This window comes from Protopterus annectens, chromosome 15.part0, assembly GCF_019279795.1.
Source record: "Protopterus annectens isolate FY-2018-M chromosome 15.part0, PAN1.0, whole genome shotgun sequence".
In the NCBI taxonomy this organism is placed as follows: Eukaryota; Metazoa; Chordata; order Ceratodontiformes; family Protopteridae; genus Protopterus; species Protopterus annectens.
The window spans coordinates 704,833,683-704,905,771 of record NC_056749.1 but is presented as its reverse complement, the minus strand read 5'-3'; positions in this window follow the sequence as shown (position 1 = coordinate 704,905,771).

Below are 72,089 nucleotides of genomic sequence, written 5' to 3'. Positions count from 1 at the left end.
TGTCAGTGAAGGGTCTCTAAATCCCTGATCCTGCAGTCTGTCTTAGTCCCTTAGGTGACATTCATTAAAGTTCCCACCTCTGACCTGGAGAGATCTATCACCAGAATTGTTTTGGGCAAAACTTTGGGACTACAAGAACCAAAAATGCTTTTCACATTTTGAAGTGTGGAAAAATAGATCCCAACATCAGACAAGATTTTGTGGTACTGTTCACTCCTGGTTAGTGTCTTTGACCTTGGCTCCAAATAGAGTTGACCCATCAAAAGAGGTTTTAAAGTAGGACACCTTGAAGTTTTCTACGAATTCACAGGATCACACTCAGACAAGACAGCGAATTGTAAGGCCAGTGCCTGCTGCTCTTAACTGTATCATCTGCTATATTAGACAAGATCTGCATGGACACAGTGATAGACTTTATGGTCACCAGTTGGGATTACAAAGCCTTATGCGACTTCCCTATCAAGGGACATGTCATGGAGTTTAAACAGTTCCTTTGTCATATACCTCTGCAGTTGGGTCAAGTGAGACATGTAATTCAGTGTCGATAAAGCAAAGGTCACTGAAGCACAGACACACTTCCCAAACCTGTCCACTGGTATCCATTGCAGGTCCCTTACTCCAATGCATTTTGCCCTTAAGGAACATCAAAATCTTACCTGGTTTCTGTGGGATTACTTTTACCACATTTGATTCCTTACAAGCCTGTTGGGACACCAAGTCCACAAAACAGTCCACTGGGCTAGCACCCAGATTGTAGACGGACCTGCAACAAAAGCCTCTAGGAACACAGACTCCTCTGGGGAAGGGACATTGGTGGACCAACCTCACCACTGTCTTGAGTAATTTTAGGAGCTCTCCAAAGATGCTGTCTTCCAGGGGTGACCTGGGGACTCTTCCCCTTTTCCAAGATCAATATCTTCTGTTAGGGATTCTTGATGGGAATCTAAATGCCTCCTTTGCATTTGTGCTTCCTATACTGCTCCATGGGGGGAGATGCTAGAAGAGAATCAGTAGCAGCAGTGGAAACCATGTCATGGGCTGGCTCTAGGCTGGTTGGTGCAGGCTGTCCCAGAGAAAAATGAAAAAGCACTGAAGATTCAGAAACAATGGGGGTCTGGGCTATATCTGTGGCAGAGTTGGTCATACCCTCTGTCAAGTGGGAGAGAATTCTCTCAAACCAAGGCAGGATGTGAAGATGACTTTTCATACCAATAAGAAGTCCCCCCCCCCGAGAATCTCTCCAGAAGGATCCGAGATGGATGTTGATGCCACACTGTCCACAGCAGATGCCCAAAGGGGAAGAGAAGGCTGCAAAACCTTCAAAATCAACCCCTCAGCTCTGGGACTCATCCAACTCCAAAGTGGTTGGAGTGGAGTGAGTCAAGGAAATTGTCAGCACTGATGACACATAGGTAATTGGCTACAAGAGGGGAACCATGTGGGCATCACTCACATTCATGTTCCTCAGATTTGACAAAATGGAGAAAGAGAGATGACTATCAGAGTAAAGCAGCTGGGTGTCAACACTCCTGTGGAGGGGTGGAAATAGCCCCCTCCCCAATCTGGATCTGGGTCTTCCTTATCATCTTATCTAAACTGGTCTTGGAAAAACTCCAACCTAAATGAAGAATCTGTCATGGACAGTCTAGACAACAGGTGCCCTAATTTCGCTGGAAGAAGGGTTGGTGACTGGATCCTTGGGGGAGATGGTTCTGATGACACTGGATCTGACATAACAGAGATGGCTGGAGAGCAGATCAGAACATCATCTGATCCCAGAGTTCACAGAGAAGTTTATGAATCCAAGGAGACTTTGGAGCAGGTCTAGCAAACAGAAGGGTCCAGAGACCTCTTTTGACTCTCTGTCTGGATCTGTCCATTGAGGTATCATTGCCTCTATCCCTCTCCCTGGGCCTGTCATTCTTTGATTGGTCTAAAGCCTTCTTTGAAGAAGGGGACCCCAAAGCAGAGCAGACAGTCTTTCTCATTTGGGCAGGGAGTGGCCCTTAACAACCAGCTTTGAGCAACAATCCAAAAGATCCCAGGCTGCAAGGAGACCGGCATCACCAAAGTTTTTATTGAATCTTGAAACTCTTAATCTAGCTACATCTAATGTCGGGAATGGCCATCTAGATAACAGCAATGTACCAGTCTTGAATGAATGGCTGCAACAAAACATTGATTTTACTATGGATGTTGCTATTGAATATCATCACCATGGGTTAACAATGACTGACTGAGTGATTATGAGTATAAATTGACAAAAATAAGGAAACTGCAATTAGAAAATGCTTATTTATTAGAATCAATTAAGACAAATACGGTACCAAAAAGTTTAAGGATGTGGAGATACCCTATAGATTTATATAAGAGCTCAGTGCTCCAAACAGATTTACTGACCATGTTTATAGGCATGGCTGTGAATACATGAAGCTGATGGTTAAATACAATACTAAACTAATAGCTGAGTTGACTGTCGAAATGAATGCGTTAGACAACCTTATCACCAATGACTTATTATATGACCAGTTTAAGCCTGATTACGGTCACATTTTTGTTAAAATTGATGAACTAATACAATGAGAAATAAAAAAGCCAAAAAAATTGGAGAGAGACAGGGTCGATTACACCAACAGCAAAGCTTACCCCAACCAACCTGAATCACAGGCATGGGGTACTAATTTTAAGAAGAACAATTTAAATGAAGGTCAACACAATATTGACACTAACGGACAGGGAACTATAAAAGATTCATATATTAATAACACTTTGGATTTCCCCCTTTGCATCATTCAGAATGAATAAAAGTAAATGAACCAAGGGGATCAATGGAGAGGACACAACCCAGCCCCACTTCACCAGCAAAAAAACAGTGTGGCACAGGGTCAAGGAGAATGGACCCATATTAACCTGTGCTCCAGAAACTGGGTTGGACTGTAATATGGAATATATTCAATTCAATGACAATGAGACTGAGCATTCACTTTCTATTGTGCCTAATAAAGAGGGTGATTTTAAGGTATATAACTTTAGTACATATTGTATTAAATCACAAGATGTGCATTTTTCTTTTCTAAGGGCCTGCCATTTGTACCATCAAAAAGAGCTAATATTGCTAATTTTATGATGGACATTATTTTATTTATTAGAAAACTGAACTTTAACATTATTTTTGATGAATTACCTACAACTATTTTGAGTTTAAGGATTTCCAGTACATATAACCCTCCAATACATCCAGTGCTCTACATGTTTGAGAAAATATGTGAATTAGACTTGAGAAATACCCTGAATCACAATAGGCATAATCAGGGTTATAATTACAACATTACAAAGGAAGAATGGAACTTGTTGGAATTAAGAGCAAATAATTTAAAAATAATGAAGCCTGATTGGAGGGAGGGGTGTGGGCTGGTCATTATGGATAAGACAGATTACTTAGATAAAATGTTTTCAATTTTAGGTGAAGACACGTACAGGCAGGCTTCAAAAAATGAACTGAATGTGGCATACAAAAGGGTGTGGGATCAACCGAATGACATGTTTCTTCAACAGCAGATTAATATAAATTAATTTAACTATCTTAACATAGTGTCTGCTATGGTCCTGACTATTTTTGTTTTGCCCAAAATCCACAAAAGTTTATATAATTCCCCTATACGTCCAATAGTGAATGCTCGAAGCTCTCTTACATATGCATGTGCAAAATTCTTGGATGAAAATTGAAAGAAACATGTACAGCAGAAGGAATTTATCTCTAATGACTCCTGGGATTTTTTGAAAAAATTGATAGCTTGAAATACAATGATGACTACATATTTCTAACAATAGATGTGAAAGATTTGTATACAGTTATTCCTCTTGGAATTGGAATCCAGTGGTTCACTGAGTACTTGCTAAGGAAAAGTATCACACAATTTTAACACCTATGAGGAGTTATTAGAAATTGTTCTGAAAAATAACTATATTATCTTTAACGGCCAGCATTTTATTCAGCATAAGGGTGTGGCAATGGGGTCAGTGTGTGGGTCACTGTTTGCGAATATTGTTATGATCCAATGGGAGAATAACTTTTTGTGCAATTACACCTACCAGGAACCTTGTAGGTTATACACTAGGTACCTGGATGACATTTTTATTGCCTGGAGGGATGGTAAAGAAAAGGTACCAACATTTCTTAAGTATATTAATGCAGGCACTGATTTCCTGTGTTTTATGCATGAAATGAGAGATGATGGTATTGCATATCTGGATGCATGGTTGGCTAAGGATAGAAGGAAAAAAATGCCACACATCAAGAATTTATAGGAAGCCAACATACTCAAACAGCTTTCTGTACTACACTGGTTTCTACCCTATAACACAAAAAAGAGCTGTCGTGTCATCGAAGGGCAATTTGTGAGACCAGCCCACATGACAATACTGGATGAACATTTCTTGAATGAGTGTCTATTGCTAAAAGGAAAGTTTAGCAAAATGAGTTATTAGCCTGAAACTTCAGTTAATAACCTCATGTTAGAAGTTATAAATAAAAGGGACAACAACCATGTTATTCCTATTTTGAATAATAGATGAGAAGGGGGGGGGGGGTTATAGCAGAATGCAACATAATAACTGAGGGAGCATTGATCCCGAAAAGTATGGACTACAAGAATTAATTTATAACAACTTATACCTTAGATAGTAATTTAATTAGTTGGATATTGCAGAAGAATTGGAATATAATAAGCAAAGACAAAATTGTTAAAGAAAAGGTGGGGGTTAGATGTGTTATTGTGTAGAGAAAGGGAATAAGCTTAAAGAATATATCTGAGTGAAGCAAGCACAATGTTAAGAATGGTGGAATTAGCAAGTGTGGCTGGTGTAATTACTGTAAATTTATTTATATAGGGGAAAATGTTGTTATTAATGACCAATGTTTTAATATACAGGGAAGATATAATTGTGATACTACAGGTATAATTTATGTAGCTTTATGTCAAAACTGTCCTGGATACTATACTAGGAAAACACAGCATAAACTAAAAGACAGAATCTATGAGCCTGTCTATGAGACAATGAAAAGTAAAGCTACTAATGCCCTGTTTAAACACATACACTCATACGCAGGACATGTTTAGATTCACCATTTTGGAAAAATTAACCCGCAATGGAGAGGGGGACCCTGGACATTATTATTAGAAAAAAGGGGAACTATACTGGCAGCTCTTTTTGAATGCTGGAAGCTAGCCAGGTCTTAAAGAATTGTTTTTAACTTCCAGTCTGTTGACATTAAAAGCACTTTTGAGATAACATTGTTGAAGAAAATGGTTTAGAAAGTAAAAATAAGTAGCATCTGAGTTAATTTTATGTTTAACAAGGTGATTGTGCAATAGGGATTTTAACTAGAACAAATATTTAAACTTTTAAAAGTTTTTGGTACAATATGTCACTGTGTTTTTAAATTTGTAATTATTTGAACTGTTCTCTGTGGGAGCTTGACAATCGAGATTTTAACAGTTTATATAACAATGTTACTTACTGATGATTCTTGTCTCATTAAGTCTTATTTTATAAGACGAAAGTGCTTACTTTATAAAGTTTGAATATAAATGTAGTTTATTGTTTTTAACTAATGAGTCACACATTTCTTTGTTGCTTTACCAGTTTGGATTTGTGTTCAGAAACAATTCAAAAGAACTTGTGGCCCAAAAGCACAAATCTCAGAAGTTTCCTTTAGATGGGCAGAGTCCAAGCAGTAAACACAGTTTTCATATGGATACTGAAGAGGGTCTTATGACAACAGGCCACACACTTTTTAAACCCTGAAGGCCTGCACAGACTCTAAAACAATAAAAATGATAATGCACAGAAATACCAAATGGCCTAAATGATTTTCAGACAGAACAGGCCACACATACACACACACACACACACACACACACACACACACACACACACACACAGACTCACGATACTACTACCATTAACATAAGTGCTAACTTCTAAACTCTTTAAACTTGTACAAATGCTTTTTTTATTTTTTTGAGAGGAAAGAGGAAGAGAGGAAAAGGCAACATTTTTTTCAAGAAGAACATTATCACAGAAATATTCAGAAAGCACTTATCTAAATAAGTGAGCCTTAGGGAACGTGTCTGTCATCTAGGATGACAGATCAGATCTGGGACAGTAGGTTGGCTTTGCATTATGGTGAAGGAAGGTGCTTGAACCTTGAAGACTATGTCTAAACTGGCTGATTGTAACCAGATATATCTGGGGCACCAGGGAGTTCACAAACTACCACTACTAATACAGAAAATGTATCCAACACAATTTTTTGTTTTGAAATATTTTCCTGGCAGTCAGGCAGTAAAAAGAATTATACAAAATAAGTGGAGCATCTTCAACTTTGACCAAGGGATACTTGAAATTTTGGGGAGTTTTCCACAATTTGTGCATAAAGGAGGAAGGAATTTTAAGAATAATCTGGAAAAATTCAAAGAAAACTTTTGTGCCTAAAATATACTCTGCGACAGTTTTAATACGAAGAGTTGTAGTCAATGCATCCACATTCAGGTAGGTAATACTGTTGGGATAACATCATCACCTTAGCCCCAAGAAGTAATTGCTACTCTAGGTGAATGGTATATATTAGTACATGTATCAAATATGATGCATTTTACATAGGCAAAACTGAGATGGTTCTATACAAAACGATATGAGCATTATTACGATATTAGAAAATGTAATGACAATAATGCTCTGTAGAAACACACTTGTATCCCCTGGTCACAGTGAATTTAAATTTGCTGTTGGAATAGGTGTATCCACATCCTCAGGGTGGGCCCCTGGGGGACTTTGGTAGTATGAAGAGAATTACAGTGGCAACCTAGATTATTGGCAGATAAGACCCCAGGACATAATGACTGTGTCTGTATAGTGAGCATTTTAAAACTTAGGCCAGCTAAACGTTAATGACAAAGCATAATTTGGGCTGCAACACCCCTATATAGTTATTAATTCCATTGAAGGCAGTGAATGACGAGGCGCTAGAACATAATAAATCTATTCTTTTGGAGTGGACTGGACTGACGTATTTAATCTTATTGTTCTGCTTTGCTGCTCTTTGAGTGTGTTGTTCAGAGACCCCTATATAGTTTCTCACACAATTGTTTTATAAATGGGTACGTATTTTTACAATTTTTTAAGACAACATACACATATCTTTTAAGGAAAAGATTTTGTACAGCCTATCTAGCCTAAGTACAAAATGTCTTTTTATATGGTTAGAGTTGCTATTTTTATATATCTATCCATCTATTTATACCTATATATAGGCTATATTAATGGTATTTTTTTAAATGTTAGGTTTAATTCCTCTGGTCTTGCATTATCTTATGTTATTTTGTTGCAAATAGGTACTGTCTTCTTAAAAATTGGGAACCTGAGGGAAAGACTCTAATGACTGTTATGGATTGTTTAATTAAGTTATTCACTTATTAATTAATTAGTTTGGTGTCACGTGATGTAATAGTACATATATATATATATATATATATATATATATATATAAAAGTGTTTTTAAAGATTGTGTGATTCTGATGCCGTCCTATATATTTTGAGGACAAAAGCACTTAATCTAGTTCTAATAAATGGTTGTTTCAACTTGAAATTTTGATTGTTGTGGAGTTCCTGGTCTACCATCCCATATTTGCAGGGACACTTTTAGTTACAGATTCACTTGTTGAGGTGATTGGAAAAGATAACATCGGAATTTACCATTTAACATTAGTAAAAAAAAAATGGACAAGAGGTACTTAGATACATGACTTTGGCAATTTATGGCCTTGAAAGCTAAGGTAGAAGTATGAACCTTTTTGCCAAACCTATCAAACCTCTGCTGTCTTTATCATTAGGAGTGAGGTTAGCAGAAGAAAAATATCTTCCTCTGCATCTAAAAAAATAATGGCAGGACCAACAGAAGAGTTCTTATAAAGATACTTGCGGATATCTGGAACTCTATTAAACCTATAAGGTTTCTTGGGAACCAGAGGTTGTGAATCTAGTGATAAGTATATGGCAGAAAACATATCCTCCAAAGACCCCAAGCCTAGAAGGATAAGCCCAGGTTTAGGCAAGTCCATGCTTAAGAGTTCATGGTACCTCTTTTAAGACTCAGAAACCTTTTTGCCTTCATTTTTGATACTATCACTGAAGGAAATTTACTCTTTTGGGGAAAATGAAGAAAGGGTATCCTAAGACTTTGACAAGCTGCGGGAGGAATTAAATTGCTGAAGTATAATCTAATCATTCACAATCAGATTTTGATAAGATTTCTTCTTTAGATAAAGGAACTATCTTCTCCTTTAGAAGGAGTGGAACAGGAAAAAGAGTGAAAAAAAAGTCTGAAAAGAGTGGAAGATTTTAAGTAATCCATGGACAAAATTAAACCAGTGCTTCCAAATCCCCTTTTGAGAAGAAGGAGTAGGAAGAAGAAATGTTTGTTCTTATAAGCATGCTTTTGGGACTGTCCAGACATACAGTCTTCAGGGTTGAAGCAATAGATTGGACCAGCATTAATGACCAGTTATCTTCCTTAGCAGTACCTGATGCATGCGTGGTTCTCCCTTTCTGGCAGACTCCACCATAGGAATGGTCTGTTCAGACATGCAAGGGTCCTGGGCCTGAGCGGCCTCTGAATGGAACATACAGAGGAAGTGGACTGACAGTTTGAGGGCTGCATAAGTGCCACAGCAGAATCATCAGACACAGACCATATAAGAGAGGTGGACTTATGGGATCCATCATTCATCTACATATCAACATTTTTCATAGCCTGATGGGGAAGATCCACCATTGGGGAAATCAATTAAGTTCTGCAGACATCCGTTTTCAAGAAACACATGGAGGGAATTTAGTCTGTGCTTACTCCTAAGTGTTTCTGGAGTAAAACAATGGCAAATAGGACCCAAGCTGACATGTCCTAAACCTAGAGAAAAATTACAATGGGAATCTTTGTATGGGATTTGGTACCCACAACTACACTTACCCTTCCTGACTGAAATAAGCTTTTTTATAAATATCTGGACTGAAAGGAGGGGTCCAACAGGGTACTTCATAAGTCTATGTAGCTGAAGCTGACCACTGGTACTATGAGAAGTAAAGCTGATGAAAGCCTACATGAGAGTACTAATTTCAAGAAAGTTCCAAGTTCTGGCACATCTACACATCCCTCTTACACTACCTTGTCCTCTCATGCAAAGGGCAGAAGTATAGCATGTGAATAAGCAGCCTGAAGCTTTGTAGGCTGGCAGGACATAAAGTATCCTTGGCAGAATAGGTCTCATACTGTAATGGCTACTGCAACAGTGATCTAATGAAGAACATTAAAAGTTCTCTCAAGACTGGCTGGACATATCAGTACCTTGGCAGTATATGCCCCATATTGAAATGGCTTCTGCAACAGTGATCTAATGAAGAATATCCAAAGTTCTCTGAAGCACCAACTGCCCAGTATTGACTGAAGGCACTGAAAAAGGCACCAAGATGACTAAGGCTCAGGACTGCTTTGACACAGAGGTCAATACAGACAACTCAAAAGCCCTTGGCACCAAAACTTGGACATCCACAGACAGTGCCTTCAACACTGAGGTGCCAAATTTTGAAAATTATCAACCTTGTGAACAACCCTGAGGAAGTATGGGTCAATCTCTGAGCAGAAGATACATCAGTCCAGACAATCTCATACCTAGTGACCATCATCATCATCATCATCACTATCATCATTCCCCTTTTTTTCAGTTTCTGAATTGGGTTGGGGTGTCATGCTGTTGTCATCTCCCTTGATTCAATGCCACACTCCTGCCTTCTTTGACACTCATGCCTGACTGCTGCAGATCTTCCATCACACAATCCATCCACTTCTTTGCTGGATGCTCTTGTTTCCTCTTGCCTTCATTCTGTTTGACCCAAGTCATCTTCATCAGATTGTCTTCTGCTTTTCTGCACATGTGCCTGAATGACAGTAATCTCTTGTTTTTGATCTTTTCTGCAATTGGAGTTAATTGGCTTCTGCGCTTATGTCCTCATTTCTTCATCTGTCCCACAGTGTGTATCCTACCACTTGTCTCAGGCACTGCATTTACCATTACCTCTAGTGTCCTCATCTGCTCTCCCTTTACTGCAAAGGTTTCTGTACTATGCAGTAGTACTGGTTGCACCATTGTTTTTACAATTTACTTTTCTGCTTCTTTGGCATTCTTCTGTCAAACACTACATCTGACACTGTATGTTAGCTGGCAGCAGCTCCTGTGATTCTAGATTTGATCTCTTCATTCAGACTTCCACTCTCCTCAGCCACCCCTCCCAGATACTTGAAGCTGATAACCTGTTCCAGTATCTTCTCTTCTGTCTCAATTCTCATCTTCTTCTGATTTCCCCAATTTGCTGCCATTATAACTGTCTTATCTGAACTCAGTTTCATCCTATGTGCCTTCAGTTTTGCATTCCGTTCCCATATCCTTTGCTGAAGTTCTAGCTTAGAGTCTGCCTGTAATGCTACATTGTTTGCATACAGCAACTCTGATCTGTCCCCTCCAGCCTGTTTTCTAATATAACATATCACTAGTATGAACAGCTATGGGCTTCGAGCTGAACCCTGATGCACATCCACTCCCACTTGGAACCACTCTGAAACACTAAACACTGATTGTACTTGAGTCATTGGGTCCTTGTTCATAGTCTACACTAATTCTACCAATATGTCTGGGAACCACAGCAGGACTGCCCAAATCAGCTTTCTTTTTTTTTTTCAACAAACATGTTTATTAAATCTTCACACATGACATAGGCAATCTTACATTTATACAAATGAAAAACAAACATGACACCACTTTAGTTGAAAACAGTATACATCACAGACACCACTGAAACAACTGTAGTTGCAAACATTATACATTACTTATTATCTATCCAGTTACTGTCAGTTAAGCATTATATGACTCATTCAAATCCTGCCACTTAAACCTCATTCCTGCTCTGCATATATTGTTCCTGCAATTCCCATTTCTTCCTATGTAGTTTGCTCCCTCCCTTTTCTAAAGATCCCAATTCCAGTTGCTTTATCTCTGTTACTATATTCACTACTTCTAGTAAAGTTAGTCTAGACTATGATTTCCATTTTTCTAGTAATTGTTTTTTTGGCACCCACTATAACCAGACTCAGCAAGGCTCTATTATGTCAAGGCAACTCCAAGTCTGTATCATAACTCAAAAAAAAATCTTCTCCCAACTCAATCCATTCTGCTCACTCAGCATCTTCATCAGAGCGGTCTGCAGGGAATCCCTAAAGTCTGTCAGCTCATTATACTCCAAAAATATGTTCCCACCCACCTCTTTCTTGCCCATCATACCTCCAACCACTTGCTATCCACCTGAGGAAAAATTCTTTGGAGTCTACTCGGTGTATAAAAATACCTATGCAAACACTTCCAGGCAAAGATCCTAAATCTTCTAGACTTTGTTGCATGTTTCAGAGAAATACATATATCCTCCCACTGTCTCTTTGTGAATTGCTTATCCAATTTCTCTTCCCATCCTTTCTAAGCTCCTCTGATTGATTCTTATAATTTTCATGCAGTACTTTATATGCTTTACCAATTATTCTCTTTTTAATGGCAGTTTCTGTTCTAGATTCTATTAAAAACTCTAGCAGTGCTGGTCTTTCATTCAGGAGCACCCTATTTCTTTCCCTTTGCCTATACTCTTATATCAGTCCTTGATAGGAAAGGCAATCTCTAACCTGCAGTCCAAATAAATTCTTGGCCTCTTCCCATTCTATTACATTTCCCTTTTTAGTTATTTGCTCCCAATACCTTGGTTCCTTTGCCAGTCTTCTCCAATAAATTCCAGCCCCCTCTTGCCTATTATCTGTATCACTGACCACAGTAATCCCTATCTGCACACTCTCTTTTCTCCATTCTTGTGCTGGTTTGGTTCTTAGAATACTCTCTGCTATTTTATGAATATAATACTCTATGATTTTTGTTGATCTCCTTAAGAGTCTGCATCCAAATTCCCAATCTTTCCTTATTTCTTGAGCTTCCTCCTTGTATAAGCATCATTCTTTTCCACTTTGAATTATAGTTTTCTGCTTGTGCTATATTTTATTCTTCTTTCATTTTTTTCCCGGTTAGGGGTTGCCACAGCAGATCACCTGTCCTCTCATGATTGGCAGTAGAGTTTTACAGTGTCAACTTGCCAGCTCAGCACCCAACCTTCCATGGAAGGCACACACACACTCATGCCTAGGGCCAATTTAGAGCGTCCAATCCACCTACAGCATGTCTTTTAGGGATGTGGGAGGAAACTGGAGCACCCAGAGGAAACCCACGCGAGCAAAGGGAGGACATGCAGACTCCACACAGAAGGCACCCCAGCCGAGGATTGAACTGGAGAACCTCTTGCTTTGAGGCGACAATGCTAACTGCTGCACCACCGTGGCCACCCCTGCTTGTGCTATATACAAGAGTCTTAACTGTGTTGCTCTAAAAGACACCCTCAAATTGGGTACTCCTAGTCTGCCTTGTTCTATTGGAAGAATCAGTTTATCCCACTTGACCCTTGCTGTCTTCCCTTCCCAGATAAAAGCCTTCAAATTTTTTTTAACTGCTATCCACAGCTTCTCCTCTGGTTGATAAAAATATGCCTGACCTGTGTATAAGACTAAAGGGACTAAAAACATTCTAATGGCTTGTATCTTAGTATCCATATCCATTCAACAAAGCTTCCAGTTTCTCAATTTTTGTATTATCTTCTGTTTAGTCTCTTCCCACATATCCTTAGCTGCCACAACACAGTAATTTCTAATCCATGCTCCTAAACACTTCATTTTATCATGTGCCCATACATATGGCTATTGTTGGACCAATTTGGGTGTGGGTACATAATTTACCGCAATTGCCTTTGTTTTAGCTTCATTAATCTTGTATCCTCTGAAGATTCAACACTGTCTTACAATGTTCCACAACACTGTAATGTCCCTTTCTGTTTTTGTCATATGTAAAATAATATCATCTGCAAACAGAGTCAGCTTTTCCTGACTACTATACCAATTATATCTTTGAATTTCTGAATCCTTTATTTTCTTTGCCAGTGGTTCTAAATATAATGCAAACAACAAAGGGGAAAGTGGACATCCCTGCCTGGTTCCTCTACTCAAGCAGAAATTAGGACCCAACCCACCTTAATTTGTGCTTCAGATTCCTGATATATTCTTCTATTCAACCTTATAACTGTATCAGGGAAAGCAAATGCTTCCATTGCCCTGCTCATGAAGTCCCAGTCTACTCTGTCAAATGCTTTCTCTGCATCAAGACCCACCAATAAAAGTGGTATTTTCTTACATTCTGCTTCCCTCTGGATCATCAATGTTCTGTTAATATTGTCAAATGTTTGCCTCCCCTCCACAAAACCACACTGGTCCATATCTATCAATTTTGGTATCACTTTTGCCATTATTTTAGCCATTATAGACATAAACATTTTATAATCATGGTTTAGTATTGAAATGGGTGTGTATAAACCTGGATCCGATAGATCTTTCCCCACTTTAGGTATTACTGTTATGACTGCCTTCTTCCAGGATGCTGGCACTTCTCATCTTAAAATACTGTTAAACAAAACCTTTGAGATCTTTATCAGTTTTTTCCCTCCAAACTACCACAGGAATACCATATATTCCTGAGGACCTTCCTGTAGATTGGTTATACATAGCCATTTGTATCTCATCCCTTCCTATCCTGTTAGTAACTGAGCCTCATCTACCTCTAACCTGGGAATATTTAATTCTTCCATAAACATTTTGATTTGTGCCTTTTCTTGATTTCCATATTTCTTTGCTTTATACAAACTTTCATAAAATTTCCAAAAAATTTCTAATACTTCTACAGGGTCTCTTGTTATCTTCCTTGTTATAGGCTCCCTAAGCTTGGTGACAGTCCTTTCCACTTTCTGTTGCCTGAGTTGTTGTGCTAAAAGTTTTTGTGCTCTAGAATTATCAAAAAACAGTTGCTTAACAGCAGTCTTTCTAAACTCGTGCATATTGTCGAAGTAATCCCTTATTTTCTGGTTAGCATTCTGCAGTTGCTCCTTTTCTTGTTCTGAGAGATTCCCCCAATTTTGCAATACTTTAACATCTGTCAATCCCTCAAAATAATTCTTGTTATTGTTTAATCATATCTCCCTTTCTTTTATTCCCACCCTAGTTTTAAACTCCACTTTAATTTTATCCCACTCCCTAGCTATGTTTTCAGAATAAAATTCTATATTGTCTAGTAGCTCCTGAATTAATTCCAAAACCCATTGCTTGAACTCCTCTCTTTTCAACTGATAGGTGTGAAAGTGCCAGTGTCTCAACTTTATTCCCAAATCAGCTTTCTTGGAACCTTGTCATATGCTATCTCCAAGTCTAGGAATAACCAGTTGGACTCTTTCCTCATCTCTAGCGTCTTCTCAACTATTTGTCTCACTGAAAACATTGGGTCAGTTGTGCTGCTTCCTGATCTGAATCCGAATTGCAATCTTCCATCTTAGTTTCTGCTACTTTATCGATTTATCAATCATCCCCTCCAACACTTTCATGGAATGTGACAGGAGTGTGATACCTCTGCACTGCCCCACAGTTGGGGATGTCCCCTTTGTTCTTGTACACTGGCATGAGTATTCTTATTCTCTGGTTATCTGGGATATGCCTTTCTCTCCACAATGCTATGAGTATTCTCAGAAGCCATGTTTGCTCATCCTACCTAGCATCTTCATCATATATCCTGTGACCTCATCTGAGCCTGCTGCTTTCTTTGAATTCATTTTCCTTAGTGCTGTTCTTATTACTTCTATGGTGGGCTCCTGTTCTTTTCTCATTGTAGGCTGTGTCAGGGGCAGTACAGCTTCTGTGGTGTTGTCTTCATTCAGAAGCTGCTGGACATACTCCTTCCATCTGCCTTTGATGTCCTGTGGACTGGTGAGTAGGTTGTTGCTGGAATCCCTTATAAAGGGTGTCTGACTATCTTCTTTATCTTTCTGTCTTTGCCATGCAATATGATATAGTTTCTTTGTGCTACTTACCGAGTCACTTTCCAGAAGCTGGTAGAGTGCCTCTGACACCCTGTTCTTTGCTACTGTAACTCCTTTCTTGGCCTCTTTGTTATCCAACCAGTATTCTTTCCCAGCCTGGTTCATTTTTTCTACCTTCTACTTTTTCTTCTTTTACTTCTTCCTTTTGATGACTTCCTGGACTTCTGCATTCCACTGTCAGCTTTTCTTATATACCTTATTTTCATACCTGGCTTGGCCACATATCTGTTCTGTAGTCCTCACACATGCTGTTTTGAGGTGATATTCTTCTTCAGTTCCACTTATTTCCTTCTCTTCATAGGGTGCTAAAGCCCTGAGTAATTCCTTGAAGTGCTGTACTTTCTCTCCAGTCAACTTCCAGATCTTCAGCCTGGTCTCTGCTCGCTTAGAGCCTTCTATGACCACTGCTTGCAACTGATTGCGACAAGCAGTGGTTTATGCTGATGATCGACTGTTTCACTGGAGATGACTTTGCAATCACGGAGTCTACCCCACTGCCCAGGATGTTTTCCGGAGTTGCATGTTGGTCACTCTTGTATGTGATCTTGTAACTCTCTTTCTGAACCATGTGTTTGCTACTATCAAGCTATTTGCCAGAGAGAAGTCTAGAATGGCCTCTCCTTCTTTATTCCTGTTGCCCCAAACATGTAGATTCAGGCAGTCCTTATAACCTGTTCTACTTGTTTCAATATGTGCATTCAAGTCACCAGTTATCAACACCAATTCATGTTGTCCTGCTTTATCTAGTAGGTCCTGTAACTGCTGTCTCTTCTCTTCACTATCATAACCCTGCTGTGGAGCATAGGCAGAAATTGGGAATACAGTTCTATCACTAGGCTGGAGTCTGATTGCCATGAGTCTGTCACTAATTCTGACAGCCGTCACTGCCTTCTGAAGTGTCAATCTCTCTCTCTCTACACTTCCCACACCATTTCTCTAGCCTGTCCTTCTCTTGAGTAGCAAACTCTGGATCCCAAGCCAAGTGGTTCTGCTGCACTGCCCTTCCATCTTGTCTCTTGAATACATAGGATGTTCAGCCTCCTCCGTACCATCTTGTCATCCACTTCCAAGCAACATCCTCTCAGTGAATCTACACTGAGAGTAGTAATTCTTAGTTCATGTTAGGGAGTTTGATTGGTTTTACATCCAGCTTTCACTCAACAGAGATATCCCCAGGTAACCCAGGCTAGGTAAATGGACACTGGCTGGGCAGTAGGTTATTGACCGAAGGCTGCTGGGCTTTATGGTGGGCACACACTGGCCAGTAGGAGCACATACACTCCACCCACCATTAGCATGGGTCCCTGGTATAGATCAAAGTAGGTGGGGTCCTCAACCCACTTATCACTGGCAAACAACCATGTCCATTTGGCGACATTAGTCAACATGACTGAATCACCTAGAGTATATTTTACACCATCAAGTGGCTAGTCCTGCCATGGCAGGCAGTCTGTAATCTGTGTTCTTCTATCTTTTTTTTTTCCAATAAACATCTTTATTTAATTATCACATATGACATAGACAATCTTACACTTATATAAATGAAAAACAAACATTAATACCACGTTAGTTGCAAGCATTATAAATCACAGACATCATTGAAACAACTGTAGTTGCAAACATTATACATCACTTATAATCTATCCAGTCACTATCAGTTAAGCATTATATGGCCCACTCAAATCCTGCCTCTTAAACTTTGTTCCTTCTCTGCCTATACTGTTCCCACAATTCCCATTTTTTCTATGCAGTTTGCTCCATCCCTTTTCTAAACATCCCCAATTCCAGTTGTTTTATCTCTGTTACCATATTCACTACTGTACTCTTCTATCTTGAGGACACTGCGCACCAAAGTGGTTGGTCTATACAACTCTTCCCTGTCTAGGGTACAATGTAGAGTCTATGCCGCTGCCCAACGCTCCATTCATTATTGAGCTTGAGATGGAAACACTCAGCATGTTTTTTGGAGGACAAAAAATAGACAAAAAAAACCCCATAGAGACACAGGGAGAACATGCAAAGTCCACACAGGCATTGGCCAGAAGTCAGGATCGTAGCTTGCATCTTGTGCATGGGAAGCCAAGACCTTAACCATTATGCCAACTTGTGTCATTAAAGATTCATTGAAATTGGCACTGAAGTCATTAGTGCCAAGTGGGTTGAAACTGCTGCAAAAGTCATGGCCAGTGCAAGTGAAAATACATGAATTCCACAGTTCATTTCAATAATCCTGGTCCTAAACAAAGCCAGGGTAGGAACTGCAGAGGTATATGACAAGGGCTCATTCTCTGAGCACCCTGGAAACAGTTGGGGCCAAGACAATACCCAACTCCAGTTGGGGCTTTAAAAAGTCATCATCTTTTCTGCACTCTAAAAGTGCTACAGGTCTATGCACTTACCTGGAAAACCTTATGGAAAGGAATAAAACTGGCTGAATGTGTAGAATACCAGAAGAATCATGACCTAAAGAATATACCATTTCTTCTCCATGGAGGGGAGTCTAAAGAAGCTGAGGTTTCAGGTCCAGGGAGGCCTGAAGGAAGGACAGTTGGAGGTACTGAAAGGGCTCACGTGAGTCCAGTATCTAAAGGCTGTAGGACTCCCAAATCTGGGATACTTTGCTGTGGAGATACTGACTGGAGATTGCTCTCTTACTTCCTTGATACTTATGTTTCACTTTTTTCTATTCTAGATGGGGGTTACCTTTTCTGTGTGTGTTTCTATGGTACTGGTGGTCGGGGTCCCCTTCAGAAAAACTTTCTTTCTTTTCTTAAGGAGGGCCCTGTGATATAGCACACACTACCTGTAAATGTTTAACCCCAAAAAGGCGACATAAGTTATATGAATCCTGCGTGTGTGCATCTATGGGTAGGGGAGATCTTATGACCTCATTCTATTATATCTGGTAAAGCCAGAGGGTTGCTCCATATTCATCTCAGAATTAATCAATACTGGAGACAATACAAATCAACAAGGCAGTAACACATCTGTCACACAGACACAAAGACCCATTACCACTAAAACGAGGCAGTAGAAGTTGCTAAATGCAATGTATGATGTACTAATATATTAACTAAATACAGTAAAAAGTTAGAAAACAAACCAGCAGAGGTTCAAAATGATGGTCTACTGCTGAAGGATGGAACATCAAGAAGTAATGGATAGCAGTAACAAGTGAAACACTGATGAAGAACGTTCAGCTAACTCTAATGAAACTGTGAGTGAACTAGCTGCTAAATAAAAACAGCAATGCTGTTAAGTATAAAATGGAAGGAAAGGGGTCCCAATGACAGTAAAGTGGGAAGAGGCCTGAAAGGGTGGGGAAGTGAAGAAAAATGCAATCACAGTTACTTATAGAAGAAACTGTGGGAACACTAAAAATGTGATACTATATGAAGAAAATTAGTGATGGTCATAAAACCAGTATTTGTAAAGATTTTTTATACACATCACTCAAGGTGCAGAGATCTGGCTATTACTTGAAGAAGCAGAAATAAGATCTGGAGAGAAAAGCAGAGCACTGTGGTAGGAAGGGAGGAGGAGGAGCTGGAGCTTGTAGTAGATTGAAATGTAGCAGGAAAAAAATGCAACCTCAGTGACCAGTCCATATTTTACAGTGTAAGGACTAGATGAACTAGGATTCTGAGGTTACCAACGAATTTAGAGATGAAGACAACTATAAGCATGATGTTACACTTGAGAAGAATCTACCAGAGCAACCAAAATAAGAAGTTATGTACCTACCATAACGTTCCATGTTAGTTGTCTTCTTCTCGCCTTCTTTCTTGCTGGATGGGATTGGCTCCGACTCGGCCAATACTAAAGCTCGAGAGCTACTTCCACTGGCTCGAGGCTCCCCATATCCCACAATGCTAGGCGGTAACTCCTCAGATCTCGTTTGAAAGCTAGGCCAGGCAAGAAAAGGTCTCCATAATATGGAGAAGGGTAATCCACCTCTATAGGGCTGAATGTAAGGTGACGTAAACCTAAAAGAGGAAATATATAGAGGTGGTAAACAGTGGGAGAAAGATCAAAGTGGTCACAATTTATCTCCTCTAGGTCTGTCCAGGCTAGGGGGAAGGAGGGTGGGACGCAAGAAAGAAGGCGAGAAGAAGACAACTAACATGGAACGTTATGGTAGGTACATAACTTCTTAATGTTAAGTTGTCTATCTTGCCTTCATTCTTGCTGGATGGGACCGCGTCCCTAGCACCTTGTCCCGGGCGGCCTATCGGAACAGACTCTTGAGGACAGTGGAACCAAAGTTGGCACGGTCTCTGGAAGCTATGTCCAACTTGTAATGAGAAATGAAGGTATGAGGTGAGGCCCAAGTTGCTGCTGAACAAATAGAGTCAATAGGAAGCCTATCCTGAAAGGCTATGGAAGTGGCTAATGCCCTTGTAGAGTGAGCTCTAGGCTTAGAGGACAATTGTTGATGTCTGATCTCATAAATATAGGTAATCGTAGAAGTAAGCCATCTCGAAAGTGACACTTTAGAGACTGGAAGACCCATCTTGCCCTCCGCATAGGACACAAACAGCTGGTCTGTTTTTCTGAACTCTTTAGTCCTGTCTAAATAATACCTTAGTTGGCGATGAACATCTAAAGAGTGCAATTTTTGTTCTGACCTGTTGCTATAATTGGGGAAAAAAACTGGAAGATCAATATTTTGATTCAGGTTTGTTTGAGAGGCCACTTTAGGCAAAAAAGATGGATTGGTATGCAAGGAAACTCTATCTTTGTGAAAAATCAGATACGGAGGACAACAGCATAGAGCATGAAGTTCCGAAACCCTTCTAGCCGAAGTGATGGCTATTAGAAAAAGCGTTTTCCAAGACAGCAACTTCATAGAACATGAAGCTGCAGGTTCAAAGGGGGGTAGAATCAAAGATGCTAAAACCAAGTTCAGATCCTATGGAGGAGGTGGATCCTTGACAGGGGGCTTAAGAAGAAAAACTCCCTTGAGAAAGGCTTTACAGAGTTTGTGGGACATGATAGTTGACTCTGACACACCCACATGAAAATTAGATATAGCCGCCAGTTGAACTCTGATAGTAGGAGGAGAGGAACCTGCTTGGAAAAGTTCAGCTAGGAAATCAAGAATGAAATGAATAGGAGCAGTAAAGGGGTCTATTTTCTTGGACACTGCTCATAAAGAGAAACATTTCCATTTGTTGCTATAAATCTTCCGGGTAGAAGACTTATGAGAAGCTATCAGAATATCTCTAACTGAGTGAGATATTAAGGGAAGCCTGGCTAAGGTTGGAATTGGAGGAACCACGCTGTGAGGTTCAAGGAGGGAAGGGATTGGTGCAGTTGACGAGATTGATGGATCAAGAGATCTGGAACTGGGTCCAGATGCCATGGTTGCGCCAAAAGGTAACGATGAAGAAAGGGAAACCAAACTTGTCGAGGCCAATAAGGGGCAATGAGGATCATTAATGCCTTCAGAGCAATGGCTTTCCGAATCAGCTGAGGTATCAGTGGGAAGGGGGGAAAGGCATATAGGAGCCCCGGAGGCCAATCGTGAGCTAGAGTGTCTCTGATGGGATGACCTGGTAGGGGAAAGAGGGTGAAGAACTCGGTACACTTGCTGTTTTGGGGAGTGGCAAAAAGATCGCAGCAAGGATGGCCCCAAGTTCGAAAAGCTTCTTCCAATACTGATTTCTTCAGAGACCACTCGTGAGGCATGAGGATTGCTCTGCTCAAGCTGTCTGCTATCACATTGGACTTGCCGGGAATGTGCATTGCTATCAGGAAGCGCTGAGAAGAGATCGCCCATTGCCACAGTCTGAGTGCTTCTCGACATAAGGGGTAAGATTTGGTTCCGCCTTGTTTGTTGATGTACCACACTACGGACATATTGTCTGTCTGAATTGCTATAGTTCCCTTGGGAAGAGAGTCTTGAAGGGCTTGCAACGCTAGAAGCACTGCTCTCATCTCTAGAACATTTATGTGCAAGTGGCACTCGATCGGCTGCCACGTGCCCTGGACTGTCCTGCCCTGGTAATGCCCCCCCCACCCTATCAGGGAGGCGTCCGTTGTCAGAGTTGCAGCCGGGGGAGGGGGGGGTGAAGGGTCTGCCTAGAAGAAGTTGGGGGGAGGTAACCCACCATAGAAGATGATTCCTGCATGACTGAGTTATGCTGATAGTGTGGGACATTGGTAGAAGTTGAAAGGACCACTGAGTGAAAAGCATCCACTGTAGAATCCTCATGTAATAGCGGGCTAAGGGGAGGAGAGGAATAGCCGCCGCCATAATCCCTAGGACTTTCAAAACCAGTCTGACCTTGACCTTGTTCTGTCGTAAGAGAAGGGAAACCTGCTTGTGAATGTCTGCTACTCTTTGTTCTGTGAGTCTGGCTGACAGATTGACTGTATCTAATCTTGCGCCTATAAAAATAATAGACTGACAAGGCGACAAGACAGACTTTTTGTAATTTACAGAGATGCCTAGAGTCTGACAGGTTCGTAAAGTGTAGTCTCTGGCTAAAAGAAGTAGATGCCTGATGGTGGCAGTCAGAAGCCAGTCGTCTAAGTACGGAAACACCTGGAATCCCTGGCCCCTCAAATGAGCGGCGACCACTGCCATGCATTTGGTGAACACTCGGGGGGCTGTAGTGAGACCAAAGGGCAGGGCTCTGAACTGAAAATGACTGGCCCCTAGCCTGAAGCGGAGAAATCTCCTGGATCGTCTGTTCACTTTGATGTGATAGTATGCATCCTGCAGGGGTGTAGCTAGGATTTTCAAATTTGTACTGACAGCTCTCAAATTGCTAACCCCCTCCCCAGCCAAGCTACGGCCATTCTCGTAATTCACGGTTTGCTCTTTTAGTGTCGATGAAGAGGCATTCGCTGTAATGCCTCTTCAGTAATATAATATAGATTCACTCAAACTCGGTTCCTTGAATTGAAAATTAACCTGAAATGTCAGTTCTTTGAAAAATGCAGCATGGTAGTTGGGGTAGAGACTTTATGCTTTTGTTTTCTGTAACTAAGGTACAGGTTTTGAGCTTGAGTAAATTACTAACCACCTGCTACCACTAACTAGGATGTTTCATTCACACACACACCCCTACCTACCTCTTAGTGCAAGAAATATGGACAAAGCCTAAAATAAACAGGGACAAATATTAAATAATGTTCTCGTGAACTTAGAAAGTTGCTAGAATAACAGGATTTGTGCTAGTATGAATTTTTCTAAAGGACATGAAGTCTGAAGCTCAAATGTCTGTCATTATTTAGCAACTTCAGCCTTCAATGATTTTCTAGAAAATCACAAAATTTATGAGGAACAGACAAAAAATATGGGGCAAAAATCTGGACATTCTGCAAAATTTGGACAGTTAAGAGGTATGCTACCTACCACACACACACACACACAGAAACACACAACCCCTCAACCTCTTACAGCAACAAACTCATAAATAAAACTGAGGCAAAGGCCCAAAAATAAGGACATTTTTTTTAAATATTGCTCTTATAAACTTAGAAAGTTAATAGAATAGTAGTAGGTCTTGCATCAGTACGAATTTTCTGAAAGGTATGAAATCTGAAACTGAAATGTCTGCATTATTTTCTAACTTCAGTCTTTAACAATTTGCCACTAATTTGCCAGAAAACTACAATTTTATGAAAAACGGACCAAAAATGTGATGCAAAAATATAAAATTGCCAGACAATATAGCTGGGAACCTGTCAAAGGAGGGACGCCATTTTAATATGAGCACAGTTAACTTAGAGCAGCTGACAAAATTAGAGAATCTACATGCATTTCTGAAATAAAAGTAATGTATAACTCTGATCATTACAGTTATTTATAAAAGTAAAGTAAACCCTCTATGTTTTCTTCCAAAATTGCTATTTTGTGGAGGGATCATTAGGGAAGAGCAACATTTTGAGCCAAAATCAGGGACAGTTGAGGTTTGGCTATGCCTAATTCTATAAAGCAATTTGCATGTACCTCTCAACCTGTTAATGCAATAAATCTGGACAAGGCCAAATATATTGAGGGAACATATAAACAGTACTAAATATTGCTCTTGTATAAACTGGGACAGTTGATAGAACAGGTCTTATTTTAGCATGCATTTTTCTGAAGGTTATAAAGTCTGAAACTAGTGTGTCATTATTTAGTGACTTAATTCCTAAATCATTTGCCAGAAAACCACAAATTGAGGAACAAACCAAAAATAAGAAGCAAAAAATCTATTCATTATTTGAAAATCTGGACAGTTGGGAGGTATAGTTCAGCTGGGGCTGTCTAAGTTTGCCACCCTTCCCCCTCACAAAACCATGGTCGAATGGAGCCTCCCCTGCAGCCATTCCAATGATCCATTACTTTGCTATTTCACTCCATTTACCATAAACACTAATGTGCATACTGATTTACTTCTATGATGATTTGAACTTCATTTGAAAGTTTTATTTTGCATTTTACAGCACAAACACTAAGACATCTGCTAAACAAACTTGGCATTAAAACTTCTCTGCCCTTGAAACTCACATTCATTGAAACAACATTAAAACCCACATTCAAAGAAAATACATTTTACCCGTGGCAGATAAAAATTAATTCTGGGCTGCTTTTAAATCATAGGCCCCTTGCATATGAAACATACATGTGCTCTTTGATACACCTTCCTATTGCTTTGAACATTTTTCCAGTAAACAATGAAACAAAACTGCCCAATTCAGAACATTTCCATCATAAAAGTCTAGTCAAACTTCTACAGTCCACCATTATCAGTAAATAATATGCACAATCTCTGAAGTAGTAAAAAAAAGTCATCTAAATAATTCCACGTTAAATAAATCTAACTAATGAAGAGGTTGCTGCTAGCAATCACCTTTATATTTCATGACTTCACCGAAAAATAGTGTCTGATGCCCCTGAGGAATAAATTGCCTAAATTACATTAATAATAAGCTAGTAATATTGCAATAGGAAATGGATGGCAAACTGATAACAGGCTCATAGTTAGTGTCTTAACTTTCAGTACAGCAGCATTCACCCCTTATGGGAGTAGAACCAACAACCTTCTGCATTAAAAGCAAGTACACAACATTTTGTGCTACTAGCAATGTGAGCCGACTTAGCATAATCAGCACTAAACTTCTCTTCCCCTGCAGCTCTCAGTTCCTTGTAAAATCTACGCAATACTCAACTACATCTCAACTTCGCAGCACAAGTCGTCTGGAAAAAGTCAAATTTATTGGGGTGGGTCAAAAGGGCAAAAAACAGGAACACATTAAACATTGCTTGTATAATCTTGGAAAGCTGCTAGAATAAAATGCTGTGTTACCATCATACATTTTACTGCCAAGGTCACTGTGCAAAATAGTCAGAACAACATACCACTATGCCAAATCACCTGCTTTGTGAAAGAGAGGAAGACTGAAACTTAAATGGCTATCATTTAATGAATTCAGTTCTCACCATAGCTGTCAACCTCTTAGCACAAAACACCTGGACAAACCCAGTAATGAGGGAATACAGCCCTCAAACATATTCAGTGAATTCAGTTCTTGCCATAGCTGTTAACCTTAGCACAAAAAACCTGAACAAAGCCAATAACAGGGTATTACAGTCCCAAAAATAAGGACAAATTTCAAATAGTCAAAAACTTAAAAAAATTGCTATAAAAAAGGTTGTGTTAGTATATATTTATTGCTAGAATAAAAAGTTGTTTTACTATGTCACAAACACAGGGATAAGATGCAGACTTCACACAGAAGGCACCCCAGCCAAGAATCAAACCAGAAAACCTACAGCTGTGAGGCAACAATACTGCCACTGCACCATCAAATATGTAAGGAAGTAAACATTCAGAAACCTGAAGTCTGAAATTTAAATGCCTGTCAATTTGTTAATCAGGACAGTCTGACTTGGAACAAAAAAAACACAATTCTCAGCAGAGGCCCAGGAAAAAATAATGCAGACATGTCTTTGTAACATGGGAGGACACAAAAGCAAACCCACACAAACACAGGGAGAAGATACAGACCCCCCACACACACAAAGAAGGCACCCCAGCCAACAAAAGCAAACCCACACAAACACAGGGAGAAGATACAGACCCCCCCCCACAAAGAAGGCACCCCAGCCAACAAAAGCAAACCCACACAAACACAGGGAGAAGATACAGACCCCCCCTCACAAAGAAGGCAGCCAAGAACCAAACCCAAGAACCTACAGCTGTGAGGCATCAATGCTACGTTGCTACCACTGCACCATCAAATTTCAAGCATTGCAATATTTAAAAAACACAGATACGATACAGATATTGATCAGATCAAATATGAGGCAAAAATCTGCAATTTTTTTTTCAAATGGTGGTGGGTAGGGAATTCAGGTCTTTAACACCTGCATACAAGGTACAGGGTTCAAGCCTGAGGTATTCCCTACCACATCACCAGTACATCCCACCTGGGGCATTTACACACACACACACACACACACACACACACTGTATTACATATATAAAATTTGCATATATAGACATAAAAATGCAGTATTTTAATTCATTGTCCTTAAATGCAAAAATGTACATTCTACTACTTACTGTTCAAAATTAACAGTTAATGCAGACAGCAACAACAACCTTTTTTGTGAATAACTTGACAATTTCAGTTTACAGATAAAAAGTAAGACAACTGGCTTATGTTTATTTCCTGACAGATATAAAGTCAGGTTATTGGCCTCTTGCTCTCTGAAAATGATAGCTGCTTCTCAAGAACTTAAAAGTACTGACCAGAGGTTTGTTTGTAAAGTGGATCCAAACATACACACACATCACATACACCCACACTTCTATGCATGTGTGTGTGTGTGAATATATATATATATATATATATATATATATATATAAAATACATACACACACACACACATATATATGTATATATACACGCACACATACATGCACACACTAGTATGTGTCTACAAAATCTGCATATGTATGTGTGTACTTCTTTAATTGTATTAAATAAGTCACAAAGTTTTAGTACATTTTAAAGCACTGTACATTTTGCCAGAAAATCATGATTCCTAGCAGTTCTCAGACTTTCTAGTACATGTAACCCACTTGCACTTGAACTTCCCTAATTTCGCAACACAATCAAAATAAAATTCTGCTCGGTCCTGTACACATTCCTTATTCCCTAATACTCCTGGGCAATTAATAATGTGTTATGGTTTCAGTGAAAGTTTCCATCTGCATCACATTGGTGTTATACGTGCAAAACTGTCTTTTAGCGACATCACAGTACAAGTTGCATTCAGCCAGGTATGACAGAGCATAATATTCCTAGCCAGAGCATACCGTCCCTTCCCAGTGGTTGTGATCAAAGCAAAGAGTGGGAAATCAATACAAAATACTTCATATGTTCAAGAGATTACTGCTTCCATATGTTTCAAATGTGAAGGAACTAAAATTCTAAATAATAAATGGACAATATATAAGGAAAATGTAAATGGGAGAAAAGAAAGTTAAAAAATGATCTAACAAAAAGAAGAAAAGGAAACCAGAATATGTTAAGACTGCATCTCCTTACTGCTTCCTACCCACTTGTCTTTACTCCTTCATTCTCATTTTAAATTGAGTTATTTTAGTTTCTTTTGCATAAAATATACTTAGAACCAAATTATATATAAACTTGTATCCTATAAATTTATGTCTGTGATTGCATTCAGCCTTCAGTCTTCTACCAGCTTCTGTAACATGCAAATACTGTATATGCCATACATCTGCTATTTTTATCTTTATATGGCAATCAGATCTCTTGAATTTATCTGCAAATAGGCTCCCCCTGACAAGTTCATTCTGACACCACTTCCCATAGAAATAAATACATGGTAAAATAATGCATCAATAAGGGACTTTTGCATAAAGTGTGCTTATCTGTATAATTCAGCAGCAGCTTAAACAAATCTTAAGTAAACTGACAACACTGGATAGCCTTACTCTAATTTTATATAAATAAGAAACAATATTTATTTTGCATACGCATGCATGCTTAAGCCATTATCGTGGATTTTTCCACTGTCTAAATGTGTGAATTTCCTTTAAATAACAGAATAAATAATGTTATTGTCTATATGCTAGACATTATTGTCATTTAAATAGTGAAAACTAACTTTTTACAAAATGAATGCATCCATGCACACTCCTTTAAGAAAACACAGGGTTGTTGTTTGCCAGGATCTTTTCTTATCTTCAAGTATCAGGTTTGACACCCGAGTCAGTTACAGCCCCTATACACAGTCAAATTATTTTACTATTTTCTTCCTAGATTTAAAATGAAAGATTTGTGGCCTTCTCATGTTCAATATCAATATAACATTTTTTTTTAAAAACGTGCGTTAGCAAAAGTATCATAAATGTAGTGTTTTGATAAATTTCCCACGATACTCTGCCTTCTCACATTTCAGTAACAGTGGGATGCAGGTAGACACAATTGGCTTACATGTGCAGCTCTATACAGCTACAATTCTGAATTAAAATAATCTGAACATTTAAAAACGCAAGTCTGTGACTCTTTACTAAGACTTGAACTCTTGTTTATGAGATGTTGAGATGTAGAGTTGTGTATTCCCAGTCTTGTGCCTGCTCCACAGCAGACTGCACCGTCAGCAGATCTAGCCCTGAACCCTCACTATCAGAGGCTTTTAATCAAACACTTACTAGGCTGCAGAATGACGTAATGTCCAAGTGCACAAACCATCATTCTGGTTGAAATGTCACTTTCACTAATTGACAAGTAACTAACACCGCCGAATCCATCACCGAAACAGGAAATAACACCTATAAGCTTCCCAAACAGAAATAGTAAGCATGTTACTACTGCTGCTGTTCGGTGTCTGCTATTTACAACAGCATACCAAACTTACAGAGCAGTGTGCTTTACTTTTTATTTAGTTAATCTTTCTTGACCGGATTGCTTTACTTGGTGTGTTTGTTGTACCTCTGGAACGTGGCCAAACATTATGAAGTGTGGACGCACATGCATCCCTGAAAAGTATATCTCCTAAAGCCAATTTAGGCATGGTCTTGCGCCGGACCCATCTCCAGCAGACAGCGTGACAAAATTACCGACTTTTAGCAACCCAAGCAATCTGTCACCACCAGTATTACTTCTGATATTTGTGCAGTTCTCTTGTTTGTACATTACCCGTCGTGATGGGAAACAGACACGGCCACACCACAGACACACACACACACACACACACACACACACACACACACACACACACACACACACACACACACACTCTTTATTACTCACCAACCCTCGGTTGCAAGACCCTTGAGACCAACACCCCTCGGTTGCAAGACCAACACCAACATCGAATCCTCCCGCTTTGAATAACGCTTCCCTCGTACATTCTCCCACTTCACCATAATGTTTGAATAACGCTTCCCTCGAAAATCCTCCTGCATTCAACATAATGCTTGAATGAATCCTCCTGCTTTGAATAACGCTTCCCGCTCGAAAAGCGCTGGCCGGAAATACATGTGCGTGCGGTGAGCTCCAGGCTGCCCTGCTGACGTCATCGTGCAGTAAAGCGCGAAAAACAAGAAAACTTAAAATGCTAACGCTACCCCCTTCTTAATAAGTTGTACTGAAATCAGTACAGTGCGTATGCCTCCCGACGTCCCTGGCATCCTGGAGATCTATAGAGCACATCCAGTTGTCCTGGCCCAGAAAGGGCAGGATGGACTGCAGCGTGACCATCTGAAATTTCGTTTTCTTGACAAACTTGTTCAAGTTGCTGAGATCCAAAATGGGTCTCCAGTCCCCTGTTTTTTTTGGAACCAAAAAGAATTTGGAGTAAATTCCGGATCCTTGTTGGTCTGCTGGAACTGGTTGAATGGCTCTTTTTGCTAGCAGCTTTGAAATTTCTAGTGCTGCTTGTTCCCTTTGACTGGGTGGAACGTCTGGAAGGGATTTTCCGGACTGTTTTAGGATGCGAATAAAAGGGATTCTGTAGCCTTCGGATATGATAGACTGTACCCACTTGTCTTGAGTAAGGGTGAGCCAGGCTTTTGGGTACAGAGATAATCTTCCCCCGACTGCCTCTGAAGGTAGACAGTCGGGCAACCCCTCAGGGGTGCTGAAAGGGTTTGTCAGAGAAAGTTTCTCGACTACCCTGATTCTGCGGGCCCCCTCTGCCTCTAGGACGGCGTCTATTATTATTGTTCCCCCCTCTGCCTCTAGGGGGAAAACAACTCTGTGCGTCCGGTAAGACTCCCTGTGGTTGTTTGCGGAACCACATCTTCCCCCCCCATCTGACCTTTGGGGTAAGGCCTAGAAGGGGTAGAAAAATGGACTCCGACGGCAGAAAGAGTCTTACCTACTACCTCGCACCTTGTCAGAGTATCCTTCACTTGTGGACCAAAGAGGGATGATCCGTCAAAAGGGGAGTTAGTGAAAGACGCCTTGAAAGGGTCCGCAAAGCTACATAGCCGCATCCAGGCATGGCGACGTAAAGCCACCCCTGTACCTGCGGCTCTGCTCGCTCCATCAGCCACATACGAAATCAGGCACATGGAGGAGTTAACCACCGAATTAAGGGTAGCCAGCTGGGAGTTCATCCTATCTTGAAACCCCGCAGCTGATGGGTCCTTCAACACTTCAATCATTTCCTTGAGCAAGTCCCTCTGGAGATGAGTGAAATGACACAGGTAATTCAGCGAACGCATGGAAAAAGTCGCTGATGAAAACATCCGCTTACCGTACCTGTCCATGGTCCTAGATTCCTTATTAGGAGGATGGACAGGCACCGAAGGATCCGCTAATTCCTTCTTGGTAGCAGCAGCCACCACCATGGCATCCACAGAGACACCTTTGGACAAAAACTCCTTGTCTTTGGGGGCAGTGATAAATTTGGCCGGCCTCCTAGGGGTGGGTTCCACTGAGTCAGGAGCCGTCCAAGCCTTCCTCACAACCACTTCCATTAGTGGGTCAAAGGGAGGGGACACCCAGGAGGTGGAAGGTCGAGAACCAAACGCCTCAAGGTACACTGATTCGTCCTCTGAAGGGCTAAGGGCTGGCCAATTCCCCCTCTGCTTCAGGATTTCCAGTATGTCTGCAAAGGAGACATCTTCAGAGGGGGAACGGGGGGAACCTTCAGAATCTTCCAAATCAGTGTCAGAGGTGACAGACTCAGGGGAGTCAATGTGCTTCCTCTTGCACTGTCTCTTCCTAGGGGGTTCCTCCTCCAGATCAGGGGAGGCCTCGGAAGAGGAGGAAATTCCCACTGGGGAAACTTGAGGCACAGATTCTCTACGGTCCGAAGCAAGGGGGTGAGAAGAAATCACCGCAGGCACTGTAGAGGGAGGAGCTGTCAGAGCCGACTGTGGGGCAGAACCAGGTTCTAACATGCTCCGCATGACCTCAAAGGCACCCCTATCAGGCAGGGCCAGAGGTCTCCACTCCGAAGAGCTGAAAACCTCCCCCGGCACCGACAAGGATGGCTCCGAAGCCGATGTTGGAGCCGAACTAACCAGCACCGAAGCACCGAGAGGGAGAGCGGGGTCGGACAAGGGTCCGATGCCACTTGCCCCCTCGGAGCCGACGAGGGAAGTCCGGCGCCGAGATCCCTCCAAGGAGGAGATCGGAGCAGACGACGGCGCCGAAAGGAAAGGTATCGGTTCCGACGCTCCCACAGTCTCGGCTCCGAGCAGCACCGGCTCCGAACTCGATAGAGTCGGAGGAGGAATACCTAATAGAACAGGGGCAGCCATTGACTGTTGAGTCGGGCTGTGTAACATCTGGGCCAGTGCCTCGGACTTAAGAAGTTTACTCACCACCCTCTGCAAATCGTGGTCTGAAAGTCTAGAGGACCTAGAGGAGTGTGACCTATGGCTCCGTTCAGACAAGAGCGGTGAGGCTGGAGCCGAATGAACGGAGCCGATAGAAGGAGACCTGGACCTCTTCCTAGTAGTCAGTTCTGACAAAAGTGTCGGAGCCGACTTAGACTTGTCTGTCTCAGCTACCGCCGGAGCCGAGGACACAGTATGTGTAGTAGGTCTGGAATCATCGGCTCCGGCCGGAGCCGATGGTTGAACCGTTAAAACGGTCTTAGAACCTCCGGAGGATGGCTCGGACGCTGGAGCCGACTGCCTGGAGGACTTAGAAGGTTTCCCTGACATGGACTGTGTCGGGGGACCCTCAGGCTTCAATAAGCCTCTTAAAATTAGCTTATTTTTACATTCCTGCAGGACTCTGGGGCTGAAACCATGACAGACAGCACAAGAGTCCTGCAGGTGTAAAGGTCCCAGGCAGTATACACAAGAAGTGTGACCGTCTGTCAGAGACATCTTCTGACAGCACGAGTCACACTTCTTAAAGCCTGAGACCTTCGATTCCTTAGACATCTCTAAGAAAAAACAATAGTGTAACCACACACACTCACACACACACACACACACACACACACACACACAGATTACACTAAAATTAAAAAAGATTAATTATTTAAGCCAAAGATTCCCTAAAAAAAACACACAGTCACTCCAACTATTAGGAGGGGTGGGAAGAGGCCAAAAGGCCTAAGGGAGGAACTCCAGAAAGAGTTTTTGAAAAGGGAATAAAATTGGTAGGGAGAGTAAAACTATTTAATTAACCTAACTAACTATAGAAGGTAACTAAAAGGGGGCTCTTTAGCAAAAAAGACTTTATCTGAAGTAACTGACCTGAAGAGCCGGTTGGAAGAGCAACTCGTCAGCTTAGCGGCAAATGAGATCTGAGGAGTTACCGCCTAGCATTGTGGGATATGGGGAGCCTCAAGCCGGTGGAAGTAGCTCTCGAGCTTTAGTATTGGCCGGGACGGAGCCGAGGATCGGCTCCGAACCCATCCAGCAAGAATGAAGGCATGATAGACAACTTAACATCAGTTCTCAAGCTGATGTGAAGTGCACTGAAGTTCAGAAGTCTGATGGCAAAAGGTGACATACAGATACATAGACCTACAAAGCCAGTGACTAGACATACACATTTAAAGTTCAGGAAACCAGCATGAAATAGTGATTGAAGCAGTATATGTAATTAAATTTAACATCCTGAGTTGCATAACGTGACTGTTTTATGCTATGATGTTCTAGTATATAGTTACAAGTAGATTTCAAACTTTTATATAATGTTGCTGTTTCATATTTTTAAAAGTTATTAAAAATACAGAATGCAGTCTGCAATTGTATAGAGCTTTTTAGAAGAGGTGACAGTAGTTCAGAGATATGCATGCCATGTAGCTTGCTTAATACTGTCAGTTGAAATGATTTTGAACAGTTTGCATCTATTCTGCCTCATGCCTAACTTTTTTGCAATTTTGCTATACTTTTAGAGATCTTACAGAAATCAACAGAAAAGCAATACATGTCATGGCTCAGAAGCCACTGACATTCCATTGTCCACAGTATTACTTATCCTCAGACATGAAAATGGCAACATGAAGATAGTGGCTGCTGTAAGCCTAGGCTTGTCAGAGTCCACACCTACACCCTCCAACCTATATCCTCAACCAAAAAGCCAAGCAATGATTTCTTGGGACTTTTCCTTGACTGGAACAAGTGACTGTGGCATGTGTCTGACTGTTTCAGTGAAGGACTTCCTCTGAGCTGCTGTGATTTTTTTTTTTCCAATTTATGGTGGTCCTTAAGAAATGAATTCACAGGAGTGCTTCCAAGTAGTCCATAGAAGGGGCCACCAGAAGCCAGTCATCCAGGTACAAGAACACTGGCAAATATATATCCTGCAAGGCTGCACCACTGCAGTCAAATCCTTGGTGAGGGTTCTGGTTCCCAAGGGGAAATAATACACTGCACTGGAAATGATCATCACTAAAAAGTAAGATTAAGGAGTCTCTGATACACACCTCAGATGCTGAGGTGTTCATATGTATTCATTATATTCAGTGACATCACCCAATCACATTTCCCTTTTGAAAAGGAGATGTTATATCACAGAATGGCTATCCAGAAAGTACAGTTGGACAAGTCCTACTTACCTCTAACGGTAGATGTTTGAATTTCACACTGCTCAGTGGCATATGGATTCTATACCTGCACAAATCTATACCATTAGCTTTCAAAAGCTCAGAATCCCCTCCAATGACTTCCTGTCATAGGGGATTAGCTAAGCCCCTCCCCATCAGGGGAAGCATAACCCCCATCCCAGCAAGTCAGTTATTATGGCTTTTACTGCCAAGTAGGCAGATCCAAGAAAGATCAGAAGCAAACACTGCCTGAAACCAACCAATCTGCAGTCACAAAATATAACAAATAACCAAAGTCAACCAACAACACAAGGCTAGGTACCATTGAACTATATACAAAACAGGGGGGGTATGTGGGTGCTGCCACTGAGACAGCGTGAAATTCAAACATCTACTGTTACAGGTATGTAGGACTTGCACAACTGTGTTATGTTCATCATGCATTCTGCCTCAGTGGCACATGGGTAGACTCCCAAAGCTTATCCTATTTTTGTGGAAGAAGAATAAGGATCTAGGAGCCTGTTAAGAATGATTCTTACAAAGACTGCTCTGAAACTTAAGATTATAGTTTGCAGTACTTTGTTAAAGTATGAACAGAGGACCAGATTGCGGTCTCTAGAAAGCTTCCAGCGTCCACTCCTTTCCAATATGACACCAAAGATGATAAGGCTTGGGTGGAATGTGCCTTAATTTTGCCTGGCATAGATTTACCATGATAGGATTAATAGAAAAGAATAGCAGAGGACAATCAATGAGCAATCCTTGTCATAGAGACAGGCTGACCCTTCTTAGTCCTAGAATAGGAAATAAACAGCTGTTTAGCTTTCCCAAAGGATTAAGTTCTGTCAAGTTGTACCTGAGCTACCTATGCACATCCATTATATGCAGAATCTTCTCTCCCTTGTTTTTAGTTTCCAGAAAGAAAACTAGGAGATTGATGCCTTGATTCAGGGTACATTCAACAAATATTTACCCCAAAAGCAGGAGTAGTGTGCAAAACAACCCTGTCCTTGTGGAATTTTAGAAAAGATTGGCCCCACCATGACAACTTGCAGCTCAAAGACTTGCCTTGCAGATGTCAGAGGAATCAGCAAACAAGTTCTCCAAGTGATGAACTTCAAATCAGCCTGAAAGGCAAGTTCAAAAGAAGATGAGGTCAATTTTCCAAGAACAAAGCTGAGATCCGGAGGAGGAGGAATGTTCTTTTGAAGGGGTCTCAAGTGCAAAACTCCATTCACAAACTGATCTCAAAAATAAATGAAAGTGGAGGATCCATGCATGAGCAGACAAGATGAGATGTCTGCTAGATCTACCTAGATAGATTCTGAAGGTAAGCCATTATTGAGTAGCTCACACAAATATTTCAAAACCTGAGGGAAGGCACTATACCAAACCCTCTAATATCAGGCATCACCTAGAAAATCTCTACACCTGTTAACATAAGATTTTCAAGTTGCAGGCTTTCTAGCCTCCTTCAATACCAGCTGTACATCCTCATGGAACAAGTGCCTAAAAGGTATCAAGACAAAGTCATATAGGCTGTCAGTAGCAACTGTTCTAAGTTGGGGTGGACCAGTCACTACTTATACTATGTGAGCAGATCCAAAGTGTGAGGAAGATTGTGAAAATTGCCTCTGGTCAATTCCAATAAAAGGGAGAACCAACTTTGACTGTCCAAATGGAAGTCACCATAATGATCTATGGTGATTATTTCTGAATCTTCAGAAGTATCTTGAGTATCAGTGGAAAGGTGGAATTGTATAAAGAAGCATTCTCATCCAAGGGAACAAGAATGCTTCTGCCCTTCCCATATGGCTACAAGATGTCTTGAACAAAATCTTTCCAACTGTTTGTTTTGAAAAGAGGTGAAAATATAGTTGTGTAGAATCTTACCATAACAGCATGTGTCCTTGTCTTTATTGTTGCAGTATTCCTAACATATGAGGTTTCCATGTCATGGATGCCTGATGTCAGCCAGCACACAGCCAGCACACCAAAGCTTGCTGTTGCTTTAAGGTATGCTGAATGTCACATCCATGCTCCTCGCATTGCGTATGGCATAAAGGTGATATCCAGATGTGTTCTCTTCAGAACTGATTGCCCCAGTAGGAACCCAGTCTAAGGAAACCCAAGAGGTAACCAGTACATCCAGGAAGAAAAATGGCTAGGGGGAAGGAGGGAGAGGATGAATACTGCAACAGAAGACACTATTGCAGTATTCCTAACATATGGGAGAGTGCTAAAGCTCAAGAAGAAACTTGGGAGGAAGAAGGAGCAGTACAAACCTGTAAAAAACCTTGAAGAATGGCCCTAGCAAAACCAGCTTTAGCTCTAGAGACCCCATCCAATTTATAGCGTTTGGTAAAAGTGTGCACAGAAGTCCAGGTAGCTGCTTCAAGAATAGAATTAGTATCCAACCCCTTGAAAAAAGCACCAGAAAAAGCCACAGCTCTAATAGAATGAGGCTTTACAGAAGAAGGAAGGCTCTTACCATGAAAAGTATAACAAAAAGAAATAGCCTTTGAAATTCATGAAGAAATAGTTTGCTTGGATACAGCTAACTTAAGGATCTAGGATGAAAAGAAACAAACAACTGATCAGGTTTTTTAACAGACTTAGTCTTAACCACATAAAATCTGAGTTGTCTATGAATATCTAAAAAATGCAGCACTCTTTCACTGGCAGATTGTGGAGAGGGGGACAAAGTAGGCAAATGAATAGGCTGATCAAGTGACAACTCATTAACCACCTTAGGCATAAAAGGAGGATTAGTACACAAGGACACCCTGTCCTTATGAAATATCAAAAAAGAAGGACATGCCATAAAGGCTTGCAACTCAGAAACCCGTTTGGCAGAAGTAAGAGCTAACAAAAGAACTATCTTCCAATTACAATGATGCAAGGAAGCTGAAGCAGCAGGGTCAAAAAGGAGACTGAGTCAACTCCTCCAGAACAAAATTAAGATCCCAGGGAGGAGGAATGGGCTTCCTGGGAAGTTTCATATGAAGGACACCTTTTAGAAACGATTTAGCCTCAAATCTAGAAGCTAAAGAGGAGATAAAGGCAGGCAAGCAGAGATAGCTGACAAGTGGGCCTTAATAGAAGAATAAGCCAAACCAGCATCGAGCAACTCACACAAAAAGAGAACCAAAGAAACATCCACAGTAAGTGGGTCCAGGTTACAAGAGTGACACCAAATAAAAACCTTTCTCATTTGGACAAGTAGGATTTCCTAGTACTGGGTTTCCTGGCCTCCTGTAGGACCTGCAGCATATCCTCAGAAAAAAAAAGTTGTCTACAAGGAATCAAAATCCTATCATCCACAGTGTCAATTGAAAGGTGGACAGGTGGGGATAGATGAGAGATCCCTTGTCTTGTGTGAGTAGATCCACCCTGTGAGGTAGTTTTGATGAGTGCCCTTGGCTAACTTCAGAAGTAGAGGGAACCAATGCTGTCATGGCCAAAATGGAGTCACCAACAAGATTTTGGAAGCATGCTGTTGTATTTTGAACAGGACTTTTGCAATCAGAGGAAGGGGAGGAAATGCATACAGAAACATCCCCTTCCAAGAAAAAGAGATGGCGTCCACCTTTCAAACCAGAGGACCTGGGAATCTGTCACAAAACAGAGGAAGTTGATCAAATGGGATGGAAAAAGATCTACTTGAGGAGTACCCCACTGGTGGACAATATCCAGAAACATATCTGTGAAGCATCCATTCATGGGATTGAGTTAAGGACCTGCTCAGAGTCCAAATGGAAGAGGTTTTCTATTTGGTGTCACTCTTCAAGAAAAAGAGAGGGCATCCACCTTCCAAACCAGAGGACCTGGGAGTCTGGCTAAAAATAGAGGAAGTTGGCTGTTCAAAGGGGAGAAAAAAAGATCTACTTGAGGAGTACCCCACTGATGGAAAATGTCCAGAAACACAAACCTGTGAAGCATCCATCCATGAGACTGAGTTAAGGACCTGCTCAGTGTGTCTGCCACAATGTTCTGACTTGAAGGAATGTAAACTGCTTGCAAAGTCACCTGATACCGAACTGCAAGATCCCATACCATGAGTGCCAACTGGCAAAGCAGGCAAAACCTTATTCAAATATGTTTGTTTATTTGCCACATCACTGAGGTATTGTTTGTGAATACCTTGAGAGGCCTTGGAGATAAAAGCGGATGAAAGGTCTGAACGGCCAGCAGAAGGGCTCTGATCTCTTTGACAGTGATGTGCTCCTTCTGTTGATGAGGCGACCATACCCCCTGAACCTTTAGAAAGCCAAATGCTGCTCCACCATCCCATGTCTGAGACATCTGAGAAGAGTTCCTGAGAGGGAAGAGGAGGATGAATAGGGAGTCCTGGACTTAATGACAACTGCTAAATCCACCACTTAAGATCCTTCTTGAGACAAGCTAGAAAAGGCACTTCAAATTCTAGAGGATGTACATGTTAAAGTCAAACTTTCTTCAGAAACCACTGAAACTTCCTCATGTGAAGTTTGGCCACAGGAAGCATAGGAATGGTAGATGCCATGAAACCCACAGCTCTCAGAAATTCCCTGGCTGTAATGGATGCCAGAGGAATAAGAGTTTGAAAAAAAGGAAATAAGAGGGAAGGTCTTGGGAGGTGGCAGGGATGGCACCATTTGAATCCTGCAACCCAGAAAGCCTAGATCCTATGAAGAGTTCAGAGAAGACTTCTTGAAGTTTATTGTGAGCCCCAGGCTTTGAAGAAGAGAAATCACAAACTGAATATTTTGCAACAGAATTTCTGGAGAGGAGGCTTGAATTGGAAGGTTGCTCAAGTAAGAAAATACTTGGATCCCTTGCAGCCTGCAAAAAGCAGTAACAGGAGCAAGGCTTTTGGTGAATACCCTTGGGGCAGTAGAAGGACCAAAGGGCAAAGCAGAGAACTGAACATTTCAGAAAGCAACAGAGAAATGTAAAAACTTCTTAAATAGAGGATGAATCGGAATATGAAGATAAGCATCCTTGAGATCCAGAGACACCATGTAGGCCTGAGAGAGCAAAAGAGGAAACACAGTCTGAAGGGACAACATCCAAAAGGTGGGCACCTTCAGAAAAGTGTTTAGATGAGAGCGGTCTAGAAGTGGTCTCCAAGTACCTCCTTTTCTGGGCAACAGAACATTCTGGAATAAAACCTTCCCCCATTAGGACACAGAAACCATAGCCGGCCTTAGGCATAGGCCAACTAGGTGGCCTCCTAGGGCGCTGCTCTAGCAGGGGCGCTTTTTCAGTGTTTATTTGGTGTAGGTAGACCAGGATGTGGGACACTGGGTGATGTGGTGGGGGGCGCCGTGGAGCCCTTTTGCCTAGGGCACCAGTTGACCTAAGGCTGCTCATGACAGAAACCTCATGAATACTGTACCCTGAGTCAAAAGATCTTGAAGAACCTCTGGGAAAAAAAAAAAGAAGTTGCTCCCGAGGATGTTGAAGAATACCCATAAAAGGGGGGGGGGCAGAATTTCCACATCATGAAGCACCCCCTGGTGAATAATGCAGAAAACCCAAGAATCCTGAGTAATCTTAAGCCAAGAAGAAAGAGAAAGGTGAAAAGAAAGAGGAATGTGACTGGGAAAAGACAGATAGAAAAGGAAGGCTTCTGTATCTCGGAAGTCTGAGTGGCCTTAGCAGGAGCAGCCCACTTGCTATTCTTTTTACCTTTAGTAGGAGGGCAAGACTGCCTATGAACAAAGGCTGGCTTATTGGGGTAATTGCTCTGAAATTTAGGCACAGGAGAAACATATATTTAAGTTCTTGTAAGGCCTTCCCCTTTTCCTGAAGGGACTTAAATAAACCAGCAGCTGCTTCTCCAACCAAAAGTTTATTATCCAGAGGAGCCTCCATCAACTTAGCCTTAATATCATCAGGTAAAGGTTGAACCCTAAGCCAAGAATACTTCGTCATAACTGAACCAAAAGCAGCAGCAGCAGCCCTAGAAGAGGCATCTGCTGCATCATAACTAAATTTGATAGAGTGATGGACCACTTGAAAAGAAATCCCTAACAATGAAAGAGCAGAAGTTGTACCCTCAGACTGTGGAAGATCAGAAATAAATTGACAGGCCTGAAAAAAGAGAGCCAACACATACCTAAGTAGGGTTACCACCTGTCCCACTTTGCGAGGGCCAGTCCCTCTTTGGACAGCTCTGTCCTGCAATAAAATAGTAAAAATGGCAAATGTCCTGAGATTTTAGGATAAAATAATTTCCTATATTTTATGTAATAGTTGCATAAAACAGTTATTCTGTATCTGAAACACCTAAATGTTATAAGAAAGAGAATAAGCAACTAAAATGCTACAAGAATAAGCTTTTATTTAGGCAAACAAGTGAAGTTCTGTCCTTTGTACTGGCCGTGGGTATGTTTCGGCCTGCGAAATCTGATGTTTGTACCAAAAATGTCCCACTTTGGGCATTTGAAAAGGTGGCAACCCTAATACCTCAACAAAAGGGTCTGATAATTAACAGCCCTAAAAGCTAGGGTAGCAAAAGTGAAAACTTTCTTACCCAACCTTTCCGTGGTTCTACTGTCCTTGCCACAAGGCAGTAACTTGGGTGAAGGAAGCAATTAGGAAGGCTTATCAGAGGCTACACATAGAGGTTAGTAGCAGGATATTTGTACAAAAAGTTACAATCCTCCGGCACTCAGGCTTCTATGGGAATCAGGCGCTTTGGAGCCACTGGAAAAAGCATCCAACAAAACATCCAAAACAGGAGGAATAGTAGCAGGTTTGGGAGATTCCATCTGCAACAATTCTTAATACCTTTTATGGATATCAGAGACCTGAGCACAATACCACTTAAAAAATTCCATCTTTCTAGAGATTGTATCCCCAAAGGAATTTTCTTCAAAAGGAGTATCAGGACTATTAGATTCCTCCTCCTTTGACCCACAGTCCAAATGAAAAGGAATTTGAGAAGAATAAGACAAGGATTCCTCAGAAGAATCCTGTTCCCTGGACCTCTTAAGGGAAGTAGAAGACCAAGGGTGAGCAGGAACAGAAACCCCCTGAGGAGGTTTTAATGCCATCAAAGCATGAAACAACCCCTGAGTAAAGGCCTGCCACTCACTCTGTGGATCCCTAGGAGCAGGAGAAACATGTTTAGTTTTTTGTTTCTTCTTTAAAGGAATGTCCACCCTATAGAACTTAGAAGGCTCTAACCCAGGAGGGCATTCAATAACTATAGTCAGTACTTCTTCCTTAACTAGAATCTGTGGAACAACCTAAGGCCTTTCAGAAATAATTAACCATAGTTCTCCATAAACATCCAAAACAGATGCCTGTTAAGCCTGTTTGGATGTGCTGCCAGCTGGATCCTCACTGGCCTCCAAACCGGTCACAAAACAGAATCTGACAACACAGCCAGGCACGCCTCCATGTTCTCACTGACCTCTGGAGAAATATCTGCCAGTGGCTGAGTTCCAGTCTTACCTTTTTCACCTTCTTCTTCCCTAACGGCTAACCCTCGGTGCGGGAAGTTCCTTCCATTGTATCTTTAGCGAGAAGCTTAAGATGCTGGTTCTCAAGATACAAGGAAAGGAAAAAAAGCCTACTGTGAAGAGTTTTTAGAATGAAAGCCTGACAAACAGGACAGGCCGTATGGTTGCGAGAAGCTTCTAAGTAAAAAAATAACACTTATTTTGGAGGTCCTTATGGGAATCTGTTTCCTGCACTAGCATTTACCCTTCCTGGATGACATTAACCTCCTAAAGCAACAAAAAAGCCAAGAAAAAACAACCCCCCTACTGGGTACCTATCTGCAATGGCTCTGCAACAAGCAGGAAAGTGTCAACGAAAACAGCATTTAAACTGGAAGAAAACAACATAGGCATTCAGAACAATGATTGGGAGAAGCATTCAGACTGGCAGCAAAGAAGTTCCGAGGATGGTACATCCGGGTGTCACCTTTATGCCCTATGCAAAGTGAGGGGCATGGGTGTGACATTCAGTGTACCTTACAACAACAGCAAGCTTTGGTATGTTGGCTGACATTGGGCTTCCATGGCAAGAATAGCTCATATGATAGGAATACTACAACAATGAATATAAGGACATCAGAAAGTACAGTTGAACAAGTTCTACTTACTTGTAACATTTTATTTTATTTATTTATTTTACATTTGTTGACCGGGCTAGTCTAGCTGGATATATTTCCATTTTCAGTAGAGGCCCGAGGAGAAAAGCTCCACAGAAGTAAAAAATCTATACATACATAAAAATCAACATATATAACAATAAGCCATTTAGAGAACAGGTTAGTAAAAAACAGCAAAAATCTTCAAAACTCTTCTAATTAGTTAGTATAACATTAATTAATTACTACCACACACAGAGAAATTCCAAATATCATACAGGAAATAAAAATACTTGGAGATAAGATACAAAGATAATAAGTAATGAAAGTGGAACAATAAGAGTGGGGTAGGGAAAAATAAGGGATAAGAGGCAAAGCAAGCAGGTTAAGAAAGTTAACAGGGAAAGAAGAAGGGAGAGGATGAAAAGGGAGAAGAGAAAAGCTTAGTGGAGAATAGAGTGAAACAAGAATAAGAGAGATAGTTTAAGATAAGTAGTAATAGTGGACGGTTAATCAGGTATACAACAGGAACAAAGCCAATGATTTTGGAAGTGTTGTTTAATGTTTTGTTTGAAAAGAGGCAGAGAGGAAATCATTGTTATGTTAGTAGGTAAGAAATTCCATTTTGTACCTACAGAATTGGTGAATAGGGAGTTACCAGCAGTGTTATTAGATTTTATAGAAGTAGTCAAGAGTTTACTCGAAGAGCGGAGAGAGTTAAGATTGCTATAGGGGATTATGAGTTGGGAGAGTACAGGAGTGTTTTTTGGTTGGTACAGTATTTTATGGGCCAGAATGAGTTGATGGATAGCAGATAGTTTTGAATTTCAAGCCAGCCTAGTTGTTTCAGGTTAAGACAATGATGGGTTCTGTAGGGGTTACCAGTAGCTTGAAGCAATGCTATTGTAGCAGGTAGCTAATTTGTTAAGGTTGTTTTTCTTGAGGTTGGTAAAGATGGGTGAGGCATAAAGAAGAGTAGAAATAAGATGGGAGTGAGCGATCCTAGTTCTAGTAGCTGGTGTAAGAAATGGTCTAATTCGATACAAGGATCCTATTTTTCTGTTGACTAGTTTTATAGAGTTGTTAATATGTTGGTCAAAAGAGAGATTATTATCAATGGTAATACCTAACAGTTTAGTTGTAGAGTCAGGTGAGATGAAAGTAGCACTGTTAGAGGAGATATTAAAGTTTAAGGGGGAGGTCCTGGAAGTGGGGGTAAAGAGAAGAAGTTTAGTTTTTTTGGCATTTAGTAAGAGGAGACGACTGGAGAACCATGTTTCCACAGTATTAAAGACATTTTGGGTAAGAGAGATCAGTTCTGAAGTGGAAGATGCTGAGCAGATGAGTGTAGAATCATCAGCATATTGAATGCATGTAGCTTGAGGGATTATTGTTTGAAGATCATTAATGAAGAGTGAAAAAAGAAGTGGGCCAAGGATAGAGCCTTGAGGAACTCCGATGGAAACAGGCAAGAAAGAGGAAATGTGGTTATCCCATAGAACTGCCTGTTTTCTATTTGTGAGATAGGAATTAAACCATGTAATGGCTGAGGAATCAAAAGAGAGAGATTCAAGAGTCTTAAGTAATAAAGTGTGGTTGACCATATCAAATGCTTTAGAGAGGTCAATGAAGAGTGCAGAAGAGAGTAAGTTGTTGTTACGGTTCTGATTAATAGTGTCTACAAAGGAAAGCAAGGCTGTAGTAGTACTGTGATGTGGTCTAAAACCATGTTGACAGTCTGCTATAATATTGTGAAGAGAGAGATATTGTACAAGTTGATGATGAATACATTTTTCCAGAATTTTTGCCAAGGGTGAGAGGAGAACAATAGGTCTATAATTAGAATAGTCAGTGGAATTTCCACCTTTATGAAGTGGGATGATATGAGAGGCCTTCCAGATATCAGGGATGATTTCTTCTTTGATGGTCCTATTTATGAGAATAGATATAGGATATGCGATGACCTTGGCAGCCTTTTGAAGAAATAGTGAAGGAGCTTGTCAGCAGAGGGGTGCAAGGTTTTAGTTTGAGAAGGAGTCTATAAATGTAAGTTGTAGAGATAGGTTGTAGAGAGAATTTAAAGGAGGAGTTAGTTATGTTGCTTGATAGGCAGAAGTTGTTGGCATTTAGCTGTTTAGCTAGAGCTTGTATAGTTTCAGTGAAGAAAGAGTTAAAAGCATCTGCAGTTTGTTGAGGGGAGTCAGGGTCAGCATTAATTGGGGAAGGTGTTTTAGAGGTTCCTGGGGAGAGGAGCTTATTGACTGAGGACCAGAATAGTTTAGAATTATTTAGATGATTTTGCTGTAGTTCAAGGTAGAATTTCTTTTTGTCAGATATTACTGCCTTTTTAGTTAAATTTCTAAGCTGACAGAAATGTAGAAAGTCACGGTTATTTCTGTGGGATCTCCATGAGGCCCAGACTTTATTTCTAGTAAGAATAAGTTTTTTTGTTTCATGGGAGAGCCAAGGGGCTGAATTAGATTTAATTCTAATACTACGTTCAGGAGCATGTTTATCAAGAATAGATAAAAAAGTTGTATTAAAGTAGATTACTGCATTTTCAAGAGGAAGCATTTTTAAGGGGTTCCAGTTACATAAACCAAGTTCCGTCTGAAATAGGTCAGGATTAAAATTTTTGATGGTGCGTACTTTCCTTGTAATGTGGGGGATAGTACAATCAGTCTTTTCCCTAGTTATGAAAGTTAAAGAGTGATCACTAATATCATCAGGCAGGGTTCCTGTTTTGTAGTTATGTTCGACTCTGTTTATAAGTATCCAGTCTAGGATGCTTTCTCTATTACTATGTTTATTTCGCCTAGTTGTAGAAGTAATAGTTTGGGTAAAAATATGAAGGTTGATATGAGATGAAGGGTTTTCAGCATTAATGCTATTCCAGTCTATGTTAAGGTCGCCTAGGATAATAGTTTCTTGTGGATAAGTAGCCGATACCCAACTGAGATAATTCTCAAGGATAGGTATGTTGTTACCAGGAGGCAGGTACATGTAGATGATGTAAAGGGATTTTCTGGAATTTAATTGAAGTTTAGCAATGATTACTTCTATTTTGTTATCTTGAGTTGGAGAGTCTGGAAGGGTAGTGATATTCAGATGATTCTTAAAAAGGATAGCAACACCACCACCTTTGCGGTTAGGACGGTCGAGTCTTACTATATTATAGCCCTGGGGAATAATTTCAGTGTCTTTAGTAGTAGGTTTTAGCCAGGTTTCTGAGAGGCAGAGAATATCAAATGATTGAGTATGTAGGAGGGCATGCAGGTATGGTACTTTGTTGTTTATGCTTTGGATATTAAGATGGCCTATTAAGAAGGTGTTATTAAGTTTAGGTATAGACACTAGGGGAGAAGGGGAAGTAGGACCAGGGTTAGGGTGGATGTTTCCATCTAGGAGGGAGGGATTAGTAGGTTTGTTTAAGAGGTTAATCTTTAGAAGGGTTTGTATTTTAGTTTTGTTCTCAGAATGCATTACATAGTTAAGGTGTGAGAGTCTATGGAATTTAGGTAAATGATAATTAGGGATAGAAGAAGTATTTGGGTATGGGATAAGTGGAAGGAGAAATGTTGTTGTGTGTTTGCTAGGGTGGCAGTGTTGGACATAAAATGGTTTTTCATAGTAGGACAGGAGGTACATTGAGCATAGGGTGGAAAGAAGTAGAAGTGAGAATAAGAGCTGGGTAGTCTGGTAGGAAGCCATAGTAAGAGGAGTAGGAGTATAATAGACAGATATGAGAAAGTATGAGTGGAGACAGTAGAGAGGGTTATATTACTGAAGAGGTTAGAAGTAGGACCAGGAGAAACAAAGAGGAGACAGGAATAAAACAGAAAGAGGAGATTAAATAAGGGGAGGTTTAAATGGGAGGGGGAAGTAAGAAAGGAGAAGTAAAGAAATGAGTGGGAGTGTAAGGTGGAGAAAGGGTATTGGGTAGGGGGCGGAACGGGAAGGATTGGAGGGTAGGATAGGGGGGTGTCTAGAGAGCTATAAGATAAGGACCCCTGGGGGTGGGTGGGAATTGGGGGTAGGGAGGGGAGCGGAGTGAGCCCGCAGGGCGAACGGAACAAGTAGAAACAACTGAAGGTGGGAATTGGGGGTAGGGAGGGGAGCGGAGTGAGCCCGCAGGGCGAACGGAGCAGGTAGAAACAACTGAAGGTGGGCTAGGAAGGAGACAATCAGAAATGCAGGTAAGTGTGATGGGAATAGAAAGTATAATGAAGGAAGAGGTAAGAGAGAAGTCAATAAGGCACCAGTGGGATGAATGAAGTTATGTAAAACATACAGTAGGAGAGAAGGAATGGTGGGAGGGTGCTGCCGGTAAGACAGTGTGTTCCATCAACATCTACTGTTACAGAAAAGTGGAACTTGTGCAGCTGTACTATTTTCATTCAGCAAACAAACTGCCTTACTGGCATACAGGTAGATTTCCTAAGCTTACCCACCAGGGGAGGTGAGAGGATAAAAGGCATACAGGAGCATCTGGAGAATGGTCCTAGTAACAGTAGATGTTTGTAGAACACAATGCAGTACAGGCATATCGGTAATAGGGCACTACTACCCTCTCTTTGGTAGTCTCTCAGAGGTTTAGATTCTTCCCTCTGTATGTCTGTGGGTGTGAAGGATCAATCAGCTGCTAGAGCAGGACAGACCTTCATAGCTATACACAGCAACCCTCAATGTTTTTTCTCTAGGGTCCAAATAAAAGAGCAGATGGAAAAAGCAAGCTTTGTGAACACCTACTGTTCCGAAGAAAAGACCACACACACACACAGACACACACACACATGCACGCATGCGCACACACAGACAGACGCACACGCACACACAGAGCACAAAAGCTGATACACAAAAAACAGCAGCAACCACCAACAAAAAACTATATACACTCAAGTAAAAGGGAATGGTGGGAGGGTGCTTCCGGTAAGACAGTGTGTTCCATCAACATCTACTGTTACAGAAAAGTGGAACTTGTGCAGCTGTACTATTTTTGTTCAGCAAACACGCTGCCTTACTGGCATACAGGTAGATTTCCTAAGCTTACCCACCAGGGGAGGTGAGAGGATAAAAGGCATACAGGAGCATCTGGAGAATGGTCCTAGCAAAGCCTGCTCTGCATCAAGAAAAGGCATCCAGTTTGTAGTGATTTAGAAAAGTATGGATCTAAGACCAAGTTGCTGCCTCTAGAATGCTTTTAGAGTCCACTCCTTTCTAAAATGCTACTGAAGAGGAAAAGGCCATACTGGAATGTGCCTTTACCTTACCCGGATTTATTTTACCATGGTGGGTGTTACAAAAAAAAAATACCCGAGGACAACCAACATGCAATGGTTTGCTGTTAGACAAGTTGACCTTTCTTCACCCCATAGAAGGAAATAAAAAGCCTTTTGGTCTTCCTAAATGGTTTTGTGCTGCCAAGAAAGTAACTGAGCTGCTATTGTACATCCAAGGTATCAATAATCCTCTCTCCCTAATTCTTAGGTTCTAGAAAAAATACAGGGAGATAGATGGACTGATTAAGAGTTAACTGAAACTATTTCAGCATGAAAGAAGGATTAGTGTGCAACACAATACTGTTCTTGTGGAAAACAATGTAAGAGTACTGCACCATGATAGCTTGCAGCTCAGAAAACTTTCCTTGCAAATGTTAGGGCAATAAGCAAAACAGTTTTCCATGTTAAGAACCTGAGATTAACATTAGCTGCTGGTTTGAAAGGTGGCAAAGATAATTTTTCTAGAACATAGTTGAGATCCTACAGAGGGAGATTTTGCTTGTTTGGGGGGAGGGGGGGTCTCACTTTAACACTCTTTTCATAAACTGTTTTACCAAAATAGAAGAAAGAGAGACTTCCAAGATGGCTGCACAGTGCATAATAGCTTAATTTCAGCTCTCCCAGTGTGAAAACAGAAACTAAGAAGAGAGGGCCATTAAACTCGTATTTTTGGGTGAATTTCAGTAACTGGCTAGTAAGCGCACTGGATGCCAGAAAAAAGAAATTCAGAGAACCTGAAAGAAAATGAATCACAAAAGATGAGGGAAAATGCTGACTGGGAAGAATTCTGCAGCTGTTCAGCAAAAAAAAAACAGTGCAAGCTCCAGACAAGATCAGTAACCTAGAGGAAAAAAATAAGTCAAATGTACTCAGAGTTGATTAAAATAAATATTGATGCAGTATATAAACTCAAATAGCAAAAGGCTGGAAAAATGGAAAAAGCTTCAAACGGATATTCAGATGAGGTGATAAAACTGCAAAATCAGAGGTTGAAATGAAGAAATGGCTAGCTGAATATGAAACTGGTCAAGAAGAGATGGTTCAAAAAATAATAAAATTAGTGGACAGGGCATGTAGGGAAAACCTGAGATTTTCTGCTGCACCAGAGAAGCTGGAAGGAACAGACTGCATTAAGTTTATGAAAGCACAAATAAGCAACTGGACTGGTATTCCATAGCATGAGTGGTTAATTGAATGGGCACTTGTGTGTATGCTCCAAACCTGGACATGAGAAAGCAACCTAGAACTTTAATAATAAAAATGCATTCCTACCAGCAGGAGAAGTTGATTCTGACAAAACTGTGGCAAAAGGACAAAGTACTAAAAGTGGGAGACACTAGAGTTTTTGTGGTAAATGATTACTCAATGTACACTAGACAGAATTGTGGTGATTACTCAATGTACACCAGGCAAAAAAAGGAGTACATTTATTCCACTAATCAGTGAATGTCGAGAAGCAGGCATGAGGTTCAAACTGCTGCATCTAGCTATCTTCAGAATATTCTTTCCTGTTGGGACAATATCATTTTTTGATGCAGAATATGCTAAGGAGGAAATGCAAGTATATCCAACAAAAATACAGCTGTGAAACAGGAGATTCTGCTTCTTGTTCTTGTTCTTCTGATAATAAAGACCACAGAGAGACTGTACCAATGAAATCTTTTCCAATGTTTCAATGGAAAATGCTTGGGGGACAGAAAAAAGCAAAAGAGTTGACTAGAAGAAACTAGAGTATGTTGGAAATGATGCACAGACTGGATTTGGGAGAAGGAGATGCACATTAAATAAAATAAGTTTCCATCCTGTAGCTGCTTTAGCTTCCCTACGCTCTGCTTGTTGTGCATGCACAGCAATTTGCACGGGATTCTTACCTGTGTGACTCCCCGTGCCACCTGGGATTAACTGCATAAAACAAAATCTAACTTGTCCACTGAAGCTGGCTATCTTAACTAAATAAACCCCCCATAAAGCAAGAACCTGACACCCTACAGCTTTTCTGCCATAATAGGTGAATTACAACTTAGTTTTTGTAAAGTTCTAAGGCTTAAAAGGTGTATGTGCAACAACAATGAAGGGTTCTCTACTCCCCATTACTCCAGCCAACTGTCCCTAGATGGTGCCATAATACCTTGAATCAGCCTTACACACACACACATTCTTCAAGTCCCAAGCACTTACTGTTTAAACTGGTAAATTTTTGCTTTTACCTTCAGCAATGTCTTTATACTAATCACAACTCTCTATATAACTGCCCAACAAAATCCTGTTTGTGTGCTTACAGTGATAATTATTTAAAGTATTCCAGAGCTACTTAATCTTTTGTTAGATACAGATATTTTAAGCTTATTACTCACCTCCTGTCCCTGCAGGGGAGGGACCCATACGTTCCTGTGTTATCCTGTTCTGGATGCTCTCTACTTCATTCACCCCATTTGCTACTCACACCCCCACCCTAACCTCCTGATTATCTTCATTAGTTAGTCCCCTCCAAGAGTGCCATCTCTAAACTACCCAACTCACATTCAGTTTCCATCCTGTAGCTGCTTTAGCTTCCCTACCCCTCTGTTAATTGTGCATGCACAGCAAGTAAACAGAGCAGTGCCACATGTATACTAGAGCTGATATGCATTAGTCTTATTATTACTGATTGCTGATTTATTTGATTATTACTATTAACTGCTGAGTTATTTGATAGCGCTGAGCTGAAACTGCTGTTCAGAAATCCTATATGTTATGAGAGCTAGCTAATGAATTAACTAACAGACTGCTTCTTATTTCTATCTTATTTTACGATGGTAGAGCTTAATTGTTGTATATCTGCCAGGCATCCTGTTAACTGTTCGCAAAGCTTATTCATGTTCTCACTGTAAGCATTCCTGTTGCATCCTACTGCTCTTAGAAGACTTACAGACTGGACTTTACAACTGATTTTATAGAAGGCTAAGTGAATGCAGTTCATTTTGCTGTTTGTTCCTACTGAATAAATTAGCTGTAGAATTATTGTCTTAGAACAGCCATACTTCCTTTGCTTTGTGGAATATAACCTGTGTGTATTCCCTGCTGAATCTTACAGCTGTTATCAGTTGACTTAGAGGCTGCATGTTAATGCTGTTAGTCTGTGGTTTTACAGAGCTGACAATGTATGCAATATAAACAATTTTCCTCTTTATCTGTATCCCTCCACTTCACATTCATGTAACCTTTGCATTCATTCTGTGTTATTTAACTTTATTTTTCAGTTTGCATGTTTTTTTTACCTGCATGACTCCCTCCCCCAACATGGGATTAACTGCATAAGACAAAATCTTCTTTGACCACTGAATCCTAACTAAATAAAACCTCTTGGAAGCAAGAACCTGACACCCTACACCTTTTCTGTTGTAATAGGTGATTTACAACTTAGGTTTTGTAAAGTTCTCAGGCTTAAAAGGTGTATGCACAACAATGATGAAGGGTTCTCCAGTCCCCATTATTCCAGGCAACTGCCACTAGATGGCACCATAATACCTTGAAAAAAAAAAACAAACACACACACACACACACACACACACACACACACACACACACACACACACACACAGTCTTCCCAGTCCCAAGCATTTACTGTTTAAATTAGTAAATTTTTGCTTTTACTTTCAGCATCATCTCTGCGGTTAGCATGGTCGCCTCACAGCAAAAGGCTCAATCTTCGGCTGGGGCGTCTTCTGTGCGGAGTCTGCATGTCCTCCCTGTGGTTCTGTGGGTATCCTCAAAGACATGCTGCAAGTGGATTGGACATGCTAAAATTGGCCCTAGGCGTGACTGCGTGTGTGTGTGTGTGTGTGTGTGTGTGTGTGTGTGTGTGTGCGCAAGGCTGGGCACCGGGATGGCAACTCAACACCGTAAAAAACTCCACTGCCAATCATGAGCAGACAAGGTGATCCGCTATGGCGACCCCTAACCGAGAAAAGCCGAAAGAGAGAAAGACTTTCAGCATCATCTCTATACCAATCACAGCTCTCTCTCTATAACTGTTTGTGTGCTTACAGTGATATTTTAAAGTATTCCAGAGCTATGTAGGTTAATCTTTTGTTAGGTACTGATATTTTAAGCTTATTACCCAACTTAAACTTATAGTTTTTCAGCTCTTCTCCCTGCGGGGAGGGGGCCTGCAATGCTCGCACTTTTCCCACCCACCCCCATAACATTAACTTTATACCTAATCTGACCCCTTCCACACCCTCCTAATTATTCCCTCAGTCATACCATACCTAACTACTCTACCTCCCACCCTTTCTAAATAGGGCCATATAGTGTTCCATCCCCTAAACTATTGCTATCATGCTTATATTCCCAATCACTACTATTATTATGATCTCACTCCTCTCACTTACACTCTCTCCTAACAATAATCACAACTTTCCAGACACCCAACATACCTGCTACACCCACCTGTACAACCACCACACATAACCCACATTTATCAAGTTACTCAGACATCCACCCTAGCTTCTTCACAGCTAATATCTCTGTCTGTACCATCCAAAGTCAAAATTTGACCTCTCCAAAGACACCACCATTATCACACCACCAGCAGCAACTATACCATTCCTAGGAAAAAACTGATAAGTATAACCCACATAATTTGCCAAAGCATTATATCCCAGTGTGGGGATAAACAGCCCAACCCAGGCCCAACCCACCCCAGTTCCAGCAAACCCAGCAAATCTCTCATCCTATCAACCATACATCTTCAAAGCCTTGGAAACAAGATACCTGAACACCAGGAATGGATTTCACAAAACAACCCTGATATTATAGCAGCTACCAAAACCTGGTTGAAATCATATGTGAAAGACACTGAATTTCTCCAACCAGGCTACTCATGCCCAAGAGCTGAATGGCCCCACAAGAGAGAAGGGGGAGTAGCAATACTCTACCCTAGCAAATCTACTTTAATTCCCAACTCAAAACCAATACCCAATGTCTCCCCAGACGAAGTACTAATCTCTATATTAAAACTTAACAATCATAAAAACATTTGCATAATTGCTTTGTATATTCCTCCAGGAAACAACATACCAATATTACAGAACATACTTGCCTGGACATCCCAAAACATAGATAATGAAGCCATCATCCTAGGTGATGTAAACATTGATTGGCTAGACATTGCGCAAAACAACCTACCAAAAAACATAAACCTTTACAACTTCTCCCAACTAATTCAAAACAGCACCAGACCCCACAAAAATAACAACTGGGGCTCCACAATAGACTCGATATTAGTGTCCCAGGCTAACAATATCACCACTGCAGGCATACTACCTAATACCATTAGCAACCACCACTCAGCATATATCCTACGCAAATCTACCCTAACCCCAGGCCAACACCAATACAAATCAACCAGAACCAGAAATCTGACTAACTTCCAACCATCCATATTTAATGAAACCTTAGCTAAAAGTAAATCGGTGACCCCTCATTCCCCTACCACTTAATGTGGCTGAATTCTTTAACTCAACATTCCTAGACATCCTAAATAGGCAAGCACCCACCCGCCAATAATGAATAAGACATAACCATGCAAGCTGGCTCTCAAAATCCATAAAAAAAAGTCATGTCCACAAGGGATACAATCTGGAAATCATGGCAGAAGAACAAAGACCCCTCAACTCTACTACAATGCAAGCAACTCCATAACCAGTCAACATGTCTAATAACCACAGATACAAAAGCCCACAATCTCCATCTACAAAGCCAACATAAAGATAATCCCCAAAAACGCTGGTCCTCCATTAAACAACTATTACACCCAGGCTCTCAAAGCAACCCATCTCCTGACTCATACAAACCGCTTGCCGAACATGCCACTCTCTTCAATTCCTACTTCATTGACATCATAGCTAACCTAACCACCACCACCACTTAGACGGCTGATGACCAAATCATCCCAGAAAACAATTCTTGCCTCCACCCCAACATACATTTCTCCCCAATACCCACTGCCACAATAAAAAACTTTTACTTAAGCTAAATCCCTGTACTCTGGCCTATGACAATCTACCCCCACACTTTCTGCAGCTAGCTGCAAACTCTTTAGCTTATCCCATTGGCATACTCATTAACAGATTGGTTAAAGAATCCCTTGTCCCAAACATCTGCAAAAAAGCATTTATTTTCCCCTTACACAAAGGCAGCACCATAAACTTCTGGCCCATAGCAATTCTCTCACCCCTCTCTAAAATACTGGAAAAATGCATTCATGCCCAACTCCTCAACCATCTGCTTGAAAAACAAATTCTATCACCCACTCAGCATGGTTTCAGACCAGGACACAGCACTACTACTGCCCCTCCTCTCATTCCTTGCTACAGTTAACTGGGCATGTGATTCTGGCAAAATAATTGCTTCAATTTTCCTCGACTTCTCCAAAGGTGTTGATATGATTTCCCACACCATCCTTCCCTCTAAACTATCCACCCTCCACATTTCCTTCACCTATTCTCCAATGGTTCAATAGCTCTCTCTCCAATAGACAGCAATCCACCAAATGGCTACAATCTTACTCTTCCTTCCTCAATACTTCCACAGGGGTACCCCAAGGCTCCACACTTGGTCAACTCTTATTCAGCATCTTTAATAACAACTTTCACTCCACTCTCCCATAATGCTCAGTAATCCAGTATGCTGACGACTATACAATAATATGCACTGCAAATTCCAGCTCTGAACATCAGCAAATCACCCAGAATGCTCTCACCTCTACTGAATCTTGGATGCTTAACAATCTTGCTCTAAATCCCAAAAAACTAAACTAGTAGTTTTTACCCCTAAGAAAGCCACTCCCCTAGATAAAAAAAAATTCTTCACTGTAGAAGCCCAAGACAATACCACTATAGAAGTTGTTCCATACACTAAACTACCAGGCATCATTATAGATGAAAACCTTAACTTTGACCTACAAATAAAGAAAGTAGTTGTGTCTTTCGGCTTTTCCCACTTAGGGGTCGCCACAGCGGAAGTCCGGTCCGCTAATGATTGGCAGTAGATTTTTACATGCCGAGTTGCCGGCCCTGACACACAACCTTCAACAAAGGTACGCCCATTCATGCATGTCTCCACACAGAAGATGCTCTAGCTGAGAATCGAACAGGACAACATCTTACTGTGAGGCGACACACAACCTTCAACGAAGGTACGCCCATTCATGCATGTCTCCACACAGAAGATGCTCTAGCTGAGAATCGAACAGGACAACATCTTACTGTGAGGCGACAACGCTACCGCAGCACCAATAACATAAAAAAAAAATGCACACCAAAAGCTCGGTATGCTTTACAAGCACCAACACTTTCTTAGCCTCTCTATTAGACAAACCCTTGCAACCACAGTTTTATTACCCTCTCTCCTTTATGGTGTCCCTCTCCACACTAATATCCAAAATTCTACAAAATCCAAACTTGATATGTGTTACAACAGAATAGCCAAATTTGCCACCAAGGCCAAATTCTCATACTACCACTGTAACTCACTGAACCAATTAGGCTGGCTGGAACTCCTCCACCATCTCTCATTCACCCAACTAACTACAGTGCACAAAACAATCTGCAGACCCACACACTGTCCTGCTCTCTTGACACTACTTACCAAATACCAACTCAGCAGGCAACCAAGATCTGAAAATCATCTACTTCTGAAAGTACAAAAGCCCACCTTACTTGCTCCTCTACTCATTCACCATTGCCAAACTATGGAAATCACTTCCATCTTCTGTAAGAAATACAGGCAGTACTACCACCTTCAAACAAATACTGAAAAAAACATCTCGGCTCTTTCTGGCTATGTACCTACTCTATAACCTAACCTCTTCCTTATCCTTATATGATAACTAAACTCCTATGCTTTTTGCTACTGCTGACTGATGATATTTTCTCCATAATTATTATTTTTCAAAACTTGCTGATACTGGTACAATAATGCTGATTAATACATCTCTGTTTATACCTCCCTGATTGAATTCATCTGGCAACCAAATAAATTCCTGCTTTTATGTATATGTATACATATATATATATATATATATATATATATATATATATATATATATATATATATATATATATATACGTGTGTGTGTATATATATATATATATATATATATATATATATAGATATATTCTGTATATACTACTGTAATAAAACCAACTAAATTCATGCTTTTATGTATATATTCTGCATATATTACTGTAATCACTATGTGTAACACTGTTTCTACTTCTATATCAATTAATGTTTCATTGTTTCTCTATGTTCTTGTTGGAGCTTTTCTCCCTGGGCCTCCCCTGCAAATGGGCTCTTTTAGGCCCAGTGGACTTACCTGGTAAACAAATACAATAAATAAAATAAAATAAATAAAACCAGCAACTCAAAACTGGATAAATAAATGTGGGATTATAAAGCATTAATCATATTTGTGAAACATAACAGAACAAGTAAACTAGGAGATATTGGACTTCTTTGACTTTATTAAACTTGTACGGGACAGTAAACCATATTGCCCTACTTCATGTCATCACTGTTTGGAAGAACACTTAGGAGAGGAGAAGAGGAGGGAGAGAGTTAACTGTAAGTAAAACAAAATTTTGCTTTTAACAGTAGTATTTTTATAATGCATAATATAATCTGCATGCCAAAAAGTAACATTTTTCTCAGTTATTTTCAAGTGTAATAAGCATACTAAAGTAAACAGGTGCCCCTGTTTTCACCATTCTATCTTTCGCCTTGTTCAGTTTTAAGAAATGTAGGTGCAACGTAAAAAAAAGAAGAAACATCTGGTCAAAAGAGCATGATACCAAAAAAGTGTGTTTTCTTCATTCTTGAATAGGGGAATGACTGGATTAAGGCCCTTGGCTTGATCTATTAACAAGTTTTAACAGAAAGCACATAAATAAAAAAAAAACATTGAATATAATAAAGCATTCCTCTAGCAAGTAAACAAATGCTTGTAGAAGCAACTCTGTATCTGGTTTCCATGTTTCCATGGAGACAATCTGATAAAGAGCAATAAAAAACAAATACTTTTTTCTTTAAATTGCTAGGAAATAATGTTTTTAGAAAGCATTCAAGTATTTTCTCAAGCTGGGAGATAAAACCAGACAGAACTTAGTAGAAGCACAGGCTGTACCATGCATCTTAGCATGGAAACCTTCCTTTTAGGTTAACCCAAATCTGTGAGTGTGGCTGTCAGTTTGGGAAATTGTTTTTATTAGGAGGGTAAAAACTAGTTCTGTGTATTAGTATTATTAATAGGTTTTAGGGGTATATTTTTTGAGGGTTTTCAATAAAACAGGCCATTTGGTAAGACGTGACATACACTCAATGGATATGACAAAAAATAACTGTAGAAAACACAAACGTGCCAAACATTAGTGTATGCATGCAACACAAAAGCTAGATCTAGATACTTAAGAAAAAAGCTGTTATACATAAAAGGTTGAAATAACTTAACATGCTGATGCTTTCTATGTTATCTTTAAATGCAAATGGTCTCAGATCTATACAAAAAAGAAAGAGAGAACTATATTAAAAACTGGAAAGAGCTGAACATGTGAATTTGATAAAGTTTTCAGGATGGTTATTCAACAGAATACCTGGAAAAAAGGAAAAGAAGAGGAGTTATATTAATTGCAACGGGAGTTCCAAAAGAGAAAGAACAAGATACAACAGATAATGGTAGATTTGTAGTACTAAGGGACTACTGAGCAAGGGAAGATTACAATGGCACGTATTTGTATTCCACCTAAAACTGCTACAACGGAGCTTAAGAAAATTCTGGGAGGAATAATCTGTTCTCAGCAGAGAATATTACTTTTAGGTGGGGACTGGAATTTGACTTGCAGCAGTGAAGATGTATCTGGGGGGGCCTAGAAAGGAAAATATAACAAATGAGGGTAGATTTTTGAAGAAATTTATGAAAATATTTGGCATGGAATATGTGAATTTAGTAGTACAAGTGAATTTATATATTATTCCCCAAGATACAAAACTGGGCTAGGCTACACAGAACTTACATTTCACACGAACATGTGCATTTAATGAAAAGTTATGTACTCACCATAACTAGGCATCTGTGTTGTCCGTTTTTCATTCCTCCTCACAAATGGGTCTTGGATCCTATATTGGATCTGACTTGGCCACTTTCCCAGACTTAAGACCTGAATCTCCTCCTCCTACCCACAATGCTTCATGCCTTCAACTCCCCAGATTGAGTTTGCTGCCATATAACTAACAGACGTTACCACAATTAAAGAGAAAGAAGTATCTGAGGCTCAACCAAGGAATCCAAGGGTTCAGAATTGTTCTAAGTACTTCATAAAGGCACCAGACTGGGGGGTGGATGGGAGGGATGTGAGGAGAAATGAAAAATGGACAATAGAAATACGTAGTTATGGTGAGTACATAACTTTACAATCTGTTGTCCTTTTCATTCCTCCTCATAAATGGGTCAGAGTCCCCAGCTACATGACTCTTGGGTGGTCCTTAAGGAAGGATGCACGGTTGCATGGTTGAGCCAAAGGATGTCCTGCTCCTGGAAATAACATCCAGCTTATAATGAATAATAAAAGCATGAGTCTTAGACCAGGTTGCTGCAGCACAAACTTCATCAACAGAAGCTCTGGAAAAGAAGGCAGATGAAGTAGCTATAGCTCTAGTGGAATGAGCCCTGGGAGGTCGGGGCAATTCTATACCTCTCTGGGTAAATGAATGAAATGCAGTCTGTTATCCAGTTCACTAAAGTGATTTTGGAAACCACCTGTCCTGACTTGTTTATAGAGAAGGAGACAAACAGTTGATCAGGTTTTCTTTCTTTGTTATGAATAGGTAGAAATGCAATTGTCTATGAACACCCAGGAGATGTATGAGGTATTCACCTTTGTTCAAAAAACTGGGGAAGAAAACTGGTAACTGAACTGATTGTTAGACTCAGTGGCCACCTTAGGCATACAGGAAGGATTTATTCTCAAGGAAATCCTATCTTTATGAAAAGTATTGTAAGGCAGGTTTGGCTGACAAAGCCTGAAGTTCTGAAATTCTCTTGGTGTAAGTGATAGCTACTAAGAAGAGTGTTTCCAAGACAGAAATTTTGTCACACGAACTTGCAGGTTGAAAAGGCATCGGGGTGAAGCCTTGCAGTGCCATCATGAGATCCCAAGGACAGGGATCTTTAATTAGAGATCTAAGATGAAACACTCCATTCATGAAAGGGATGCCTTTTTCTTCCCAGCATCGTAATTGGATATGGCAGGTTGGAGATGGATGGTGGAGAAGCTAGCTCCTTTTTGGAACAGAGTGCTAAGGAATGGGAGAATATCAGCTATGGGTGCTGAGAAAGGGTCAATATTTTCCTTAGATGCTCAAATAGAAAACCTCTTCCATGTAGTATTGTAGACCTTTTTGGTGGAAGCTCTCTGAGAGGCAACAACAATGTCGCGTATGGAGGGGGCTAGCCTGGACTTTCTTACATTTACCGGAATTGCAGAAACCATGTGGTCAGTTTGAGGGTGTGGAGATAGGGAATCTGAGTCTCTGACTGGTGAAATATGAGATCCTGTATGGGATCCGGGATCCAGAATCCAAGGTGGAAAAAGGAGGTGAGACCAAAGAAAGGAGAACCACACATGGCAAGGCCAGAAAGGGGCAATGAGGATTAAGGAACTCTTTACCCTGTTGGCCTTCTGTAGAAATGTTGGGATAAATGATAACAGAGGTAAGCATAATGCAGACCCAGGAGCCAATCGTGGACTACAGTATCCCTGTGTGACTCCCCCTTGGGAGGAATCAGAGCAAAATATTTGTTGCAGTTGGCATTCAGGGAAGAGGCAGAGAGGTCATAACAAGGTTGGCCCCAATGGCTGAAAATCATGTTTGATACTGACTTTTTGAGGGACCAGTCATGAGGGATCAAAATTGACCTGTTGAGTCTGTCTACTAGAATGCTGGATATCCCCAGAATGTGTGTTGCAATTAGAAAATGGTCTGAAGATATCACCCACTCCCAAACTCTCATAGCCTCTCTCCCTGCAAAATGGGTAAGAAAGGGTTTCTCCTTGTTTGTTGATATACCAGACAACTGACATGTTGTTGATGTGGATCTCAATTGTCCCCAGCAGGGAGATCACCATGGAAGGCTTGAATGAAAGGAGGACTGCTCTCATCTCTAAGACTCAGATATGCAATTTGGTCTCTGTGATCAACCATGTGCCTTGGACCATCTTCCCTAGGAAGTGCTCACCCAGACCAGGATGTGTCCATGGTCACTGTGGCCATGGTTGTCAGAAGAGAGAAAGGTCTACCCAGAAGAGGGTCATGTGATTCCAACCACCACTGGAGATAGTTCCAGCAGATCTGAGATAACTTTATGGGAGCAGACAGAGGATGTTAAAGGATAGAATGATAAAGGATAGACCACTGAACTGTTGTGGTCCACTGGAGAACCCTCATCAAGAATCTCACCAGAGGAACTACAATAATTGTGGCTGCCGTTGACCCTACAGCCTGTAAAACCAACTTGGCCGGTGACTGCAGGTTCTGCAGCACATCTTGCATGTATTTTCTGATAAGTAAAATGCAAAGTGTTGGCAAGTAAGCTACTTGTGTCCTTGAATCCAATTGCATCCCTATGAATTAGAAGTTATGTACTCACCATAATGTTCCATCTGAGTAGGTATCTTCATTTGTCTGCAACCTTTGGGATACGGATCCGATCTCGGATCCGAGCCAGCAACTTTTACCACAGCATAGATCCGAGCTCCTAGCTCCTCCCTTTACCCATAATCCCCTGCCAACCCTAACTGACCTCAGATCAAGTTTGCCCGATATAAGCAATGTAAATGTGCCCCGGAAGGGGCTAATCCAAGACAGATCCTAAAGGTCAGGGGGAAGGAGGGGGGATGGTTGCAGACAAATGAAGATACCTACTCAGATGGAACGTTATGGTGAGTACATAACTTCTAAATCTGAAGTAGGAACTTCATTTGTCAGCAACCTTTGGGACAGAGTCCCCAGCTACCTGAATCCTGGGTGGCCTTTATGGAAGAACATTCCAGAGCACTGCAGAGCCAAAGGACGCCCTACCTCTGGAGACAACATCCAGTTTGTAATGGCTGATAAAGGTATGAGATGAGGCCCAAGTGGCTGCGGAACAAATATCATCTAAGGGGACCCTAGATTTAAAAGCCGCCGAACCAGTGATGGCCCTAGTAGAATGAGCTCGGACTCCCTGAGGTGCAGGCCTTCCCGAACTCTGATACGCTAAGAGGATACAATTAGCTATCCACTGTGATAGTGTAACTTTAGAAATTGACTTGCCTAAACTTGTTTTGGCAAAGGAGACAAACAACTGGTCAGATTGCCTATGACCAGTAGTTCGATGAGTATAAAAACGTAATTGTTTGTGCACATCCAAGGAATGCAGTTTATATTCTCCTTGGTTCTGGTAATGGGGAAAGAACATGGGAAGATTAATAGATTGATTAATATTAGCTTCCGAAGACACCTTAGGCAGAAAGGACGGATTGATCCTGAGGTAAACTCTATCTGGATGGAAGGATAAATATGGCGGCTTAACACATAGAGCCTGAAGTTCAGAGACCCTTTTAGCTGAAGTAATGGCCACTAAGAAGGCCGTTTTCCAAGAGAGATATTTAAGATCAACTGTGGCCGCCGGCTCGAAAGGGGGGCTAGTCAAGGCTTGGAGAACCAAAGACAAATCCCATGGGGGTACTACCTCCCTGACTAGAGGCCTGAGAAGGAAAGTACCCTTGAGGAAAGCTTTACAAAGCTTAGAAATCATCAGAGGGCCTGATCCATGCCCTACATGATAATGCAAAATCTCTGCCAGTTGTACCTTGACTGTACAGCAGCTAGCCCCTTGATGAAAAAGGGTAGTTAAGAACTCCAAAACCGACGTGAGAGGCACCGTGAAAGGATCCAAGTGATGGTGCTCCGCCCAGATGGAGAAACGTTTCCACTTGCTTCGGTAGACTCTTCTGGTGGAAGGTTTATGTGCTGCTACTAGGATGGCTTTGACTGGTGAGGAGATTCCGGGAGTCCTAATCAGGAGTGGAACTGGAGCAACCAAGCCGTCAGCTTGAGGTTGACCAGGTTGGGGGCCGGGAGACCAAGAGGGTGGGTAATGAGATCTGGGAGTGGATCCAGAATCCATGGTGGATGAATTAGGTGAGACCATAAGTACGGAAACCATGTTTGACAAGGCCAGAATGGGGCAATGAGGATCATTTTGCTCCCCAGCCGACTGGCTTTCTGTAGGAGTTTCAGCATCATGGGCAAAGGAGGATAAGCGTAAAGGAGACTGGGAGGCCAAGCATGTACTAGAGAGTCTCTCGGGGACTCCCCCTGAGGGGGGATTAGAGCGAAGTAACTGTTGCATTTGGTATTTGAAGGAGAGGCAAAAAGATCTCAACAGGGTTGCCCCCATAGGGCAAATATTTGTTTCGCTACTAGAGGATTGAGAGACCATTCGTACGGAGTTAGAATCGAATGACTGAGCCTGTCTGCTAGGATGTTGGACCGTCCCGGAATGTGCGTTGCAATAAGGAAGCGGTTGATGGAAATTACCCATTCCCACACTCTCATGGCCTTGCGACAAAGGGGATAAGACCTGGTTCCCCTCTGTTTGTTGATGTACCAGACAACTGACATGTTGTCCATTTGTACTGCAATTGTCCCAATCGGTAGAAGGCTGTGAAGTGCCTGCAACGTCAAAAGCAGTGCCCTCATCTCTAGGACATTGATATGCAAAGAGGTCTCTGTGTCGTTCCATGTGCCTTGGACCATTCTGCCTGAATAGTGCCCCCCCACCCCCACCCCAGGCGAGAGGCGTCCGTGGTCACTGTGGCGATGGGGGAAGGCATCAAAAATGGTCGTCCCGTGTGGAGACTCGGGGACCGGAGCCACCACATGAGCGACGTTTTGCAAGCCCTGCTTAGGGGAATAGGATGGGACAGGGGGTTGCGAGACAGGGACCATTGTACTTGGAGGGTCCATTGCAGTACCCTCATATTTAGGTGGGCTAGGGGTAGTAGAGGAATAGCTGCCACCATAGACCCTAGACCCCTCAGGATCAATTCCGCAGGTGGAGCAGGAAGAATGAGAATGGCCTTGACATGCAACCTCAGGTTCTGAAGCCGATTGTGAGTTAAGAAGGCAAGCATTATCCTGGAATCCAATCTTGCCCCTATAAAATCTATCACCTGTGAGGGGACTAGAGAAGATTTGGTCATGTTGATAGTTAACCCTAGACGTGGAGCAAGGTCGAGGAAGTAATCCCTGCCTGAACAGAGCAGATGCCTTGTTGGGGCGATGAGGAGCCAGTCGTCGAGGTACGGAAAGACCTGAATTCCCTGAAGCCTCAGGTGGGCCGCTATGACCGCCAAGACTTTGGTGAACACCCTGGGGGCTGAGGTGAGACCGAACGGAAGGGCCCTGAACTGAAAGTGACTGGCTCCCAGCCGGAAGTGGAGGAACCTCCTGGAGCGTCTGTCCACTAGGATATGGTAGTACGCATCCTTGAGGTCTATCGAAAACATCCAATTTTTCTCCCGTAATAGGGGAAGAATAGATTGTAAGGTGACCATTTGGAACTTTTCGTTGGGTACTGCCAAGTTCAGGAGAGAGAGATCGAGAATGGGTCTCAAGTCCCCCATCTTTTTTGGCACCAGAAAGAACCTGGAGTAAAACCCCGATCCAAACTGATCTGGGGGGGACGGGTTGGGTGGCTCTTTTTTGTAAAAGCTGCTGAATTTCTGTAGCAGCTGCCTCCCTCTGATTGGGTGGTACATCAGGGAGGCTTCTGATTTTGGGGGTTACAATAAAGGGAATTTGGTATCCTCTGGATATGACGCGAAGCACCCAGCAATCTTTTGTTATGGACTCCCACATTGCTAGGTGCTTCGAAAGACGCCCCCCGACTGCCTCCAGAGTGGAGCAGCTGGGCAGCCCCTCAGGGCTTCTGCGTGGGCCTCTCAGAGAATGGTTCCCTGGACCCAAAGTTTCTGGGACCCCCTCTGCCTCTTGGGCGGCATCCTCCCTGTCCTCCTCTGCCACGAGAAGACTGGTTGTCCGGAGCAGACTGGGACTGATGCGATTTTCTGAACCACATCTTCTTCTGACCCTTTTGGTTCTTAGAAAAGGACCGCAGGGGAGCAGAGAAGCGGACTCCAACGGCAGACAACGTCTTCCCGTCTTTCTCGCTCTGGACTAAAGTGTCGCGAATGGTTTTGCCAAAAAGTGCAGAACCATCAAAGGGGGCATTCGCGAATGATGCCTTAAAGGGTTCTGAGAAGTCACAGTGTCAGAGCCAGCCTGATGCCTGATTACCAGGTCGGCTCCTTCAGTGGCGTGTGACAAGAGCTGCATACAGGTGTTAGAAACTGAACGTAGAGTAGACATTCGGGAGGAGTACAGATGCTTGTCTCCTTCCGACTTGGACTCTGGGGGGATGCAGCGTATTCTTTTATTAGATCCCGCTGCATCCGGATGATGTGTGCCATATAGTTCAGCGCTCTCATGGAGAAGGTTGCTGAACTAAAGACCCACTTCCCCAGGCGGTCCATCGCTCGAGAGTCCTTACTTGGCGGGTGGACTCCAGAGCTCTCCTGAGCCAGGTCTCTCTTGGTGGCCACCGCCACCAACAAGGCATCCACAGGGGGGACATCTGCTCCAGTGGGTTCTTTCAGCAGGGGGACTCAGGATCTGGCGCTTGGGGACTGGCTCTACAGTGTCCGGCTCCTTTAAAGCCCTGGTGGAAATAAGGTCCACCAGGGGGTCGGGGGGAGGGGACACCCAAGAGGTAGATGGTCCTGCTTTGAATGCCTCTAGGAATACGGACTCATCGGAGGAAGCCTTGGGGGCAGACCACCCCCCCAATCCTGAGCATCTCCATGATGTCTCCAAAGGAGACATCCTCGGGGGGTGACCTTGGGGAGCGCCTTCCCCTTCATCTAAGTCTGTATCTTCGGTAAGGGACTCAGAGGAGTCCATGTGCCTCCTCTTACACTTGGCTTTGTGAGGGACCTCTTCGGGGGGCTGTCCAAGGAAGACTCACCAGCAATATCACGTTCCGCAGGAACACCCAGAGACGCTGAAGCAGGCTGTCCCGAAGGCCGGGTGATGGGAGCCCGGACCAGCTTAGAGGGAGTGCAGGGAGGAGCCAAAGCCAGGACCAGGGGTCTGGATGCACTCAACAGTGCCCTCTCCACCACTGCAAAAGCCAAGGGGGAGCTACTCTTAATAGGCTCCGAGAGTCGGCTCCCACTCGGATCCGAAGCGGGGACCGGATCCGGGGCAGAGACCCTCGGATCCGAAGGACCCATGTGCTCCAACCGGGACGGAGCCGAAGTCACACAAAGTCCCTTGGATCCGAAGCTCCACCCATGGCTCCGAGAGGTCAGATCGGACAAACTTGAGGGACCAGTTGGAGCCGAAGTAACTAATACTGTCGGCTCCGACACACCCCCGGATCTGACGCGGCTCGGCTCCGAATGCTCCGAACCTGGGAAGTGGGACGGAGAAGGAGCAATTGGGGCAAAAAATGGGGTCGAGCTCCCCCCCAGAGGGGGGGGGGAGGCAAGAGCACTCCCATCTGCAGCTGGGCCTGGATGAACCTCCTCATCATCCGGTCCATGTCTGCTTCTGACATACTAAATGTGGACCTCAACGAGGCCACCGAGGTAGACCTAGATTGACACCTCGATGACCTCGATGGGGACCAGGTTGCCTCCTCCCCAGGTCCCAGTGAAAAACAAGGGGACCGGAGCCGAGGAGGAGGCGATCCAGAAACCCTGGATGGAGAAGCCCGCTTGGCGGGCGGGGCCGAGGAAGAGTCCTCGGCCCGCCGCTTATGGTGCTTCTCCTTCCTTTTGGTTTTTCCGGCCTCCCTCTCCTCCGGAGCCAAAATGGGAGGTTGAGTCCCGACCAGAGGAAGGGAGGCAGGGGTGGCTACCACCAAGGGCTGGGTAGCGGCCACCGAAGAACCGGAGGCCGGAGCCGAGTCCGGGGGCAAAAGGCCCGCCAGAATCAGCTTAGACCTCCGGTCCTTAAGTGCCCTGGGGTTGAATGCTGCACAAATCGTGCATCCCGAGGAGAGGTGTTCAACCCCAAGGCACCTAACGCACCAGGTGTGGCCATCCGCCGGTGAAAGCTTATGGCCACACTCGGTGCACTTTGAAAAGATGGCTTTAGGGGCCTCCGACATGTTGAATGGAAAAACACACTCACTAGGCCCCTACACACACCACAAACACACACTACGAACCACCGAGGGTAGGGAGGAAAATTTTTACAAAAAAAGATATTTAAGAGGGAACCTAAACAAACTCACACAATCACACAAGAAAGTACAAACAAATTCTAAGTTTTTTCTCACAAAACCTCTGAATTGCCAGGAGCTCAAAATCCAGCTTGCAGGCTTGAAGCGCGGCAAACTAGATCTGAGGTCAGTTAAGGTTGGCAGGGGATTATGGGTAAAGGGAGGAGCTAGGAGCTCAGATCTATGCTGTGGTAAAAGTTGCCGGCTCGGATCCGAGATCGGATCCGTATCCCAAAGGTTGCTGACAAATGAAGTTCCTACTTCAGATCTCTAGGTTTTGCATGGACATCAATGTCGATTTTGCTGGATTTATTGTGATGCCCAGGTGATTGTAGATAGTTGTGTGATTGTAGTAGAAGATTCCTTGTCAGTGCAGTCAGGAGCCAATCATCTAGGTATGGAAACAACCGGAATCCTTTTAGTCTTATGTGAGCAGCTACAACTGCCAAACATTTGGTAAACACCCAGGGGCAGTGGTGAGTCCAAAGGGCAGTGTCCTGAACTGGTAATGATCAACTCCCAGCCAAAACTGCAAATGACTTCAGAAGTGCCTGTTGACTTTGATAAGATAGTATGCATCCTGAAGATTTACAGAGCACATCCAATCATCCTTGCATAACAGTGGCAAAATGGACTGAACTGCAGCCATTCAGAACTGACTTCTTGATGAAATGATTCAGATTGTTGAGATCCAGAATAGGTCTCAGGTTCCCTGTCTTCTTTGGCACCAAAAAGAAGCAAGAATAAGTTCTGAATCATCTTTGTTTGGTAGGGACCTCTTGGATGACTTTTTTGTAGAATTTTTGAACTTCTTGTAAGGTGTACTCCCTCTGACCGGGTGGCACACTGGGGACTCTCCTCCTTGGGCCTGGAGGAGTTAGGGAAAAGGAAATATAATAGCCTCTGGATATCATTTTTATCACCCAGTAATTGCTTTTTATACTTGTCCAGGCATCCAGATGCAGGGATAGTTGATCCCGAATGCTTCCAGAGATGGACAGTCGAGCACAGCTTCAGGAACACTGGAAGGGCCTGTCAGGAAAAGGTTCCCTGGAGCCCTAATTCTGTGGACCCCCTATGCCTCTGGGGCAGTGTCTACCATTGAAACCTCCACCTCTGCTTCTGGAGGAGGTATCCCCACACGGGTCCTGAAAAAGGCCTTGAGACTTCCTGAACAAAGTTTTCTTCCCACCTCACTGGTTCCTGGAGAAAAGTCCTCTGAGGAGTAGAACACTTGATCCCCACAGCAGAGAAGGTCTTTCCTTCTTGCTCGCTGTGGGTTAATGTGTCTTTCACAGATGGTCCAAAACAAGCAGGACCCATTGAAGGGGGCATTAACGAATGGCACCTTGAAGAGTTCCGCAAAGTCACAAAGCCATATCCAGGCATGTCTACTGATGCCTATGCCTGTACCAGATGCTCATAAGGTGCCTTCCACTGCATGGGAAATCAACCTCCTCAAGGAATTAGTGAGGGAAGAAAGAGTAGCCAGTTGGGGAGAGACCTTTTTCAAGTCCTCCTCTGACATGGTCTCGACAAGAGAGTTGCATAATTCTTTAACCAGTTCTTTCTGAAAATGGGTGAAGTGCACCAAATAGTTCAATGACATCGTTGCAAAGGTAGCTGAGGCATAAATGTGCTTTTCATGTCTGTCCAATGCTCTAGACTCCTTGTTAGGTAGATGGACAGTGGAGTTTTAGTGGCTGCTGCAATGACAATGTCATCTACAGGCACACTCTTACTCCAGCTGTACGATCTGATAGTGGACTCAGGAACCTATTTTAGGAATAGGCTCGACTATGTCCGGCTCCTTCCAGGCTTGATGGGAGACTAGGTCAATCAGCTCATCCACTGGGGGAGTCAACCAGGATGTAGACAGGCCTGTCCCAAAAGCCTCCAGGAACACCAATTCCTCAGACAAATGTTGGGCAGACCATCCACCTTTCTATTGTAGGAGTTCTAGGATGTCACAAAAGGAGACATCCTCAGGTGGTGATCTGGGAGATCCTTCTCCCGTATTGAAATTGGTGCCCTCAGTGAGGGAATCCAAAGGGGAGTCTATCTGCCTCCTTTTACACTTCTTCTTCCAAAAGACCTCCTCACTGGGGTGTTCCAGGAGGTGACAGAAGAACAGAGGACTCTCTGGGGAGAAGTAGCCTGGAGGCTCCTCTGGACAGGCTGACCTAGGGCAGGAATGACATGCTCAGTGCTCAGATCCGATGAAGGACAGGGTAGCTGAGTGAGAGGAGACAACTCTCTAAAAGTAGAGAAATCCCTTTATGCTATGAGGAAGGTCGATGGGCCTGGGGAAACCCTGTCTCTCTCCCTCAGAACAGAAGTTACTCGAGGTGAAAGAGCAGATCCACCCACGGATCTGAGGCCTTTCAACAGAACCGGACCTGAGCTGTTGAAGGCCAAAGCTCCAAGCAGAAGCGATGCCTCCAACAAAGTCAGAGCCTAGAGGTGGCACCAACATCTCAGGTCTGGGACATGCTATGATATAACATAAATATAAATGAAGCAGTGCCAGTCAGGGAAACCAGAATTGAAGAAGGAAGCTTCCTCGGATGCAACATTGACTCTCTCGGGTACCCAGGCTCTTGGGTTTCCAAAATCAAGGGTCGGAAAAGGAGTCTGAATGGAAGGCGGAGGAGGAGCACTCATGGATCTGAGATGGGATGGAAATAGCACCACCCCCATCTGGATCTGCACCCTGAGGAGCTTCTGCATCATCCCATCAATGTCAGCCTTGGTGAAGCTTCAGGAAGACCTGGAAGATGCCAAGGAAGCGTGTCTCAATTTGGTAGGGGTTTGAAGGGCCTTTGAAGGAAGAGCAGGGGACAACAATTCTACCTGGAAGGCCGATGTCAGACTCCTAAAGACCAAATCTGAAATCCTGGGATCCGAGGAGGCGGCACTGGGCATGGAGCATCCTGAAATAACAATAGGATCCATGTCTTAGAGGTGCTCAGAGCCACACAAGATGGATCCAATAACACTTTCAGATCTGAAGCTGGTCCAGCAATCTTCAGAGTTGACACAATCTGATCAGAATTCTTTGGATCCAAGCATTTGTGGGAGGTACTCAGATCAGCAGATGACTGATCTGAGATCTTAGTCTTTTTCTTCTGGCTTGCTCTGACTCCCCTGAGGAAGCTGAGAGGGAGCATTTGGAGAGCTATCATCCTTAAGAGGGGGGGGGGTTGAGCCTCAGAAGAAGTGGATACAGGTAACAAGCCCCTCACAATGAGCTTGTTACAGAGATCATCTAAAGTGAGAGAGTTGAATGCTGCACACACCTTACACTCAATATCTAAATGGTCTGGACCCAGACAATATACAAACTTCTTGTGCCCACAAGGAGTGCCTCCCTTGAACCCAGCAAGCTTCTCTGCCACAGTAGTACACTATATAGACAGCACCAGTGAGACTAATAAACAGTAAAGCTAACTCTTAAACTTAATGTTTAAACTCTAAACTTTTAAACTTTGACTAGAAAGTTTTTTTTTTTTGAAAGTGGCAATGGCATGAGGAAGAAGAAGAAGCAAGAGAACGGAAACCCAACATCCTTGACATCTGATAACTAGGAGGAGGCAAAGGTAAATGAAGAGAGAATGAATTATAACAATAATAGCAAAGTTAACTCTACAGAAAAAAATCTTTTGAAAATTTCAAACTTATCTGAACCACTAGCCCGAGACTGGAACCACATTTGATTGCAACGCGCAGCAAATGATATCTGAGGAGCTGAGAAAGGCATGAAACATAGTGGGTTGGGGGAGGAGCTCAAGACTCAGGTTTTAAGTCTGGGAAAACTGTAGAGTCAGATCTGATATCGGATCTTAGATCCATTTATGAGGAGGAACGAAAAGGACATCAGATTTGAAAGTTTTGATACTCATCCAATAACTTTTTCAGATCACACATCAATAATAAGTAAAATAAAAATGCAGGGTAATAAAATAAAAATGAGATACTGACAGCTTCCCACCCATCTGCTGAAAAGACAGGAAATTAAGGAATGGGTACTGGAAATTATTCGTGAGTTATTAGAGAAGAAATGTATTCTGAAAATATAGCTAGGGAGTAGGATAAATTGAAAGTGGAGTTTAAAAACAGGGTGGAAATAAAAGAGATATAGTTAAGAAGTAACAAGAATTATTTAGAGGGATTGACAAATGTTAATGTATTGCAGAATAGGGATCTCACAGAACAAGAGGAGCAAATGCAGAATGCTAAACAGAAAAATAAGGGATTACCTCGATAATATGCATGAGTTTAGAAAGATTGCTGTTAAGCAACTGTTTTTTGATAACTCCACAGCACAAAAACTTTTAGCACAACTCAGGCAGCAGAAAATGGAAAGGGCTGTCACCAAGCTCAGGGAGCCTACAAAAAGGAAGATAACAAGCGATCCTGTAGAGGTACTAGAAATATTTCAGAAATTCTATGAAAGTCTGTATAAAACAAATAAATATGTAAATCAAGAAAAGATACAAATGGAAACGTTTATGGAAGAATTAAGTATGCCAAGGTTAGAGGTAGATGAGGCTGAATTACTAAAACAGGATAGGAGATGAGATAAAAATTGTGATGTATAACCAATCAGCAGGAAAGTCCCCAGGAATACATGGTATTTCCTGTGGAAGTTTGGAAGCTAGGAGAGAAAAACTGATAAAGACCTGGAAGGTTTTGTTTAACAGTACTGTAAGAGGAGGAGAAGCACCAACATCCTGGAAGGGTGGTAGCTGTAATACTTAGAGGGTAAAGACCCATTAGATCCAGCTTCATATAGGCCCACTTCAATTTCAAACCATGATTATAAATGTGTGTGTCTATAATGGCTAAAAGAATGGCAAAGGTCAAAACTTTTAAAACGAGAAAGGCAGCACAGTATTCTAGCAGGATCCAGTTTATTCGAAACTCTAAAAAATAAAATAAAAAGAAAATCAAACAAACTTCATTGACATGTACTAAGCACTTTCACCCATATCCACAGTGGGCATCTTCAGGGTACAATGAGCCTCCAACATCTACATCATTAAATACACTAACAAATTACACAACGCCCTTAAAGAGCAGCCAATTGATGGTTTGAATTAATTAACATAATTGATTAAATTAATTGCATTCAGGTACCTAACATTTTTTCTCTCTTTTGTGAATTATAACAAAACCTAATACACTAAAAATCTTTAACTCCGCAATTTAAAAATCTGTACATGCTTTAGCATTTTATGATAAATATAAATAATGACTAAAATTAAGTTAAATATGTAATATATAAAATTATTTGCACCTTATGTGTATAACTTAAAATATAAAATGTGGTGTTTAACTTCTAAATGAATGTCATAAAATGAATAATACATAATAAATGTGTGTATAAATATATAAAACAGTCATAATTAATGGCCAATAATACATGTTCAATGTCACCTACGATGTATACAGCTTAACATATAATAAAGTTTATGTGCATACTTCTTTAGGTAAATAAATATATATATTAATACTTAAAAGCTTGAATACCTCAAAAAACTTTAAAAACTTAAAAACATCGCAGATGTGTCTAAATAATCATATACAATAGAATTTATGTTTTAATATAGTAGCAATGGAAATGTGGTCATTGATATCTGGTGGATTTGTGGCATCCAATCTCAATTGCCACAGACACTCTTTGGCTTCCAATAGATTTTTATCGTCACCCCCTTTTTTATTATTATTGTTTGGAATTCTGTCTATAACAAAGAATATGAATCTCTTAAATTCTTTACATTTCTGGCTGTGTGTGTATAGTGAACTCACTGTTTTCTTCTTCCTTATGTCTCTTGTGTGTTCAAGTATGCGTTCCCTAAGTTTCCTGATAGTCTTCCCTAAGTAGTATGCTGGACAACTAGTACATGTCGCTATATATACCACCATCTTGGTACTGCAATTGCAATATCCAGGACATCTAATAGTTTTTCCATAGTTCTGAACTACATATGGACCATCATTAACAAACTTGCAAGTACTGCATAGGTCACATTTACTCATTTTGGACATTTTATGTAGTTCTTTGTTGGTGCTTGTTTCTAATAATTCCTTTAAATTCATACCCCTACTACAGGTAATCTCGGGGTGACTACCAATAATGTCAATGTTCCATTTTGTTCATAAAAACACTAAGCCATGTCTCGTAAACTATATTAGATATTTTGGATGCTGTTTCATTAGATGGAATTATAAATGCATCCATTTTGTTACTCTTTTCATTATTCAATGTTTCACTATCTATTCCAAATATGATGATTGGTTGGCATGTAAGGTTTCTCTTAACCAACACCTCTTTTTTCATGCTGTGTATTAATTTCTGGGGATAACCCCTATCAAAAAACACGTTGGTAAGTTTACCAATTTCTTCTTGGAATAACATGTCATCACTCACTATTCTCGATAGTCTAACCATCTGTCCTTTCACTAGGTTCTTTTTTTGAAACTGGGGGTGACAGCTATCATAGTGCAAGAATGAATTTGAATATGTCTTCTTTCGAAATATATTAGAACCAATCCTGTCATCTTTTATAAAAAATAGTATATCTAAATACTCACAGTTGTTTTCATAAATAGTGCTAGTAAATTTCAAAAAAGTTGTTGCAGTGCCCAAAAATTCCACAAATTCCTGGATTTCTTCCTTGTTCCATTCCAAAAAACAAGAATGTCATCCAGGTATCTTAAATATAATACTATTTTAGATCAGTAAACAGAGGTAAAAATGAACTGTGTCTCCCAAAATGCCAATACCAAATTAGCATATATTGGAGGACATCTAGCACCCATAGCCACTCCTGTACATTGTTTGTAATACTCCCCATCAAGAAAAATAAAGTTATTGTTTAGAACCATTTCCATCAGTTCAACTATAAGCTTACGTTAGACAGTGTGCATATCACTAAATCTTGATAGACTAGCTTCAAACATTTCTAAACCTAAGGCATGTGGTATAACAGAAAATAAATTGATGACATCTATGGTGACCATAATTGTGTCTGAATTAATGTCAGATGTGTGTTCTCACAACATCTAAACAATGCCATGAATCTTTGAGTATATGGGGTAACTTACTCAAGATACCCTTAAAATGAACATCTATATATGAGGCCATAGCTTCAGTTTTGGAACCTTTTGCTGAAATTATAGGCCCAAAAGGTAGATTGTTCACGTCTTTATGTATTTTGAGAATGCCAAAGATGG